At 39.7% G+C, this 72,089-nt stretch overlaps 1 protein-coding gene across 4 annotated transcripts; it reads left to right on the top strand.

Annotated features, from left to right (window-relative positions):
- Positions 1 to 28,773: 28,773 nt before the first annotated feature.
- Positions 28,774 to 59,057, top strand: AZIN1 (antizyme inhibitor 1). 4 transcript variants are annotated; one of them, XM_081265873.1, is made up of 13 exons: positions 28,777 to 30,121; positions 34,387 to 34,524; positions 42,808 to 42,953; positions 47,600 to 47,796; positions 49,707 to 49,880; positions 50,798 to 50,970; positions 52,211 to 52,345; positions 53,560 to 53,641; positions 54,021 to 54,095; positions 55,271 to 55,433; positions 57,383 to 57,498; positions 57,943 to 58,157; positions 58,369 to 59,057. In XM_081265873.1, the coding sequence occupies exons 4-13, from the start codon at positions 47,695 to 47,697 to the stop codon at positions 58,478 to 58,480; spliced, it is 1,347 nt and encodes a 448-aa protein (XP_081121999.1). In that variant the 5' UTR covers positions 28,777 to 30,121; positions 34,387 to 34,524; positions 42,808 to 42,953; positions 47,600 to 47,694; the 3' UTR covers positions 58,481 to 59,057. The 4 variants fall into 4 exon arrangements, with proteins under 4 accessions (XP_081122001.1, XP_081121999.1, XP_081122000.1 ...); XM_081265874.1 differs by having other exon boundaries at positions 42,808 to 42,965; XM_081265875.1 differs by lacking the exon at positions 42,808 to 42,953 and having other exon boundaries at positions 28,774 to 30,121; positions 57,386 to 57,498.
- Positions 59,058 to 72,089: the final 13,032 nt, after the last annotated feature.

The raw sequence follows: 72,089 nt of genomic DNA, 5'->3' as shown, positions 1-72,089 counted from the left end.
GAAATACTTAAGGTAGAGGCATTCATTCCACTTAAAGCATATTGGAAGAAGACCAATTGATATTTGCATATGACTTCAACATCATTTGCCCCTTTATTTTTTTTTTCCACCAGCTTTTAACTCAGAGATTACATTAAAATAAAATCTAAAAGCCTCTCCTGGCCCATCACACCTCTGCAGTTTCCTCCTGTCTCAGCTAGTGTCAAAAACAAATTTTCCCTGGTGCCATCCCATGCTAGTGTCATGCAGTGGTCAAGGGTACCACTCTCGAGTGCTTCGAAATAAGCATGCAGAGTCTGTGTCCCCTCTGTGTCCCACGGACACCGCCACCCAGCCTACGGCTTCATGGCAGTGAACTGTCGATGCTCAGGTTTCAAACTCCTTTCAGTTGGGCATTTTGGCAAAGGCTTCCTTCCTGTGTCATGGCATTTCCTGGCACACAGTCTTGTTAAATTCATTGGATTGAAGCAGCAGGACAGCATCATGATTCAAAGCTAAGGGCTTGAGAATGGGGCAAGAGTTCAAACCTGCTCTCATTACTTTCTGGCTATAGAGATAGAGTTTAGGCAAGTTCTCTGTCTCTAAAGCCTTACTTTCCTCCGCAAGCAGGAATCACCCAGTGCCAATGTGGGGATCGCAGGTGATAAAGGAAAAGTGCTTAGCGCATACCTGGCAGAGTACCTTGGGCTGATATGGAGCTATTCTTAGCAGGCAGAGGAGAGCAGGGCTGGGCCCTGCAGCTGCTCTTTCGAATTCCCTCCCTCCTCCCCCCTCTTCCCAGTCACCAGGTTTTAGAAGCAGGATAATTACTAATGTGTTGAAATCTGGGTGGGGCACAGGTATATTTAAAATTACAAACAGGCTGTGACAAACTATTTCATCTGTGCAGGTTATAAGGCACCAGGTACCAGAGGCGAATAATTATTCCCGTTTTGTGAAATAATTGGGGCTGGGGGGTGGGAGTGCATAGGATCCTGTGGGGTAGGAGTGCACAGGATCCTGTGGGGTAGGGACACACTATGACTGTTTCTGATCTAGCACACTGTGGAGGAGGAGGTCAATCCCTGGCTATTCTCTGTGCTCCAACTGGATTACTTGCAAGGGCTGGTGATGATGGGGCCAGAAACTGTGGGTACTAGGATTTGTTTTTGGCACCAGGGAAAACAGACTCTAAACTGATCATTATACCACTCTTGCAAAATTAAACAAAACAAAAAACAAACAGCAAACAAAAACCCCTGGCAGAGCCCCCGCACCTTCAATTGAGATCACAGAAACAGTTCCTACGTGACCTTTTCCAGGGTTGGACTGAGCTCTACTTGGATTCCAGGCAGAAACAAAACAGATCTTCAGGCCCTGTGGCTCAAAGGAAAAGCAGTCCTTATCTTTTAGAGGTCAGCCTCCTCCCTTCTTGTCTAGCTGTATTAATATCAAATGAAGGCCACAAAAGGGTCAGACAGGCCCATGCTTATCTTAGCCCAATGCAGACTTCCTTGGCTAAAAGTGAGGATGTAGCCAGGCCACACTCCACCAATTTCAGGTAAAGTAGATTTTTTTCCTCCCCTGGAGTTCCCTAGGGCAGCTGGCCAAGAACCCCTGAAAGTCCTTTCCCCTAGGAAGTGCCAAGTTTTGTCCACTTGGTTTCATAAAAGTTGGTGTAATGTGGCTGAAAGGCGCATCCTGCACCATTGACTTAAGGTAGACTAGGGCTCTCTGTTGAATGGGAGGGGGAAGAGCAAAAGGGAAATGGGAAGAGAGGAAAAAGCAAAATTCCCCATTGACATTTTTCTTTCTTTTTTTTTTTTTTTTCTTTTTTGGTGCAGGGTGTTAAACTCAGGCTCTCCCACCTGTTAAATACACACCCCACCACAAAATTACACCTTCAGTCCCTTTCTGTGGTGTTTTTCCCCTTCCACCCCCCACCCCAGCCCTTTTTTTAAGACAAAATCTCACTAAATTGCCCAGACTGACCTTGAATTTGTGATTTTCCAGCCTCAGAAGTAGCTGGGATTATTGGCATGTGCCCCACATCCAGCAATCTGTAGCCTGTGGCATTTCTAAATGGGGCTCATAATCATGCACACACACTCATTACCTGCTTTGAAAACATCATATATAAAATGTTATATATTATAGAAAACATATACAATATCATATTATATATACATACTATATATAATATATAAAATAAATAAATATATATATATATATATATATATATATATATATATTTTTTTTTTTTTTTTTTTTGTTACTGGGGATTGAACCCAGGGGTACTTTAGTACAGAGCTACATCCTACAGCATGGAGCATGGAGTTGGACAAAGATTTCTTTCTTTATCTCATGAATTTGAATAAAAGAATAAAATCTACAACACAAGGGTGAGAGCAAAGTAATAGGATTTGTTAGAGTAATAAAAAAAGCAGAACTCCCCCAAAAAGAAGAGTCCCAAGAGAGGGGGATACCCAAGAGTGGCTATTGTCTAGGGGTTTATATATATCTATAGGTTTAAGGAAGTTAGTCCCCTGCCCAATCCTGAGTAAGGCACTCAGTGTCCACAAGGTATTCATGCAGCCTTTAGTCCAATAAAAATATCAATCAGGCATTTTTCCTTCTTTGGAGAGGCATGGACTCCAGTCACACAGGTTGATTTTTGACAAAGCCTTTTTTTGTAAGTTTCTTAGCAAATATCTGCAGGTGCTGTTGGTGCTCTACTATCAGGGGCCCATCTCCCTGTCCTGCCAGCCTTATCTCTTGCTCTGATGTCAATCCCCAACTGCTTTTTAAATTTCCTTTAGAGATGTGGTCTTACTAAGTTGCCAAGGTGACCTTAAACTTGAGATCTTCCTGTCTCAGCCTCCTGAGTTGCTGGAATCACAGGCATGTGCCATGGCACCTGGCATAAAACTTGTGAATCTTTCTCATCCAGATTGGATGTCCCTGAAAAATCTTCAATTGTTTTTTTCAATATTGGTTTCCCCACTTTCTTTCTCTGTTTCCTCATCTTTCCTTGTTCCTTTGTTGCTTGCCTCCCATGAACATTTCTGAAGGAGAACAAATCAGCTCTCTCATTAATTGCAGAGCTCGAGCAAGTTCACATGCAAACTTGCCACAGCTTCAAATCTTGCAAAGTATTCTCACCAATAGTCAGTCACAAAGCTTTCTGGGAACATCAAGAGAAGTCTTAAGCCACTAGCTAGTGAATTATTTTCATGTCATTAATCCTTAAATTTACAGAGCCAGGACCCAGGGGAAGGAACAGGACCATGATTCAGAAGGGCTGCTGTCCTGTTGGCACACTCTCCACAGCTCTCTGGGTCATTCAGGGAAATATCCACCTGACTCAGCCCTCTCTACTACTGTCTCTCCCTCAGTGGTCCTGGAATACTGACATCAAGATTTTAACAGTTCATCAGGCTTGTAATCCCCGGACTCAAGAGGCTGAGGCAGAGAATTTCAGCCTCAGTAATTTGGGGAGACCCTCAGCAAGTTAGCCAGCCCCTGTCTCAAAATAAAATAAAAGACTGGGTATGCAGCTCAGTGGTAAAGCATGTCTGGGTTCAATCCCCAATACTAAAAATATAAGTAATTTTTAAAGAAAAAGACTGGGGCCAAGTGTGGTGGGACACAACTGGGGAGGCTGAGGCAGGGGAATGGCAAGTTTGAGGCCAGCCTGTGCAATAATTTAGCAAGACCCTCAGCAACTTTAGTGAGACTCTGTCTCAAAGTAAAAAGGACTGGGTAGGAGCCGGGCATGGTGGCACATCCCTGTAATCCCAGCGGCTGGGTAGACTGAAGCAGAAGGATTGTGAGTTCAAAGCCAGCCTCAGCAACTTAGTGAGGCCCTAAGCAACTTAGCGAAATCTGTCTCAAAATATTTAAAGGGCTGGGGACATGGCTTAGTGGTTAACCAATTCTGGGTTCAATCCCTGGTAACAATAACAACAAAAAAAGGATTGGGTATGCAGCTCAGTGATAAAGCACATCTGGGTTCAATTCCCATTACCAAAAAAATTAAAAATAAACCCCAAATAAAAAAGTGCTGGGGATATGGCTCACTGATAGAGCTCCCCTGGGTTTAATCCCTGTTGCAGCAGGGGGCTCAGGGAAGAGAACCAGTAGCCCCCCATCCACAAGCTCCAGGTTGGAAATCTGCCAGGCACCCTTCTTGTGAGTAGGAAATTTTCCTTAGGGAGGGGTTGGGCTACATCTGCAGGGTTCCTACTTTGAGGGGAGATTTGAGAATCCACTTGTTAGCAGAAGCAGCAGGAGCTGGGATTTCCCTGGGGTTTCTCTACTGGTCACTCCATCTCACTTAAGTTCTGGCTTTGGAGGGGAACTGGAGCTTTGGAAAAGAACAGTAGAAACTGGAACCCCCCACCCCCTCACACATCCAACTCTGCCCAGGAAAGAAAAATCCTTTCCTGTACATGGGTGTCTTGGACACAGAAATGATTTTAGTTCTTTTTTTTTTTTGGTTTTGTTTTTCTATGTATGCACAGAGCCACACACTCGCATAAAGGAACAAAATCAGAATGGTTCACTTTGTCATTGTTGCTACAGAGTTGTTTATTTTATAGTTAAACAAAGGCATAGAGGGACTTCTCCAAACTTTTTGCTCAGAAAACCAAACTTGAACTTTGGTCCTTAAAGGATTCCTGGAATACTGTTCTAGTGAGCAGAGAGCACCCACTCATAGCTTTCTCTCTCCCCTCAAGGGTCTTTGATCTTCACTGCCTGTTCTTCTACACACACACCAAATAGACACAGTGTCCTAACTCAAGAGGCCGAAAGTCTTCAGAAATTCAATCAGAAAATTGTCTGAAGGAGGATGAGAAGAAACAAAGAGTCGCAAGGTTGCAGAGAGGCTGTGACTAATCATACTAACAGTGGCTAACACTGTTCAGCAAGTGGAAGCCAGGCCCATGCCATAAACAGATAATCCCACTTGAATATCACAATGCCCTGGGGAGGAGGTGCTGCATGTATTCTCATTTTATAATCCATGGCACAGAATAACTGCCCAATGTCCATGTTTGAACCCTGGCCCCACCACTACCTTACTCTGGGCAAACTACTATCAGAGTCTCAGTTTCCTTCATTGTAAGCCAAACTGGATAAGAGTAATATCTAGAATTCCTGTGAAGAATAAATGAGATGAAAGACACAAAAGGTTTAGTAATTAATTCCAGGGGGTGCTGAAGCAGGAGAATTATGAGTTCAAAGCCAGCCTCAGCAATGGTGTGGTGCTAAACAACTTTGTGAGAACTTGTCTCTAAATAAAATACAAAATAGGGCTGGGGACATGGCTCAGTGATTGAGTGTCCCTGAGTTCAATCCCCAGTACCAAAAAAAAAAAAAAAAAAAAAAGGCTTGGGACACCGTAAATTTTGTTTTACCACTATGACCTCATTCACCCAGCTGGGAGGCTACTGAGCCCGGATTAGACCCAAGTCTGGCCATTAGGGTTCTGCTTGTGCAGGAAGCAAAGTTCTAGGAAGCAGGGAACCCCTAACAAGTCTGGTGGTGTGGCCTTTGCTCTCCTGCTTCAGGTGCCTCCTGCTCTGGGTTTTCCCCCTCACAGGAAGGATGGGTTGCAGCTCAGACATCCTCTGACACATCATCTACCATGAACCACAAACAGACAAAACCCATGAGTTCTCATCTGTCTCTATAGTGGCCAGTTTGTGACGCAAAACCCTGCTTGGAGAAGCAATTCTGGGAGGCTTTGCTGGATCTCTCAGCCCTGGTGTCCTGCCAAGCACTGAGCTCCAGGCAGCCTCTTCTCCAGCCTGGCCTTTCGAGCACCACTCTTTTCCTTGAACAAGTCAATGAGCTCTTTCTTCTGCCCAGCCATGTATCAACAAGGCACGACACGGGCTTGGCTCACTGTCTCCAATCAGTGGGATTGCTGGACTCCTGTCTCCCATGAGGGTGGCCCCCTTCCCACTGGGCTGCTTTTTCTTGGGTATTCCCCTGGTTGGTACCCTCACCCTGGTAACAATTTGCAAGGGACTTCTGGGATTGGTGCTAAGGCAACCCTCCCCCTAGCCCAACGGCTCCCGTCAGGCAGCACTTCCCTGAGCTTAGGGAAAGTAGGCTCAGAATTTAGGTCCATGTGGCTGCTTAGTGGAGGGGTTTGAGGAACACCAAGGAGCTACTGCCCCCAATGTTTTCCCCACTGGGCAGCATTCAGCATTCACCTAACAATCTCTCCATTACTAGCAGTCAAGTTGTTTAGTTTAAACCTGTGTTTCAGATTGTGAGGACACACTGATTTAGTTTCCATCTGTTATTCTGTGAACAGGGCCTATTTTGTCCGCTAAAGTGTCTTTCTTTGGGTGATAAACTATATGTCCTCCTAAGTGTGGTGCATTAGGTCTCTGGGAGACCTGGGTACTCTCATTTACTAGCTTAGTTAACTGAAGGCAAAAAAGTACTTACGAGGACTTGAGGGAATTGCTATTGGTTTGCTTATCCAGTGTGTATGTGTGGATGGTGGCGGTGAGGAGGGAGAGACCTCAGATCGACTGGCTTTAGGAAAAGAGTTGAGGCCCTGTTCTCACCACCCCAACCTTACCCCTGCATTCCAAGCCTGGCCTGGTCAGGGTTAGCCCATTTTCTTACCTTCCTGAGCCTTACTCCAGGATTGCAATTGTCTATGGACCTGCCAGATCCCCCAACCACACTATAAGTTTCCTAAGAGCAAGGACTAGATGTTATTCAGCTTTCTATGGCTGCAGAAAGAGGAGCTGGGGTGGGGGTGGGGGGCAGAGCAAATAGGAAAAATTGAAAGAAAGTTCCATGGGCCCCCTTATATGCTTTGCAGCACTCAGGGACACCGATGCTGGTTAATTCCCTATGTGATCCTTAGGAAGTCCTGTGAAGGGGGTGTTATTATCCCATTTTCATCTGAGAACACTTGAGCCTGGTGGTTAGATAATTGACAGCTGCTGAGCAGCAACTGCTGGAACTCATCCTAGGCCTGTCCAAACTGGAGTTCACCTACCTTCCCACAGTGCTGCCTTCCCCATGGTGGTCTTGGGAGCAGGATCACAAGGAAGATCTGCAGTGGGGTAGATTTATTTCCACTTCCTGACCCAACCTACAAGAAGTAGGACACCACTAGGATCACCTTCCAGCATAGGGCCTGGTCCACAGTAGGCTCTCAGCAAACCCTGAATGGGAACTGAGTTCAGGCACATGCTCAACAGTCCATGCCAGTAGGACAAATACCCAAACTGGAGGGATTATTTGTGTGACCTAGAAGTTCTTTATTTTATTTCTTCCACAACGACCTTGACTCATGAATCCACAAAAAAAATCTAATTCATATATTGTGCCCAACACCATTATTTTTTGTTCTATTTACTTTTTTTTTTTTAAAGAGAGAGTGAGAGAGGAGAGAGAGAGAATTTTCAATATTTATTTTTTAGTTCTCAGCGGACACAACATCTTTGTTGGTATGTGGTGCTGAGGATCGAACCCGGGTTGCACGCATACCAGGCGAGCGCGCTACCACTTGAGCCACATCCCCAGCCCCTGTTCTATTTACTTTCAATAGGAGAGATAGAATAGAATTAAATCCCTATAAAATAGATTTGGCTTAAATTATGTGTATATAATTTATAATTCATTATTAATGGCTTATCTTTCATTTGAAGACATTTTAAAATTACAAACTATACCAATAGGAACCGGGCATGGTGGCACACGTCTCTAATCCCAGCAGCTCGGGAGGCTGAAGCAGGAGGATCACGAGTTCAAAACTAGCCTCAATAAAAACGAGGCACTAAGCAACTCAGTGAGACCCTGTCTCTAAATAAAATACAAAATAGGGCTGGGGTGTGGCTCAGTGGCCAAGTGCTCCTGAGTTAATCCCTGGTACCAAAAAAAGAAAAAGAAATTATACCAATAGGTGTAATATTTTGGAGCTGGAGAGGATCTTAGTATTCATCTGATTAAATATCCCATTTTTTCAGAAAAGAAAGAGACACAACTTATATGGCTTATCTAAGGCCAGGCTCTAGGGCATGGCACAGCTGGAAACAAAGCCAGGGGACTCCTCTGGACCACAGGTTTTCAAATTTTGAAGAAAGAGCCATTGATGAGTGGAAAAATCAATTTTTGTGGTTTACAACCAACTTTTTTTTTTTTTTTAAATACTGGGGATTTGACCTAGGGGTGCTTTACCACTGAGCTACATCCCTAGCCCTTTTTGCTTTATATTTTGAGACAGGGTCTAAGTTGCTCAGGGCCTCAGTAAGTTGCTGAGGCTGGCCTTGGACTTCAATCCTCCTGCCTCAGCCTCCTGAGTTGATGGAAGTGGTGCCTGGATTTATTTATTTACTTACTTATTTTGGTTCCAGGGATTGAACCCAGAGGTACTTAAGCACTGAACCACATCCTCAGGCCTTTTTCTATTTTTTATTTTGGGACAGGGTCTTGCTAAGTTGCTTAGGGCCTCACTAAATTGCTGAGGCAGGCTTTGAACTTTCAATCCTCCTGCCTCCTGATCTGCTGGGATCATAGGTGTATGCCACTGCACCAGGCTTTTTTCTTTCTCTCTTTTTTTAACTTTTAAGAAATACATTTAAACAAAAATTTTTTTGTAGTTATGTATGGACAGAATGCCTTTATTTTATTTGTTTATTTTTATGTGATGCAAGAATCGAACACCAGTGCCTCACACATGCTAGGTAAGCACTCTGCCACTGAGCTACAGCCACCCCAGCTTTTAAGAAACATTTTTAACACACTTTATTTTTTAGAGCAATTTTAGGTTAACACAAAAACTGCACAGAAAGTACATTTGTTACAATTGATGAACCAATATTGATATAGTATTACTAAATAAGGACTAGAGAGTACATAAGGACCATTCTTTGGGCTGTGCAGCTATATGGGTTTTGACAAATGCCTGACGTCATGTATTCTTCATTACTACACCATGTAAGACAGTTTCATTGTTCTAAAAGTGCCCTGTGTTCCATCTATTCCTCCCTTCTTAGCTCTTCCTGAACTTACTTTCCAACTTTTTTTTTGAGGGGGGAGGGGTACTAGAGATTAAACACAGGGCCACTCTATCTATCACTGAGGTACATCCTTAGCCCTTTTTATTTTTCATTTTAAGACGGGGTCTCATTAATCTCACAAGCTGACCTTGAGCTTGCAAGTTCCCTGCCTCAGCCTCACCAAACTGGGCTCATGGGTGTGCACCACCAGGCCTGGCCCGACTCTTGTATATAAAGTACAAGAGAATTTTTAAAAATCATAATGCATAACTCCTAGCAAGAGTATTATTTCATAAAAATTTGGATGTTTTTGGAAATTTTCCTTTAAATACACATGTGAATATATGTATATTTAGGATAAAATGTGAAATTTTCTTACTATAGGTTGAAGTACAACAAAGTTTGAGAAGCACTTAAAATTCTAGGGAATAAATCCAGAAAATGAATACACAGATGGAACATTTCATTCATGAAACCAAAACAAGAAAAACATAAGCAAGAGACATTAAGAAAACAAACAAGTATACAAAAAATTTCTGAAGAGGAGTACAAAGAGGTCAGAAAGTTAATTGTTTTTCCCCAAATCAGCTTTGACTTCAGCTTCTTCTTTGAGATTGCAGATCAAATTGTTTGAAGATTTTAAAATTCTCAGAGTACAAGATATTTTTCCTGTACTGGGTTAGATGGAGGAGTGAGAGTTTCATCTTTACAAACTGATTCTGTTCAGCTTCCTAACATGTTATCTCTGGATGATAATCAACAGAGAAAAATTCCTTTTGATGAGATTTGGTTTTCTTCTCTCTCTCTCTCTCTCTCTCTCTCTCTCTCTCTCTCTCTCTCTCTCTTTCTCTCAGATTTGCTTGGCTCTATGGCTTCATATTTCCTACTTTTTCACCTGAAACATCATGGAACTAAGAATGCTATTGTATTTAACTTCGTATCATGCCAAGTGTCTGAAGACTCCAAAGGGATTTGCATTAAGTTATTTATTTATTTATTTATCCATTCATTTATTTGCAGTACTGGAGATTGAACCCAGGGTGCTTTACCACATCCCCAACCCATTCTTTTTGAGGTATAGGGGATTGAACCCAAGGCTTTATGCATGCTAGGAAAGCAGTCTACCACTGAGTCCTTATTTATTTATTTATTTTTATTTTTTGATATTGAGGATTGAACCTAGGGGTACTTGACCACTGAGCCACATCCCCAGACCTTTTTATATTTTATTTTGAGGCAGGGTCTCATTTAATTGCTTAGGGCCTTGCTAAATTGCTGAGGCTGACTTTGAACTTGGAGATCCTCCTGGCTCAGCCTCCCAAACTGCAGGGATTATAGGCACATGGCATCGTGCCCAGCTCCCTTATGTTTTTATTTTGAGACAGAATTTCACTAAGTATCCCAGGTAGGCCTGGAACTTGTGATCTTCCTACTTAAGCCTCTGGAGTATTTGGGATTATAGACATGTGCCACTGGACAGGGCTCAATTTATTCTTGTATTAGATTCCTCAAATTTTTAAAAATCTTCCTTTTGTGTACAGCAGTGCCTCATTTGTCCAAGAAAGGTGTAATATCTAGATATAGAAGTTACATAGAGAAATATACAAGGTATACAGAGAAATCCTGATTTCAAATTGAATCGAATTGGCCAATCACGTGGTGACCTCTGCTGTGATAATCTCTGCAGGTAAACCAGGGCTTGAATTCCAGGTTGTACAACTGATCACTGTGTGAACCCGGAAAGGGATTCTCTGTATTCTTTGTCAAGAATGGAATACAAAGTTCAAATTAAGTGATACTGAGTTTTTATTACCAATTCCTCCTTGTCTGAACAACGTGGGAACCCTGTGCATGTGTTTGTAACCTTATCAACAATCCCATGACACACAAAATATTGTACTCATTTAACAGTTGAATAAATTTGAGCTTGGAAAGCCTAAGAAACATGCCCAAGACAGTGGTTAACCAGGTTGGAATTCATATCTGATTTTTCCCCCCCGTACTGGGGATTGAACGGAGGGCCTCACACACACTGTATGAATGCCCTACTACTGGGCCTACATCTTCAACTTGGTACCCATATCTGAGAGAGCAGAGGTCTATTCTTTTACATGCCCTCAAGGACTAATGTAGTGCAGCACATAGTGCATGCTCAATGAATGTTTCCTGAAGGACTGAAGAGTAAAAGTTTAACCAAGACTGTGGTATGGTTGTAAGATAATACTAAAATAAGATACTATTACTAATATTGCCTGTAACATACTGAACACTTACTGTGTGCCAGATATTATGTTAAAGTCTTTAAATGTATTATATACACGATGTACATAAAGGATTTAACACAAGTTATGGCAATAGTAGATTTCAGTGTTACTAATACTACATACAACTGTAATGATAGCTATTATCATTATAGTAAAAGAGCTTAATGATATGGTCTCTTCTAACCCATGCTCTCTTAGTGCTTCTCTCTGAGTCTTGAACAGGTCAAACTGAGGGTGAATCCTTTCAGCAGCAAACCAGCTCCAAACCTGGTTTCTCCATCCATCTTCTTTTAACATAGGCACAATCATGACTTGCTGTGTTGGTTTCATCTCTAGATTACATAAGGAGCCCCCAGCGTGCTTGCTGTGGGAGGCAGGAGGAGGGTGGTGTTCTCTGCTTGTACTCAGTTTGCATAACATACTCTTTTGGGGTGAATTGAGAAAGAAGTCACATGGTCTGATGGCAGCAGCTGGAGGAAGGAGTGGTGACTCAGCAGGGCTCTGCAGGACAGTGCACCAAGCTCCCAGGAGCAGCAAACATTAGCACCCCCAGGCCACCAGGGAGCCCTGTAGTAGAAGGAAGGAAGGGAAGTAGCCATGGTGGGACCTGATGAGGCTGTGTGAGTGGCCTTGGGGACATGGGGAAGAATTCTGGGATCTGGACCATGTGGTTCTGTCCTAGCACTGAGCCAGCATACTTTAAAGTGGGGAAGTTCCAGGTGTTGCCCATGGTATACATAAAATAGCCCAGAGCCTGGAAATTAAATTTCCCAGATGGTAACTGGATTTTCACAAAGCCAATGCCACAGGCAGGAGGATTATGCACAATTTTAGAAACAGACCACATTATTACTGAGAAACTGATGTGACTCCATTTTTGAGAAACCAGCTTCTACCTCAAGGCTTGTCCTAAGGAAGGGGGCATGACCCTTGTCCTGGAAAAAACCCACAGAGCCTTTCTAGGCACTTACCCACCCTGCTGAGTTGTTTGTCTGCAAATAACAGCAGAGATCTGCCACACCAGGTGTCCCTGACTCAGTTAGGCTAGGTGAAGATCCATAGCAACCCCCTAGCATCCACCAATCAGTATGAGACAGGGAAAATACCTGGGATGCCAGATGACTCCCAGTAGTTTATGGTGGTTGATAATATGTTGGGAAACCATGTAGTTTAGCACGTACACCCCTTGTGGCTTAAACCAATCAGTTGAAAGGAATCCCCCTCTTATACTAACCAATCACCCCCACTTGTTCCCACCAGTGAATGTGCTAATCAGTGTTAAGAGTTGTTGTGTGATTTTCCCGTGGTATGGAATGATTTGCTGTGTGATGTCGTGACGCATAGAATATCCCCCCAAAACCTATAAAATCTCATTGAACAAAGGACTGGGACTCACTCCCTGGGACCGCTGCGTTAGGAATGGTTGTGAGTCCAGGCTCGAGCTTGCAATAAAGACTCTTGTGTGATTGCGTCGGATTAGGCTCCTGGAAGTCTATTGGGGTCCCATGAATCTGGCATTACAATTACAACTCCAGATCTTCCATCTAGTAATCCTACTGTTAAATACAATATCAATATATTTTGAAATAAAACTCATAAAAAATATAATATGAAGTCACTCTTACCTCTGATAACTGGAAAGTCTTTCACTAAAAATTCTCAAGAAAGGGGCTGGAGTTGTGGCTCAGTGGTAGAGCACTTGCCTTGCATGTGTGAGGCACTGGGTTCAATCCTCAGCATGACATAAAAATATATAAAAAAGTATTGTGTTCATCTGCATTTTAAAAAAATAAAAATAAATTCTCAAGAAAGGGTTCTTAAAGTTTATTCATTTTTCTGTTTATCCATACCTTCAATCAATCTACAAATATCTATTATTATTATTGAAAGGGTAAAGTTTCTAAGCTGCAAAGCCTGAATTAAAATATAAAAGACCCGGCATTGTAAAGTTTCTAAACTGCAAAGCCTGAATTAAAAAGTGAAGGACCAGGTATTGTTAAATTCCTCCGCTACACCCAGAACCTGAAATTCCTGAGGCAGTTAAGACAACGCCCTACTGGCCATTTAGCCTAGGGCCCTATGCAGCTTGTCAAGTAGGCATACAGGGCCCGAACCAATCAGTTTGAATGTGTACCCGCTTAGGAGTGACCAATCACCCCCGCCCGACCTGTTCCTGCCAATGAATGTGCTAATCATGTATGAGAGTTGTTGTTCAATTTTCCCCGTGCCTCATGCTGATTTGTTCTGATGTATACAAAGCCCCCGCCCTCCCCAAAAAGTGTACTTAAGCACTGCTTAGCCTCTGCTCTGGGCTCTGGGCTGCTCTCGCTTCTTGAGTGAGCCTAGAGCCTCAGCGCGCTGAATTGGATCCTCAATAAATCCCCTTCTGCAATTGCATGAGTCAGTCTCTTGGTGGTCTCTTCCTCTGACTTTTCGCCGGACCCTTACATTATTACTATTATCACTCTCCAAGGTAAAGCTAATGAACATTTTAGTAGTAGAAGTCAGAAGCGGTATTTGAGTTCCATGTTTACTAGTACTTAACTGTGAAATTTAGGAAATTTCCTTTGTAAAATGTGGAGGAAAATTCTTAGCTTGTATCCCAAGAACTTTACAAATATTATGAGATAATGTATGGAAAGTGATAAAGCATCTTATGGAAAAGTGGTAAAAATTGCACTGAGTAGCTTAGCAAGTCCTGAGTAGCTTAGCAAGTCCTTATCTCAAAAGAAAAAAAACGAAAAGGGCTGAGATGTAGCTTGTGATAGAGCACCTATTCAATCCCCAGTAAAGAAGAAAAAAAATGAATTTTTACCTCATAAAGAAACTGAGACATGAAATGAATAAAGATTTGCTCAAAGTCATAATTAGCTAGTAAAGGAATTCAAAGGCTGGATATAAATTCAGGTAATTGGACATAGTATAGGTGGAATAAATTCAGCTGAACAGTTGCTTTTGCTGGGCACAGTGGTGCATGCCTGCAATCCCAGCAGCTCTGGAGGCTGAGGCAGGAGGATCACAAGTTCAAAGCCAGTCTCAGAAATGGAGAGGCACTAAGCAAATCTGTGAGACCCTGTCTCTAAATAAAATACAAAATAGGACTGGGGATGTGGCTCAGTAGTTGAGTGCCCCTGAGTTCAATCCCTGGTAACAAACAAATAAACAAAAACCAGTTGATTTCTTTGTTCTTTTTTTTTTTTTTTTCAATACATGGGATTGAAATCAAGGGTGCTTCTTTGAAGTATATCTATAGCCCTTGGTGAAGCTGTCCTTGAATTTGTGATCCTTCTGCTCGACTGAAGTAGCCAATGTAACTCCAAGTGTGCACCACTGTGTTGGCAAGGAGAGGTTTTTTTTTTTTTTTTTTTTTTTTTTCTTAGCTCACAGTTCTGGAGGACAAGAGCAGGGCACTGGCTTCTGCATGGCTCCTCCCAGGTCAGGCACGTGTGCATGGCTGGTTTCATCAGCTATTCCCTCCCTCCACTATCACTACTTCCCAGGCCTTCTAGTCACATGAGCTCACACTATCACTATTTTTGGTGGCAAGTGTGCTAAACTGCCAAGGGGTGTTATCACATAAAGTGAGGAACTATTTATAGAGAGGGTGCACTTTGAATGATTGTATTATGGATTTTGTTTATGAGATTAAAGACCCCAAATTTCCTAGTCAAAAAACCAGTTCAGGGCTATGGTTGTAGCTCAGTGGCAGAACACTTGCCTAGCATGTGGGAGGCCCTAAATTCAGTCCCCAGTACCGCCCAATCCCCCCCAAATCAATCAATTTCATAAATATTGCGTAGGGCTCTGAAGATAGACACATATGTCCAGAAGATATGCCAAGAAATAATTGTATTATAAGGCCATCTATGAACATTTCTTAGAGACTGTCATAAAATTACATGGAAAAATAAAAATGGATTGAGTATCCTAAAGGAACCAGAAAGTTTTCATTGAGCAAATGCAGTTTGAGATATGGCTTGAAATATTTATTTGATTTTCTTTTTGGTACTGGGAATTCAACCCAGAGGCACTCGACCACTGAGCCACATCCCCAGCCCTATTTTGTATTTAATTTAGAGACAGGGTCTCACTGAGTTGCTTAGCACCTGGCTTTTGCTGAGGCTTCCCTAGCCCTTTTTTACACTTATTTCACAGGGATGTTCAAGACTGCAGTTCATGAAGAATACACACCAAACTGTGAATTGTGGTCACTACAGGAGTGGTAGGTGATACATAGGATTATAGAGTCCTTTCATGCAGTCCAATTTGATTGCATCTGTTGTCTATAATAAACCAAGGCACAAAAAGGCTGAAAGCATTCCCTCCATTGTGCCGTGATAGGGAAGAAGAGAGCTACAGAGAGCAGATGGAGGGAAGGCCTACCTGCTCTCTGATGGTATGGGAGGTCATATATGAATATATATATATGAATATAGTGGGTAAAGAATGTCATGCATGCTGGACATGGCCCTTAATCTCATGAAGATTATAATACATATAAAACATATATGTCTTTTCAACACATGCATTTTTAATATATACACACAAACATGCATACACTACATATACAGAATATACCTCTAAATTAATTACATTTTAATTATCTTTTAGCTCACAAAAATAGCATTTTTGTTGTAAAATATAATTAATATATTCTGGATATCTTATCAGATATATGGTTTGCATTTGTTTTCTTCCAATCTGTGGGTTGCCCTTTTGCTCAATTGATAGTTTTGTCATTGTTTTGTTTGTTTATTGGTGGTACTAAGGACTGAATCCAAGACTGGCCCATGTTTGGCAAGCATTCTGCTGAGCTACACCCCAAGTCCTCTTTATTTTTAAGATTATTATTATTATTGGTACTGGGGATTGAACACAGAAATGCTTTACCAATGGGCTACATCCCAGTCCATTTTATTTTTTGAGTCAGGGTCTCACTTAAGTTGCTTAGGGCCTTGCTAAGTTGTCAAGGCTGGTCTCGAACTTGCAATCCTCCTGCCTCAGTCTCCCAAATTGATGGAATTACAGGCATACACCACCATACCTGGCTCAAGCCCTTTTTATTTTATTTTGAAACAGGGTCTCACTAAATTTCCTAGGCTGGCCTCAAACTTGCAATCCTCCTGCCTTAGCTCCCTGAATAGCTGGGATTATAGGCATGCACCACCATGCCTGGTCTGATAGTGTCAAAAAGTTTTTAAGTTTTTATTAAGGCAAATTTGTATATTTTTTCTTTTGCTGCCTGTACTTTTGCTGTCATATCCAAGAAATTGTTGCCACTATCATAAAGGTTTTCTTGTGTTTCTTTTTCCTAAAGGTTTTATAGCTTCAGGTCTATATTTAAGTTTTTGATCCATTTGGAGTTTATTTTTGTATATATTAAAAGATAAAGATCCATTTTTTTGTTTTGCATGTGAATATCCCTTTTCCCAGTATTCTTTGTGAAAAAGACTGTCCTTTCCCCACCGAATGGTCTTGACACCCTTCTCGAAAAATCAATTGACCATACATATGAGGGCTTATTTCTGGACTCTCTATTCTTTTTTTTTTTTTTTTTAAGAGAGAATGTGAGAGGAGAGAGAGAATTTTTTTTAATATTTATTTTTTAGTTTTCGGCGGACACAACATCTTTTTTGTATGTGGTGCTGAGGCTCGAACCTGGGCTGCACGCATGCCAGGCGAGCGCACTACCGCTTGAGCCACATCCCCAGCCCTGGACTCTCTATTCTGATCTATTGGTCTGCTATAGATTTGTGTTTTAAAATCAGGTAGTGTAAGTTCTCCAACTTTGTACTTATTCAAGGTTGCTTTGGCTATTTGGAGTTTCTTGAGATTTCCTATGAATTCTGGGATATTTATCTATTTCTGCAAAGCAGCACCACTGGGATTTTGATAGGGTTTACTGTAGCAAGGCTGCAGTCAGAGGGAGGAATGTTGGTGTTTAGACCTCTAGGAAGGTAAGGTGCTCCAAAGGTAACTCACAAAGACACTGACTTCAGAGGGAGATTCAAGACTGCAGTTTAGGAAAAATATATACCAAACTCTGAATGGAGGTTATCACTGGAAATGGGGTAGGGATATGGATAGGATTATACAAGGATTTTATTATAGCACCCTTGTTTTTAATACTGGGGATTTAACCCAGGGAAATTTACCACTGAGCCACATCCCCAGGACTTTTTATTTTGAGATGGAGTCTTGCTAAATTGCACAGTTTCTGAAGCTGGCCTTGAAATTGCAATCCTTCTGCCTCAACCTCCTGAGTCACTGGGATTACTTGGGCGTGCTACCACGTGGGCATTATAGTACCTTTTTAAGAAGAAAGGATAATAAGAGTTATTGATTTAAGGTTATAATTTAGGAACTTTAATTTGGGAGAGGAAGATTATGAATCAGGTCCCTTTTTGTGGACTAACCCTCACAGAGTGACCAGAAGGTGTCAGATGATACAGGCACAGATGCATGGAGGGTGTAGGATACCTACCAGCTGGCCTTATCTCTTATTTTTTTTCAGAGCAATGGTCTGGCAGTAGCACTGTGCAGCTGAGACAAGGCCAACCCTGCAAATAGAAGTGATAAAGAAAACACCCTTGACTCAAGGTGGCGGCAGGGTAAGCTATATTCTTGTAAGACAGCCAAGTTTCAGTTATGGTAAGGAATGGGAGGTGGGCTGGAAATGTTGGATGAAGGTTCTCTCACCATGAAATGGGAGTTCCAGAGGGCATGGCAGAAGGTGTAAGAAGGAAGGGAATAGTGGAGAATGAGTGTGAGCAGGCACAGAGAGGTCTTGGACCAGTGTGCAGGACAAGCTGGAAGAATGAAGGCGCTGATATAGACTGAGAATGGAGGAGTTTTATAAGGAACAGTGGCCCTTATGGTCCCACAATGACCTGTGATGTTCAGTTGAGCAACAGACAAGCAGGCCTCCTGGGATTTGAACAAGATATTGAATTTGAGTTGGGATAATATAGATGATAGAATTTAAGTAGAAAATAAAACAATACAGAGTCCCAGAGGTAGACATTAGCATGAATAACTCAAAGGCCCATGAGCAAACCAGACAGGCAGAAGGTTTGCCTTAGGGATTAGAATACTGGCTCCCAAGGGTGGGGCTGGGTTTTGGAGAGCCTTCTAAGCCAGCAGACATGATTTGTAAGAAACAAGGGATCATTATGGTTTCTTACCAGTGGAGGGACAGATGAGAATAGCATTTAAAGAAGATTAGTGTGAGAATATCTATGCAAAATGGATTGGGGCAGGAAAAATTGGACTCTCCTCACATTTACAACTATCCAGACATGACAGGGTACAGGCTCTGACAAGGGAGAAGAAAAAAGATAATTTCAAAATAAAAACAAACAGAACTTTATTTTATACAGGGAAGGTAAGAAGAAAAAAGCCAGCAAAATTTTTTTCAAAATGGTGGTCCTGACTGATTAGAGAGTTAGATCAAGAATATGGGCAGAAATGCTGAAAGAAGAGAATTCATTTAGCTGGAAAGAGTGGACAGTGATAAGTATAGTATGGGAACCAGATTCACTAAACTCTTATTCACTAAACTCTTAGGGCTAACAAGACTTTGTGTCTGGCCCTGTGGAATAACAATCATGTTTTAGGGAAGCCTGTGAATGAACTTTGACGCAGATCCTCTTTGTTGGCTGCTGGCTGGAGACACCAGTTCCTTGCCATGTAGGCTACTCCACAGAGCTCACCACATGGTAGCTTACTTTCCTTAAAGAGAGAGAAAGGGAGAAAAAGAAGGAACTCATAACAAAGCTGTAGCCTTTTCATAACTTAACCTCAGAAAGTGACATCCTATCACTTTATCTAAATTGTTACTCATTAGAAACCAGTTAATAATAAGTCCAGCCTGCATTTAAGGAGAAGGGATTACACAAGGGTGTGACTATCAAAAGACAGGATCATGGGGGGGGGGGGGGCATTTAAAAAGCTGCTGCTAACAGATTCTTAGTTACCCAGTTCCTTTTTTTTTTTTTTTTTAATGTAGGGGATTGAGCCCAGGGGGGTTCTACCACTGAGCTACATCCCCAGCCCTTTTCACTTTTTCTTTTGAGACAGGATCTCAATAAATTACCCAGGCTGGCTCTGAACTTGCAATTCAGCCTGAGCCTCCTGAGTAGCTGGGATTATAGGCTGGTACCACCATGCCTGGACTGTTTATTTTTGTAACTAGTTCACCTAGTTTCATATTTATTTGTTAAATCAATAAATATTGATTCCAAGATGGGCATGGTGGCATATGCCTGTAATCCTAGCAACTCAGAAGGCTGAGGTAGGAGAATCCCAAGTTCAAGGTCAGCCTGACAGCTGGGGATGCAGCACAGTGATAAGGAACTCCTGATTTCAAACCCCAGTACCAAACTTTTAAACTTTTTTTTTTATTAGCTACACATGACATTACAATGATCTTGGCAATTCATACATTTGAATCAAATGGGGTATAATTTCTCATTTTTCTGATTGTACAGATTGCAGAATCACACTGGTCATAGACTCACCTATATCATATAGCAATCATAATGTCTATTCTATTCTGCTGCCCTTCCTATCCCCCCTACTCCTCCCCTCCCCTCCCATCACTTCTCTCTATCCAATCTAATGTGACACACTTTTCTTTTTTCATCACAACATCATACATGTATTCTGTATAACGATGAGGGTCTCCTTCCATCTTCCATGCAACTCCCCTTCTCCCTCCTTTTCCCTCCCACCTCTCTTCCCTATTAGTGGTAATCTTCTTCTCATGCTCTTCCTCCCTATCCCATTTTGAGATACCCCCTTATATCAGAGAAGGCATTCTCATTTGTTTTATAGGGATTGGCTAACTTCACTTAGCATAATCTGCTCTAATGCCATCCATTTCCCTGCAAATGCCATGATCTTGTTATTTTTTAGTGCTGAGTAATATTCCATTGTGTATAAATGCCACATTATTTTAATCTATTCATCTATTGAAGGGCATCTGGGTTGGTTCCACAGTCTAGCTATTGTGAACTGTGCTGCTTGCTACAAACATTGATGTGGCTGTGTCCCTGAAGTATGCCCTTTTTAGGTCTTTCCCAGTATCAAACTTTTTAAAGAAATATTGAATCCATTCAACTAGACACAGATGTGGTTGAGGCACAGTGAGGGCAAAAAAAAATTTTACCTAGAAGAAAATTCATGAAATTTCCAGGAAAAATTATGTTTGCATCACTTTTTTTTTTAATGGACTGGGGACTTAACTGAGGGGGCACTTTACCACTGAGCTATAAACCAGTCCTCTTTAACTTTTATTTTGAGACAGGGTCGCATTAAGTCATTTAGGGCCTCCCTAAATTGCTGAGGCTGGCCTCAAACTTTCAATTCTCCTGCCACTGCCTCCTGAGCCACTGGGATTTTAGACTGATGTTAAGGCTAGTGGAAGTATAGCAATAGGCAAAAGAAATTCAGAATTTGAAGAAATCTCCAATTAAAATGTGAAAATTTGAGCAAATCTCATAGGGTTTCATCATCTGATTTCAAGTCTATCTTTAGAAATCCTAGTAGTTTAAACTCAGTATACCAGATCCTGATAGCCATTTTGCTAAATAAGCATTCCTAAATTTCATGTTTTCTAAAAAATATTTTTGAGCACATCGATCAACTAAAAACTCATATGAAATAGAAAATTCTTTAAGGGTGTAATTTGAATACACTTAGGAAAAACTAACATTCTCCATTTTTAGGGCTACTATGACAAAGCTGAAATTCTAGTTTTCTGTTTAATTGATTTTATTAATTCTGTGAGCTTGGCCCCTTATTTCTAGTACCTTCCTGCTTTCTTATCTATACATTTGCTATTCTGGAAGTTTAGGGTTAAGACTATGGTTGAACTTCAAATAAAAGGCCTGGCAGTTTCCCAAAGTAACAACAGTGTCAGAACACTATGGAGGTTTCCCAAGGGCTTCTCTCCCCTTGAAAAGACCATCTCTGTAGAATACATTGTATTTCAATCTCCCCTGTACATCTGGTTTGCTCTCTGAGGCTTTCTGATCACTGACACTTTGGCCCAACATAACCAGCTTCCCCAGGATCTTAACCACCAGAGCGGAGGACCAAGTAACAAGGGAGAGGCCCCTAAGTAAGGCCTGCTCATAGTATCTGGAAAAATATTGATGTTATTCTTCTGACTATTGCTCTTTAAACAATTAAAATATTTAGCTCATTATTTTACTGTGTTGTTAGCAACCAGATTTGAGGCCTTAGTGCTCAATAGTCCTGTAACCTGCCACCCGTGGGTTGTGGAGCCCAGGGGGGGTAGGAGGCATGCTGCCACACAGACCCTCCTGCGTTAAGTCATCTCCCACTCAAGGGCGGCTGCTGGCAGCTGGAAATTGGATTTAGGAACCAATATACTGTTAAGCCCCATTGTTTTTACATACAAAGAACAATGACTGAGACTGTTGCTTTTTCTCTTAAGCATTCTTGATGTTATACTATTACAGTGTCCTTCATTTTCTATTCATTCACTTTCTTGAATAGCAAAGAAAATTCTTAGTAATTCGGAACAAAAATAAACATGAAATACCTGAGTTTCTTTGGAGGTGAGGTGCTGGGAGTGGAACTCAGGGCTGTGCGCGCGCTGAGCAAGAGCTCTACCACGGAGCAAGAGCTCTACCATGGAGCAACACCTCAAGCCGTGATACACCCCAGTTTTTGCTTGACGGTTCATTCCCATTGTCATGACAAAAGCTTAAAATGTATACATATATATATGATTCATCCCTCTCAAATAGAACCAGGGATTTTTTTTTTTTTTTTTTTTACTATAGTAACCTATTGATTTCCCTGGGGAGGAAGATGAATCAATAAAAATGGCCAATCACAGGTTAAAAGCATCCTAATTTTATGTATGGATAAGCAAAGAATTACAAAGTCACACAACTTCTTTATATGTTGATATGCAATCATCATAAAGTTAAAATAATGCTAAATTCTTTTTTAAGAATATATAAAGAATAGCGATGAGTATGTTTTGCCTCTATATCATGGTTAAGGAAGGAAATTATCTAAGAGGTCCCTTTGATCCAACATGCTCCCAATGCAAACTTTCCCTCTTTATCCCTGAACAGATCCAGTGACAAGATAGCTTTTTGCGCATGAGATGTGCCACGGCATTGCCAGTCACGCCTCTGCTAGAAGTCATCAGAGGGTTGGGTGCAAGGCACTGTATTGAGTAAGTATTCCATAAGATTAAAAACCCCACAAAATAGTCTTTGCCTTAAAAAGCTTAGTGTCCCGTTCACAAAGTTTAGACAATAATGATTACGTCAGACAAGACATTGGAAAGGCCATCGAAAGACAAAAACCAAGCCTGGTGGAAACTCAGAGGGAGAGACAGATCTTCTGTCTGGACAAGGAAACCCACTTATCTTACTTATGTCTGGCTGATCCTGTAATTTCTCAAATTTACCTGCCAGAGCTTGACATATTCTGCAGACAAAAGCTATCCAAAGAGGTAGTAAAGTGGAGGGTCTTAGAGGTTGGCCTTGCACATGAGACAACTTTGGCTATGAATCTAGATGCTCTCAGTTTAACCAAGTGATCAAGTACTGGGGATTGAACTCAGGGGTGCTCAACTACCAAGCCACATCCCCAGACCTTTTTTATATTTTATTTAGAGATAGGGTTTTGCTGAGTTTTTTAGGGCCTCGCTGGTGAGGCTGGCTTTAAACTAGCCATCCTCCTGCTTCAGCCTCCTGAGATGCTGGGATTACAAGCATGTACCACTGCACCCAGCTATTTTTTATCATTCTTAATAATACATTATTTTCTAGATCCCCTCATCTTTTTTTAAAAACATTTTTTAGTTATAAATGGACACAATACCTTTATTTTACTTATTTATTTTTATGTGGTGCTGAGGATTGAACCCAGTGCCTCATACATGTGAGGCAAGCGCTCTGCCACTGAGCCACAATCCCAGCCCCCTCATCCCCTCATCATAAGACTATCTTCCAAACTATATAGTTTTCATTCTCTTGTACCATTCACTATTTAGAACTTTACAACAAAACTTTTCCCCCAAAACAGAAAAGCTACAATTGGAGTCAGATTCAACTGCAAACCAAATTGCTATCTCCCTTCCAATCTATACTTTTACTGCAATCAAAATTGCATTCAAGTTTTCTCTCTCTCTCATTCCCTCCCTCTCAGCCTTGCCTTTGTTAGTTCATGGCAAGCTTGTGGTCAACATCTGTAGGCACTATTTAAATAGTAAACAATTGGGCCTCTCTTGTACTTGTGCAACTGATTTTCTGAGCCTAAATGAAGATCTTTTTGTTTCTCTTTGCATAGGGCTGAACTCTTGGTTGCAAGTGACAGAAAGCTAGCTGAAACTACCTTTGATCAGAAGAAGGAATTTCTTTGTTGGTATACCTGAAGGAGGAGAAGAATGGTTTAATTAGAATCATCATAAACATTAGCTTTATTGTCTCACATAGATTTCTTCTAGGATCCTAGTTACTGGCAGATCTGGCTCCTAAGTGTCACAGAAAAAATGATTCCCTCTCTAAGACTTCTTTCCTGTACCTTTTTAAATTTTTTTGGTGGTTCTAGGGAAAGAATCTCAAAGTCTCACATATGTGAGGCAAGCACTCTATCACTGAGCTACAAGCCCAGTCCTTTTTGAGTCAGGGTCTCACTAAATTGTCTAGGTTGGCCTCAAACTTGCAATCCTCCTGCCTCAGCCTCCCAAATAAATTAGGATTACAGGTATGTGCCACTATGCCCCACTCCTGCAACCATTTTGTTAGTGAAAAATCCCAAGGAAAGAATGGTCTGAATCAGACACGTGCCAATCATTGTTGCGCTATCTTAGCCCCTAAGGCTGGATGAAAAGTTGTCAACCCTTATACCAATTCCTGTGATTGATGAAGCTGGGATTAGGAAGATGGTAGCTGTCAACAGAACTCAGGGTATGGCTGGGGAAAAATCTCTCCAAAGAAAAGGGAATATATTTTTGCAGGGGAAAAGTACATAAATAAAAGGAAGCAAGTCATTTAGATAAGTAGAGCTAAGAATTATTTTCTTTTACTGGGGATTGAACTCAGGGTTTGTATATATAAGGCTAAAGCTTAACCAATGAGCTACATCCCTAGCCCTGACTAAATATCTTTCAATTGCTATTATATTGTAGGTGGCTAAATGACCTTTTTAATTCAGGCACAAAAAGATTATCCTTATAAAAACAAGTAATTTATGTTTCATCTCCCTATTTTGATAAAAGAACTAACATTTTATAGTCTTTATAACATAAGCTTTTCTTTTCAGTTACAATAACATAAAGCAAATTTAGATTGATAGAAATGTTTACATAAGTGCTGTCAAACTTCAAATTAAATGTCATTTTAAAAGTCTCATTAAATAAAATATAGTTTACAGTTATCATTAATAACTATTTAAGAAGTAAAAATAGCTCATGTGACAGTATTCAAGCAAGGTTATTTATTAAAGAATACAGAACAAACCACACTACAAACTAGACAAGATTAGATTTCATAGCTCCTATTTTCTAAGGTTTAACCCCCAAATTTGTTATCTGACAGGATGCTGTTTCAGATAGAGAGAAACAAACTCATCATGCTATGTTTTTCTCAACAAACTATATACTTGTCTGGCAGCACAGTACAAATAAAATTAATTTCCCAAGGATTTTCCAAACTTCCAAGGAATATAGAAAGACAAGAAAGAAAAAAACTATGGGTCATTCACTGATTCTAGTCATGTGAATTACATTTAATTTGCAAAACTGGATTATTGCTTTGGCCTCTTACGTAGGTTTCTAAATCAGTCTTCTTACATTAACAATGAGTAATTTGTTGTTTCTCAAAGTAATGAAAGACGTCAGTGTATTGCTTATAATTTGCTTATCAAGAAATTGTCCAAGTCACTCAGAAAAGTTAAAAAGTTGACCAACAGTTCATGACATACATAGCCACTGAAATGAAAATAGGACAATTTTTCCCTTTTATACTTGGATTTGTATCTGGTCTCTATCTCCCTATGCTTGCCATGCATACAACTCTATAGATTAAATTATTCTGTGAACAAAAATATGGGTAAGGATATAGGCCAGTGTTAGGATGAAGAGCACTTCTAAACTGTAATGCCATATAACCCTATTGAACTGGCCCTACATTTTGTGAAAAAAAAAATTACACATGACAATAAAATTAGATGATTTCTTATTTGAAGTGAAAATCAACCCAGATAAATTATGACTGTAAAGGCTTTTTTTTTAAAAAACAGGTACTCAGCAATTAATGGAGTTATAGTTATTGCAGAGAGAATAGTACATAATCTGAACTTTGCATATGGCAAAATAATTTGGAAATATTTTACCCACTTTTACTAGGCCATAAGTACCATAGCATCTGATTTTTATAAGTGAGCCAGCTTTTTAGAAAGGTTATCAGTGCACAAAAAGATGTGGTAGAGATTTGAACTACTGTAATTTGTTTATCAGTGCTGGGATCAAATGCAGCACCTTCCATAGGTAAGTGCTCTACCATGGGCTACAGTCCCAGCCCTCATAATGTTTTAAATGTGAATGCTTTGAATATTGTGAACCTATATATTTTGGATTTCTACATAATAAGAAATACTCTAGGAACTTACCTGACCAAAAATATTCTTTTTGAATTGAGCTTTCTTTAAAGATTTCCATTGTCTGAGTCCATTTGGTGTTTTATGACACAATGCCACAAACTGGAAAATGTATAACAGGAATTTATTGGCTGTTCTGGAGACTGGAAAATCCAAGATTGGTGAGGACATTCTTGCTGTGCTATCCCATGGTGGAAGGGCAAAGAGCAGGTGAGAAAGAAAGGCAGAAGGGAAAGAGAGACAGTGGGGGACTAAACTCTGTCCTTTTATATGGACTACCTCGGGTCATGGCATCGATCCCTTTACTCCCCTCTGGGACCTAATTACCTCTCAGTGGGGCCCCTCCTCCTAACATGCTTGCATTGGGAATTAAGTTTCTAACACATGCTTTTCAGATAACATATTTCAAAACCTCAGCATTCATTTGAACTGAGATTTCATTACTCTGCATTTGTCACATTCACATATGTGACTACATGAGATTTCTTTCATAAGCTGGTGATATTATTTTCAGTGACTTGCCTCTATCAATAATTTAATTAGTTAAGCAAACAGGTTTGAGTCAGTGGACCAGGGTGATCCAAGTGTGAATGTTATTCTATCATTTTATCTTAGGGTTCTCTATTTAATAATAATATTTTTGCTGGTACTACCTGTATATTTGTGTATGAGAAAGCTGACTTGACAAAATAACCCAAACCCCAAACCCCAAACATAATTAAATATGCTGTTCTCATTAGGAAGCTATCATTCTGTCTACTCAGATGTAGCACAGCTTTCAAGGTTCTATGGTATTCATTAAAAGCAAGTATCATCCTTTAAATTTGAATTTATCATTACCAGAGCACACAGTTGTAACAATAATTGAGGAATTGGTTCATGGTGTAAACAATGTTGGGTTAGGCCTTAGTTCAGTACCCTTCACTTGAAGAGAGGTCATTATTCATGACTTAACTTCAAACACTCCTCCCTTGAACCTCTACAACCTTCTGTTCCTCCCACTCCTCTGAAATTGTTCAGTTAAAGGTCACAAATAATTTCTTCTCAGAATGATAACTTCTTATCATTCTTCATGAATGACTACAATTGCTTCTCAAATGTTTTCCCTGCTGACACTTAGTCCTTTCTCTTCCCACCTCCATATTCTCCTTTTCTAAAATGCAAATCACTAGAATGATTGCAACCTTTCCCAATGCCTGTGAGATAAAAATCCAAATTTCTTAACATGAGATTAGGGTTCACTAATGATTTGCCATTTGCAAAAATCAGAACCCACTTTTGTCTTGAGAAAGATGACAATCCTGAACACACATTCCATCCTCAAACACCCGCTCCCTGAATGGCTTGACATTGCACTATTATAATTCTCTTTCTACTTTCGGTCATTGCTCTTGGTCTTATCTGCCAGTGTCTCTTCTCTCTGGCATTTCTTTAGGGCCTGTGCTTTTATTCCTTCTCCTATTCACTTCAACAATTCCTTAATTCCCAAACTCAACCCAGAGAGCTCCACATCTCCCCATTTCCAGGGGACCTTACCTGGATTTTGTCAACAGCTCAAACTCCTTAAGCTCCAAGCAGTCTCGTTTAATTCCCACTGCTTGCCTTTTCCATTCTGAATCCCTTAGTACTTTTAAAAAAACTACTGAGTCTGCCTCACTGTTACTGCCAAATCACCTACTTCTTTTCAATCCCATCGGCCAATGCCAGAGTAATCTCTTAAAAACATATCTTTGAGGATATCATATCCCTGTTTAAATGGTTTCAGAATAAAGTCCCAATTCCTTCTTGATCTAACCCTAACCTACCTTTTCAATCTCTTTTGTAACCATGCTCTTAAGATGGAGGTGGAAAGCCCACTCAGTTCTGTAAACCTGTCGTTTTTTGTGGCGTTGCTCATGTTTCCCTTGCTGGAACATCAGCTTTCAAAATCACCTGTTTCCCTTCCCTGGAGTGTAGGTGCACAAAATGACTCTGTACCTTTTCCTGGCAGGTTTTCTCTTACCCGCAATTATTTCCTCCTTTTACTAGGTTCCTTGTAGCATTTTAAAAATCTGTTTATCTGTCAGCAGTAGTTGTGTAGTTGTTTTATTTCTCCTGATAGACTGTAAGATGTCAAGTGGTGTATTCAATTTTAGCTTTCCTTCCTTCATGGATTGGGGTGGGGATAGGGGTGTCTAGTAAAGTTGCTGTGTTCTGAATTGCACAGAACTTTCAATAAGTATTATAGAAAGCCAAGATACATCAGAGTAAAATACAGAAAAACAAAATCAGTTAGAGTTCACAACTCTTAATTTCTACCTAATGTTTCTATTCCAGAGACTACATTTCATCATCACAAGATATCTTGCCTTCTTCTCTTCCTTTCTCCTTTGACGATTTCTTATTAACTGTGCTGGTCACAATGTAAAAAGAATGTGGGGCAGAATGAAAGGTGAAAAAGTGAAGGTTTTCATCTCAAAGGTCCTAACTTTGCATTACTGGGGACTGAACACAGGGGCTACATCTCAAACCTTTTTATTTTGAGACAGGATCTCGCTAAATTGTTAGGGTTGGGTTCAAACTTGTGATCCTCCCTGTCCTAAGTAGCGGGATTACAGGTCTATGCCACTGCAACCAGCTCAAAGATTCAAAAGACTTTAACTTTGGAGGCTATTAATCCTATTTGCTTTGCGCTGTTAAGTCTAAGTTGCACAACATTATCACTAAGATACCTTAAGGGGGGGGGGGCGCACAAATTGAAAGCTATGTAAGTCATCCTGGACCCGATAGTATAAACTTTGTTAAGGAGTAGGAAAATCAAAATGCTCATAAAATGTGGGGGATTAGTTGTGTGCGTGTAACAACAGTACACTTCAACACTGCTTTTGCATTAAGGCTCGGTCTGACAGCACCAGCCCACTTTATTTTTATTTTTTAGTACAGGGATGAAACTAGGGGCACTTAGCCACTGAGCCACATCCCTCGCCCTCTTTTGTATTTTATTAGAGACAGACTATCGTTGAGTTGTTTAGGCTGGCTTTGAACTCGCGATTCTCCAGCCTCAGCCTCTGGAGCCGCTGAGATTACAAGGGGGCACCTCTGCGCCCGGCTGCACCAACCCACTTTAAAATATAGATTTCAAAATCACACTCCTTAAAGAAAAAAAAAAATTTTTTTTTCTTCTGCACCATATTGCAACGCGGGAGTACTGAGGACATTCTCCTGGGGTCACAAGCCGAACACTAGACCGACCCTTCCTAGCCATGAGGAAATCACTTCCATAAAGGAATTGCTGCATCCCGAGAGGGCTTGACCTGTCCTTGGAAGGGCGGTCGCCAGGTGTAGACCACAGTCCCCACAAAATAGAGCGAGCTCCATCGCCAAAGACCCTGCGATGGTACCCACAGCCTCCCGTGCAAAGCAGGGGTCGCGCTGACCCGAGCCCAAGACAGTACTCAGGACTGCCGCTAGTGTGCAGACCTGCTCAGCTCACAAAGCACTGGAGCCTGCCGCGAGCATGAGCGCAGGCGCTGCGGGGCGGAGGCAGAGGGGACACGCCGCTATCAGGCCCAGACGCCAGGCCACTCTCAGGCCCACGTTACTGTGGTGGGCCTTCCGCAGGCCTAAAGCTACGAGCAGCTGGAGGGCGGGAAGCGACCCGCGGATTTGCACCTGCACTGCCGGGTCGCCCCTCCCCTCTCACCACAGCCCAGCGCTGGCCTCCTTCCTCTTCCGCCCCTCGAGTTTCCCCAGTCTACTGCCGTGCCCCGCCCCGCTCGCGCGGCTGCCTGGCCGGCTGTGACGTCACCAGACCCCGCCCACTGGCTATAAATACTGGCGTCTCCGGCACCGCCTTCCCACACTCTTTGGCTCTCGTCGCGGCTGAAGCGTTTCCTTTTTTTCACCCTGTTGTCGCCTTCTCTGCCTCTTCTTTTCCTTTCTCGTTCTGCTGCTCTGCGGTGTGACGAGGCCAAATCCTCTCCCCACCCAGCCCGCGACTTTCTCCTTTTACCCACGCTGCTCCATTTCTCTCTGGCCGCCGCTGCCACTGCTGCTCAGCTGGTGTCGGTGCCGCGCTTTTCTCCCCACGTCGTCCCCGCAGCCTATGGCCCAGGCCGCCTTGGGTATTTCTGCTCAAGGTAACCACATCCCTCTTTAAAAATTCCGCCGAAAAAGAGAAGACGCTTTACCCGACTCTTTGGGCCGTTATCTCACGTGAGTACTGGGACGAGGAGAGCGGGAGGAGCTGGCGCGGGCCGGCCTCGGGGGCGGTGGGTGCCTCCGCTGGGCCGCGTAGCCCTGGAGTCCCCGCAGCGCCCCGCGGCCAGCCGCTTCGAACATGGCGGACAGCGGCGTGTGTGGCGGCTGTCGGTGCCTCGGGTGGCGGGGCTGGCGCGGCGGGTCGCGCTTCAGGGCCTTAGAGGCGGCCCGCCCGGCGCTCGGCAGAACCCGAGCCACAGCGGTTGGGGCGAGGGGGCGTGTGCGTGCGGGGGCGCGCGCGGTGGTCTGGCCGCCGGGGGTCGTGGTCCACTCCCGGCAGCGTGCGGCCCCCACCCCTCTCCCGTGGTGCATTGCTGTTTCCGGGGAGGGGGCCCAGCTACGGCCCCTCGGGCCGTGGTCCCTATCTGCGGCTGGCTCTGCTCGGCCGCCTTTGGTTCCGGAGCCGGGTGGGCGGCGCGATGGGCTGCAGCGGCTCGGGCGCTGGGTTATGAATGGAGCCGGTCGGGCCCAGAGCCGGCCTCTTGTGACAGCTGCGGAGGAAGCCGGTCTGGGGGGTGAGGGGAGCGCGGTCCCCCTCTGGTGGAGGAAAGTTGACCCCACTCGGGGCCCGGCGGCGGGGAAGCCCCGGTGTCAAGTAGCGAGCGGGAGGCCTTTGGCCCCTTCTGGAAGCCTCGGGGCTGCCGCTCCGCCTCTGCGGCGTTCCTGATTGGGCCAAGTCGCTTTCACTCACCCCAGTCACCTCCCGAGTCTGAGGATTAGTCACCATGGCTTCACTTTCCAGTTCGCGCCGCGATTTCTGGGCAGAAAGAGGGAAAAGGGTAGGCTGGGTGGCTTATCAGGTATTATCTTGACTGCCAGCAGTTAATGGTGATGACGTGTTTCAAATCTTAGAGAATATATGCCCTGAACTTGTATTCCTTAGACTACTGGCTAGGAAACCAGAAATGGTCGGGGATACAATTTACAGTCCAGTCATGTTTCAACAGATTTTACTGGATTTTGTGGTGGCATCTTGGTTGAATATGTTAAGTTTTTCTGTGTCCAGCTTGGGTTGAGAATGACCCTTAAGGAATCTCTCTCCCTTATTGTGCGCTCAGGAAAGCCTGATAGCAGTGTGGCTAATGGTTGTTTGGCGAGGCCCTAATGATCCTTACACATAAGATACCATGCAAATACTGATCCTGAGGACAAATAAGCTCCGAGGAGTTTTACATTAAGTAGGAAAGATGACTATAGGAATAAAAATGAAATCAAATAATAATTTGAAATGAAATCAAATTATAGTTTTTGTCCCCCAACGTATTATTTATATAGGATCCCAAACAGGTTAAAGAGTGGTACCTCCACTTTGATTCTATAATTATCATTAACATTTTCTTTTATTTGCCTTATCTAATTGTTGCGTGAATTTCACAGTTATGTCAGAGACACCAAAACACTTCCCTTCCAACTTTAGATAGGAACCTCATCGTTAGATAGGGTTCCATGCTGTTAGCAATTTAAAAAATTTGGGGGGAGTAAAATTGACGGTAAAATCCACAAAAGTGTACCATTTGAGCCTTACAAAAAATACTGCTATGTAATAACTCAAGCCTCAATGTGCAGAACAGTGCTATTGGCCCAGATAGATAGTTCCCTTTTGTCTAGTCAAACTGTCTACAAGTTCCCACAGACTCAACCATGATTCTGATTTTTTAGAATCAATCTGTATGCATTCTTTTGTGTAAAAGGCTTTAATTTGGCATGTTTTTGATGTTCACATTGCATTTTTCAGAAGGTTTTTTATTGCATAGTAGTACATTGTTATAAATACCTTGCCTGATTTTTTAAAAAAAATATAATTTTATTTTAGAAATTTCAGTCTTAGGCACATAAAAGAAGTCTCAAAGACGGTAACAGTTCCTGTATACTTAACCAGTTGACCATCTTATAGTATTGTGATACAATTAATCTAAAGTAAACTGAATTTGTTAAGTATTATTACTTAAACTCTTGAGTTTCTTCAAATTTCACCAGGCTTTTGGTTTTTGGAGAACTAGGGATTGAACCTGGAACTTTACTAGTATTCGGCAAATGCTTTACCTCTGAGCTACACCCCAGCCAACAGTTGCTTTTTGTTCTTTACTTTTTCCAGAATTCAGTCCTAACTCTACCACATTGTATTTAGTTGTCATATCTCCCCAGTCTTATCTGATCTGTGACAATTTACATTTTCTGTTGCTTTTCATGATTTTCAGTGCAGAGAAGTATTGGTTAGATACCTGATAGACTACCCTCCAATTTGGATTTGTCTTGATATTTTTCTTATTACTTGAAAGAATACTACAAAACAACCTTAGAAATAATTGGTAAAAACAATGTGTCGAAAAAAATCATGATCTTGAGATACTAAGTTTTGAGATATTAAATGTCAAAAGTGATAGGTTTTTTGTGTCTTGGTCTGCTGGCTGATTCAGTCAAGTCTGGTATGCTGTGCTCTTCAAATGATTGTTGAGGAACTTGGTTGCAGAGTTGTGTCATCTAGCTAATTTATGCAAACCATTCTAACTGAAAAATTTTTCATAATTCCTTTATCTTTTTCATTTAATCATTCATACTTTTGAAAATGTGCTTTTCAAAGTTTGGCACCTTCTTTCCCTGATAGTATATTTTTGTTAAATTTAGTGTCTTTGGGGGTGGGGTGGGTAACCTGGAATTGAACCCAGAGTGCTCAACCATTGACCCACATCCCCAACCACTTTTTTTTTTTTTTTTTATTTTGAGATAGACTCTCCCTAAGTTGCTTTAGGCCTCAGCCTCCTAAGTCACTGGGATTATAGGCATGCTCTACAATGCCCAGCTTCAAGTTTTATTAAAGATCTTACTGAAGAACATTCTTGCATTTATATTTCAAATCACTTAAGCAGCAAAATAGCTGTGGGTAATATAGCAGGGAAATGATGAATAATGTCTCACCAAGGATAATTATCCTGTTCCCTAGGATAATTGAGAGTGAACTGTCCCTGGCATGAGTAGTATTTTTGTTTATTTTTAAAAATTATCTAGGTGTGGGAAGAGTTGGATTGTTTACGGAGTAGCACATTATTTGGAATTTTATGTAAGTTTATAATCATTGTTGCAAGTTAATATGCATTCTTTGGTCATCAACTGTGAGTGTCTTTAACCAGTTTCCCCTGCTTGGTAGAACATATTACTTCCTTCAAGGAATCCTTGAATCCTGGTGGAGGGGAAAGGGAGGCTTTAGGCATGCTTAAGAGTGCTTCTGAAATTTTTCAAACTCTTGACCTTAAATTTCTAGTTTTATTATTTCTGGTTTCCTTATTACCAACCTTTTCTAGCACATACTGTCAGGTTCTATTACTTTAAAACAGTAAGTATTGAATTACAAATAGAAATGTAGGTATAGCATTTTATCTTGGGAACCAGTCAAACTGTAATAGGTGATGACCATTTATAAAACAGCATTTAGTGTGGCAAACACTTTGACAATTCATTTGCTTCTAGTGGTAATAGAATGAAGTGTAGATCTAGATAAGTTGGGTATGAGAAAATAAAGCTTAAGAGATTACTTGCCTAACATTATAAGGACTTCTCAATAATTCAGATACATAAGGTATTAGGATGTACAACTTTTTTTAAGTAATAAGAATTTGCATTTTAAGCAAAGAAAAATTTGGACTTGAATTTGAAGGGTGTTCTGGGTAGTTCCAGACTTTAAGATCAAGTTAGAACGTTATGTATTTAAAATCTTGCATATATGCTGGATTGTTGAGGGTACTTGGACAAATGAAAGCAAAATTTATAGCAGGCACTGTGGTGCATGCCTGTAGTCCCACTTACCTAGGAGACTGAGGTGGGAGGATCACAAGTTTGAGTTCCTATCTCCCTCAAGATAAAATAAAAAGGAATGGATGTGTAACTCAGAAGTAGAGTCTGGCATGTGCAAGACTCTGGATGCAATCTCCAATACCACCAAAAGGGTGGGGGGAGGCAAAATTAGACTGGAAATTCATGAGTAGGTAGATAAAGCACCTTGATAAGGTGACTGGTGCCAGGTTCTGTGAACTTCTGTAGTAGAGCAGTTTGGAAATTAATAAAAATTAATAAAAAGTGCTTGGTTCTGTGGTAAACACTTTGAAACATTTTGGGTAATGTGACTTTAACAAAACGTATTCTGTAGTTTAAGTGAACCTGCTATGGGAGCACAGCTGAATTTTATTTTTTAACATAGAATTATCTGCTACTTTTATTTTCTTTAGGGCGAACTTTCTGACCAAGTATACAACTACCCAGAAGGCCTAGGAGAAGTGCTGTATAGAGAGCAGTTCGACTTTAACGCCGAGCCACCTTGGGAACCTAGCTGATGATAGGGGGGTTCCATCTCCTAACTTGTCCATGTAAGTACCTAGGGGATCCCAGTAAAATGAAGGCAAGTGAGAGTGCTGTGTTTTTTAAAACTTGAAGTTGTATTTCTTTAAGAGCAGTGATCTTTAAAAACTCTTGACAGTTATAGATTAGACTTAACTATTCAGTTTAATTTATGCATTGTTCACCACTTAACTGGGTAATTTATAATTTACTTTCTCTTGAATGCATATAATATATTTTACATGAATAAATTGTGGAGTGTTTTTGTTTGTTTCTTTGTTTGTTTGTTTGGAACCAGGGGTTGAACTCAGGGGCATTCAACCATAGAGCCACATCCCCAGCCCTATTTTGTATTGACAGAGTCTCATTGAGTTGCTTAGTGCCTTTTTGCTGAGGCTGGCTTTGAACTTGTGATCCTCCTGTCTCATCCTCCTAAGCTCTTGGGATTACAGGCGTGTGCCACCATCCCTGGCTGTACAGTGGTTTTTGGATTTAAGATGTAGTTTGCCACATCATTTAACTTTGGTCCAAGTACTAGTCTTGATCAGAAAAAAAGTCAAAAACCATTTTTATTTTTTTGGTACTAGAGATTGAACCTCAGGCTTCATGCATGCTTAACATTCTATCACAGAGCTACATCACCAGCCCCAAAGACATTTTTAAATAAAGGAAAGGATTCTGCTGCCATTTCACTCAGTAAATGTATACCTCAGAGCATGGGATTTGAAACATGAATCTTAGTTTTTGTTTTCTTAGTCATGAACATCATGCTAGACTAAATATGATTTTTCTAGTTTACATTCCTTTTCATAAAATGACTTTTTATATAATATTCAGCTGTTGGGAACAACTGGTTGTTTTTAGAGGACTTTCTGAAAGATGTCTATGTCTCCCCCATCCTGCTACCTTTCTAACAGATTTTCAAGGATAGTTTTTGACTAGATTTTCTGTATGGATTGACTTTTTAGAATTGATTCCCCATGCAAAATATCATTCCTCAGTAAAATATTTGAGCTGCTAGATTTGTGTGGTTGGTTCATTTAAAAACTTAATTGTATATAGATTTCTTGCTATTGATTTGGGGTATTGAAATTAGGATATTTCTCTTGGCCAGAAACTTGGAAGGAATAGTATTAGAAATTTTCACAAAACCAAAAGATAACAGTTTGGTGAATTTTGTATTTCTTTAGACTGCACCACCACCACCACCATGGTTTGAACCCAGGGGCGCTTAAGGCTAAAGAGACAGAACAGTTTTAAGTACTAGGATTTTACAAGTTACAAGTTCTAATGCTTATAACCCTGATTGGAGGTTTTCCTATTTGGGCTTTTTTCCAACCTGTATAAATTTAAGCAAATTGCTTAGTTTTTGAAACATAGCCATATAATAAAGTTGGACTAGAATAATTCTTAATCCTAAACAGAACAAAAAAAAATTTGTAATGCTGTGTGGTTATGCATTGTGTTTCTTGGATGAGTAGTATTAGCATCATTTAGAACAGAAATATAGAATCCTACCCAACTTGAGTCAGAATCTTTTGAGACAGGGTCTTGCTAATTGCTGAGGCTGACCTTGTACTTGGTGATCCTCCTGTTTCAGCCTCGGAAGTTGCTGGGGTTACAGGCATGTATACCATATTGCCCCACTCAGAATGTGCATTTTAAACAGATTGCTTGTATGCATATTAAAAGAGAAGCATGGTGCCAACATCTTAGTACCAAGTCCATTACCTAATATTGTTAGTCTGTCTTTTCTAGAATATCTGATATTTTCCCTGAAGTTAACTGGGAGGATCTGATTGGCAAAGATACAAATAAATTCTAAGGTGAAAATTAATTTTTCTTTTAAGGAAGGCTATAATGAAGGATGTTTTTAGTTAAGTTTTTTGCTAAATTGGAAATTAAATCTTTATTTTCTTTAACATTTGTAATGTTTCCTCTTACACATTTGACACTGATAACAATAAGCTGAAATATATGAGAATAATTTTTGCCAAACAAGAAAAAGTAGTTTTAGAATAATAAGTAATATCAAAAATTCAGAAAGTCCTTACTCTTTTGAATGAGGAAAGTGGGAACAGACAGACTATGCTAAAGATGTTTATTATTTATTCTGTAAGTTCTGGCATCCCAAATTACTGATTTTTAGATTTATTATGCCAAGGGACAAGGTATTAACATATACTCTTGTACTAGATACTTTGCTATAAAGCTATAAGTCCACAATCCCTTATTCATATAATTTTGAAACCCAGAAAACTTTTTAAAAGAGTTTTTCTTCAGCTTCCTTGGTGTGACCCAAACTAATTTGGGAGAAAAACGTGACCTGAATCTGTGCTGAGGTGAGGCTATTTTTATCCTATCCCATTTAATGTTAATATTCCAGAGTTTAGATGTAGATATATTGTGATTACAGGATGCTGACTCATTCTCTTGGAGAGAGTTACGTTATATATTATAGATACCACATTATTGCTCTAAACCTTGACTAATTGTGAACTCAGAAAATACTTTGTTCTATTGTTTCACTAGAATTAGTAAAAATGGTAAGAGAATCATACCTCCCAGAAATGTAATATTCTTATGTATAATAGTGTGTTCTAGAAACTGAAACCCTGAGATTAATTTTATGTTGAGCAACAGTACTATTTGGAACCAATAAGAGAACTTTGCATAAAACATTGCAAAGCATGTTAACTGTTGAATATTAGTAGAATTCCTGTGCAGGAGATCTGAGCTCCAGGATTTGCTTCAGGGTAAGGTTTTTAAATCAAATAAACATCTGAATTTAGAGGTAGTTCATTAAGGATCTGGAAGCTATGGAAGTTGCTTACATAGTACAACCTCTCCCCACTCCCTCAATACTGGCTATTGAAACCAGGGATACTACCACTGAGCTACATCATAGCCCTTTTCATTTTATTTGAGACAGAATCTCACTAAAATTGCCAAAGACTGGAATTGAATTTATGATCCTTCTACCTCAGCCTCCCAAATTACTGGGATTACAGGTGTGTCCAACACTAGCTATAAATTATTTTCTTTTGAAATATGTTTTTAGAATCTCACTAAATTGCCAAAGACTGGAATTTATAATCCTACCTCAGCCTCCCAAATTGCTGGGATTACAGGTGTGCCCATCACTAGCTGTAAATCATTTTCTTTTGAAATTTGTTTTTAGAATATGATGCATTATGTGAGCATTGTGAAAATATCTTTGGTGCTGGGGATAGATCTCAGGGCCTCTGCATGCAGTCTCTGAGCCACAACTCCAGCACTTGAGAATACCTTGACAAATATTTTTAATATTAGTATCTCATGTTAAATTCCTTATGTTTGGCTGGCATGGTGGTACACACAGCTACTCAGGAGGCTGAAGAAGAAGGATTGCAAGTTTGAGGCCAGCTTCAGCAATTTAGCAGGACCCTGTCTCAAAATAAAATATAAAGGACTGGCCATATACCTGAATGGTAAAGTGATTCTGTGTTCAGTCCTGGGGTGGAGGTGGCAATAGTGGAATTTCCTAGGGCTTTATGGAAACCCCAGTAAGGGGTTTCTAGTGTGTTTGTTTTGTTTTGAGTTCACTTTAGCTGTAGCTCCAGTATAATTAATAAATTAGCCTAATGGAAAATATTTAAAATTATCTAGTCCAGAAAACTAAACTCCCTTTAACTAGTGGATTTGGTAATAGCTTTTACCAATGGATCCAATAATGAAGTCAGGTTGAATTAACCATTGTATACCCCCTGCCTTTTTGTTGTTGTTGTTGTTGCTGCTGGGGATTGAGCCTGGCAGCACTCTGCCACTGAATTACATCCCCAGCCCTTTTTATTTTGAGACAGTGTCTTTACTAAATTGACAAGGCCGGCCTTGAACTTCTGAGTCTTCTACCTCAGCCTTCCAAGTAATTGGGTTTACATCTGTGCCACCAAACCCAGCTATCATATATATGTCTTTCAGTGTCATATTGTATCTAAGTGTAGAAAGAGATTTAATTAATTAAGTATACTTTTTAAGTTTGCTATAAAAATTACCTGATTGTTATTAGTTGACTGTATGTTCTTACAGAAACATCAAAAGGACATCAGCATTCAGGTTCTGACTTTCAATTGTTAGTATTTGTACAGCCTTAGTAGGACCCCACCTTAAGATTATTTTAACGTTTTTTATGAATTTGCTAGTGCTGCTGCTGCTGCTTCTTTTTTTTTTTTTTTAAAGAAGAAGGTGAGATCTTTTTATTTCATTTTTTTTTTTAAGAGAGAGAGAGTGAGAGAGAGAGAATTTTTAATATTTATTTTTTAGTTCTCGGCGGACACAACATCTTTGTTGGTATGTGGTGCTGAGGATCGAACCCGGGCCGCACGCATGCCAGGCGAGTGCGCTACCGCTTGAGCCACATCCCCAGCCAGCTGCTGCTTCTTGTATCATAAATTGTTAATAGAAAAGAGAGGTTGGGGCTGGGGTTATTGCTCAGTGCTAGAGCACTTGCCTAGCATGTGTGATCCCCAGCCCTGGGTTTGATCTCCAGCACCACATAAAACTAAATAAACAAAATAAAGGTATTGTGTTCATCTACAACTGAAAAAAAAAACAACAGTTGATTCTACTTGTGGTAAAAAGGAGAAATTTGATTATGCAAGCAAATTCAACAGAACATTCATTAATGGTTGATAGTCTTGGAGAAAGAAGAGTAAAATTATCATTGTAATATATAGTTTTAAGGTGTGTGTGTGTGTGTGTGTTTATTAAACAACCCTTGCCCCCCATACTGGGGAATGAACCCAGGGCCTCTTACCATTGAGCTATATAATGAGCCTTTTTTATTTTGTTTTGTTATTATTTTACTTTTGAGGGAATTCTCTGTTGCCCAGGCTGGCCTTGAATTTGTGATCCTCTGCCTCAACCTCCCAGGTAGCTGGTATTATAGGCATGTGCTACCTTTCCAAGTCTTAAAATATATTTTTAAAGTATGTTTATTTCTTTGACATGCATAAAATACTTAAGGGTGCATTTCTGCTGGTATAAAGTAGCAGAAAAATATTCTGTATAAGCATAGTATGAATTAATAGCATGTTAATAGATTAGTAAGTTTGGGCGGGGGATATGGTATTGTTGTTTGGGGCAGATTTGTCTTTTCTAGGAGGGCCAACAAGATTGGAAAATGGTGTAGACCAGTTTTTAAAGATGTTGAACTGTTTCTTGCATTTGCTACACTGCATAGTTTAGAATTAATAAATAAATTAATTAATAAAGTGACTATTAGTCTGTTTCACACTGTCTTCACTGAACACATTCTTTTTTCAATTTAGGGTTTCCCCTACTCCTCTCCTTCACACCTCTCAAAACCATTTTGGAACACAGACGAATTAATTATGAGAAAGGTTTTGTAAACACTAGGTAAATTTGGTAGTTTGCTGTTCTAGGTTGGTCATTGTTTAGATAAGCCTGAGGACACTCTTCCAGTGAAAGTACTTATTACATAATGGAAGGCCCAGGAAACAGATGTTTTGTTCTTAACCTCCATTCATTCATAGGTTATTTGTGCCTATTTAAGTAGTTTGTTGCATGCTAATTGAAGCAGAGATTTAGCCATCCTTTTCCCTAATCTGGTGTTTTTCACTTGATATGGTCCAAGTAGAAAGTATTTGGATAACATACTGAATTAAAAGGATTAGCCTGGTCAGATTCCGTTTGCCCAGAAATGTATGCAGCCACTCTTGAGGTTTGAAATGTCTGTAATGGATTGACTTGCAGCAGGAGTCAAAATAGCAAACTCTTTCGAAATATTCTTCATAAATTTTTTGCCTCATTTTATGTAAGCACATATTTCAAGTATCTCTTCAGGATTTATTTACTATGGGATTTTATTTTGTTCATTTTATCTAGCTTAATCAGTTTGTGAACTGATCTTTGATACCTCAAACACAGTTGTTTTGGGGGACAATGGTGAGGGGTTTTTGTTTTTTTTCTTGTGATGTATATGGTCTTGATCTCTAGAGGTTTGAAAATAGTATCTTCTAGAACTGCTTTGTTTGAAACAATAGTCATATACAGGTACCTTAGCAACTGGGAACACAGCTCATTGATAGAGCACTTGTCTAGCATGTGTGAGGCCCTGGGTTTGATTCCCAATACTCTGGGGGAGGAGAGCTTTGTTTTTAAAAAATTTAGTTCCTCAGATGCATGAGGCTTATTTCAAATGCTTGAACTACCAGTAAAGAATAATTCATTCATCATAGAACATTGGGCAGCACTACTCTAGGATAATTATTGTAAGTGAAATATGAATCACATTCTAAGGTTTATCTAATAAAAAGTTGTTGCTGAATTTGTAAGGGTTTCTTATTTGTATATTACTGAATTCTTTAGTTGTCTAACATATCCTTAGGATATTACTCCTTATAGTGATTGAACCTCATGTAAATTGAAATTAATATTAGCTTTATGTTGACTTTTTTTTTTTTTTTGGTACCAAGTATTGAACCCAGGGATGTGCTTAACTAACACTGTGCCACATCCCCAGCCTTTTAATTTTGAGACGAGACAAGGGCTTGCTAAATGGCTGAGCCTGGCTTTGAACTTGTGATCTTCTTGCCTTATCCTTCTGAGTCACTGAAATCATAGGTGTGCGCCACTGTGCCTGGCGACTTCAGGTTATTTTTATGTATTCCTTGCTCTTTACTGAAAGTATTGCAAAGAGCTGTTAAAGGAAGTATTCTCTCTTAGTTCATCACCTAGGTTTAGTGTAATCAACAAGAGTTATATTTGGTGTGATCACAAATAGGATGGTGTATTCTAGTACATTCATCTTGGAAACTGTAACAATAACCAAGTATTATTCCAAAGGAGATATTTGCTCTCCTGAATTCACGAAGAGCTCCTACAGGTTATAAGAAAAAGGGAAAGCACAATTTATAAAAAAAATTAATAGACTCAAATTCATTTGTCACTTCCAACCTAGCATTTCTATCCTTGAGCATGTGTCCTAGACTGTAGCACCTATGTCTATTTAGACTTGCAGCCAGTACAGGACAGGGTATCCTGTAAAATAGCATACTGCAAAGTATTGCTTAGGATTCCATGAAAGAAAACTATTAAATAAGGGAATGGTGCTTAGCAAAAGTCTAAACATCTGTAGGGGAGACACACACACACACTGCCACCTGTGAGAAGGTCCTTTGAGATATGAATCTTGTTTCTTAATTGCTTGCTTAACCTGGTCTTTGTTGCAGTAATTGTATTTCACATATGTTTTATATACAACAATAAAAAGTATTCCATTGTAGTTAGGGCTTCCAGTTAGTGAGATCTGCCTAAAGTATGAATATATCAAATCTCATTTACATTAAATAAGATGAGATTTCAGTATTTTTCTTGCGCAGGCACACTTTTTCTAGGGAAAAAAAAATCGAGTCTTTAAATTGTCAAGGGAGTTTAATAGTGTTAATTCCACGTGTAAAATAACATTGCTGTGAAAATTCTGTATTTTATTTTTCTTATTAAGATACATTTTAATATTTATTTTTAGGTGTTTTGAACCTAATTTGAAATAAGTTGGGACTATTTCCTTAACCCTCCCTCTCATCTCTTGTTCATTCTTGTTCTTTTAAGGGGGAAAAAAATCTTCAGCATCTTTTAGTATTCTTTCTTTAGGCTTACTCAGTTTTTTTCCCTCCCCTCCCAAACTCATCTCCTGAAAAATAATAATGAGTATTTATTGTGATCACTAGCTTTCCAGTTATCGTCAGTTGAAGCAGGCCCTGTCCTGGTTATCCTGAGTGTCCATCACTTGTTTTTAATCCACTATGGCAAAAATGGATTATGTGATCTTATGGCCATCACCCAATTTATTAGAACTTCCTATCATTTTTAGTATGTAGCTTCCTGGAATTTTTTTTTGTTTTCCTGGTTCAGACCTGCTTGAGGCCTTATTACATCTATAGTGCCTAAGTCATTTTTTAGAAGCCTCTTTTAATGCCATTCTGATCGATCACTTCTAAAGGTATTCTGTGTGGTAAGTAACTTTTTTTCCTGTTTTAGGTAGAATGCAGAGGAGGGGGCTTTTGACATCTGTTTTTAAAGCTGAGTGCTGAGTCATCAAATGCTTATGTAAAAATAAAGAACTTCCTATCATTGTCTTAGGCATCTTCAGAGTAACTGTAGTAGTGTAAATTTCAAAATAGCAGTTTTTCATTTTTAAATGAGTAAAAGTCCTGTTAGAAAAGTGGTTGATGTGTTAAGGTTGGGTTTCCTGCTTAGGTGTCTCTGAAACAGTACTCTCAACCTTTCAGCTCTCCCTGTTCTACTTCCAGGGAGGTCTTCACTTCAGAAATCCAAGACTCATATTCATCCAGCTTGGTGTCAAGTGGGCTGTTGCTGCCAGAATTATCTTGTGATTATTTGAGAGATGTATCAGTTTCTTCTGAAGTACAATCAACTGTAGAAGCCTTTGTAGCAGGTGTGTAACAAGGCAAGTGCCCAGCTGCTGCAACCACTACTCTTGGAGATACCCTCCCTGTGAATATGAGGACTCAAGGCCTCATGGAAGGCTCCAGGGAGCAGTGTGTGGTTCTTTGGAGCCTTTGTTTCTTTTGGCAGCTCTTCATGGAAAATGTATTATGAAAACACCAATATAAAGGTGTAAATGAGGGATGTTATACATTTTTTTCCCCAGCTGAGTCCAGGAGGAAATTTCCTATTAACAAATTACTTTTGTGATTATAGCAACTTTAGTATTGTGAAGTAACCTGAGCTTTCTCTCAACCATGTATTAATAGTGTTTGTGAAAATAGCTTTGAAAGTGCTTATATGTAGAGAACACCTTTTCATAATTGTGGATACCAGTAAGCATCAGAGCTTTTATAAAATTTGCTACTAAGATCAAGTTCTAAAGCATTCTGGTGAAGAGAATCTAAGATCTACATAGAATAGATTTTCTAAAGTTTAACAAATAATTTAAGGTCCAATAGCACCAAACTGATAAATAGTGGTGCATGATGTGTTAGAACCAGGAAATTAATCTTGTTTCTGATTTATAACCAGAACCACTAGAACATTTCATCTAACATCGTGGTTTGATTCTGTATTTTCAGTTGAGAGGATGGAAAAGTCCTGGGAATAATCCCTGTGGTGTTAAAAATCAAGGTGAATTAACTTGCTGAATCTGGCATACAGTATAAACTCTGCTCACCTCAACATATGCACACTTAATTTTTTGCTTGCTAGAACATGCTGCATCTCAGAATATTTATTTATTTAATAATATTGGCAGCAACTAACTTTAAATATTCTAGCAGAAATGTTTCTTAGGTTTTTTTTTTTTTTTTTTTTTTTGATGTTAACACAAACCTTGCTTTTTGTGACAGTGTAGCTATACAGTGTTTTTGCTAACATAACATTAAGAAAATTACAGGGAAGATCTCCTGGAGTCTTTAAACTTATTTTTAAAAATTCCTTCAGTGAGATGGTGGTATAATATTGAAGGTAGAAAGACTCATGATCAGGCTACTTTGACCCTGATTGGCCCTTTTTGATGGAAATACTGGATCTCCAATAACAGACATTTCATTTGAATTCATTGGCTCAAAGTGTCTTAGAAAGCCTGTTTTCTGAAGATACATGTGTTTTACAAGTTGCAGAATTTGTTTTTTCTGGGACTAGCTTTTAGCTTTTAACAGTAACTGATAGCTAAGCTTAACATTTACATGCACATCACTTTGCATATCACAGTTAAAGACTTCTTTTTAAGAATGTCAAAAACAACTGGTTGTGGTCATGTACACCCAGGAAATGACAAGTTCAACATCAGCCCCTGCAACACAGAGATATGGCCTAAGCAATTGAGCCGAGATCCTGTCTCAAAATAAAAAGGACTGGGGATGTAGCTCAGTGTTAAAATGTCCCTGGGTTCTGTCCTTAATTCCAGCAACAACAAAAAGAATGTCAAAGACAGGTTTTTCAATGCATAGGGGATACATTATCACCACCTCTTAAGAACTCCCTAATTTAGCTGGGAATATAGCTCAGTGGTAGAGATCACAAGTACCTACAAGGCCCTGGGTTTGATCCTCAGCAGCAAAAACTAAAACAAATAGAACTTTCCAATATTAGAGTTGTGAAGTCCTTTTTCTTTAGTTCCCAAGACCTACTCTGGCTAATAAGTTGGCTTTAATCAACTATTTATTGTAATTTTCAGTATAATTAAGAAAATCAAGTAGCATTACACCTACTACATCTGTTTTAGTGGTTTCAGGTGTGCTTTAATCCTTTTGTCAAGTACTACCGATATAAAAAGTGAATTTTATTTTTTCTAACAATCCTTTTTTTTGTTTGGTTAATAATTCTGCAGTTACTTCTGAAGTGACAGTTACATTTCAAAGATGTGTAGCTACTCCACTAACATTTTCTTTTTTGTTTTGTAGCCAGCATATGCTTTCCGAAATTCTTTTTATTGTTGGTATATTTTTATTCATATTATTAATAACATTCGTCAGATGTTTGGGTTTGGCCTTTAATTTTTAAAATCATTTTACTTCTAAAGAAGTCTTACCGTGGCAGGTTTCTGGGTTTGGGAATTTATTGGAAACGGGACATGAGAGTACTTTGTGGTAGTAGGTGATTATAATTACATGCCAAAACGAGTACACATTAGTACATGTAAACTGTTAATATGGATACAAAAATGGAAAGAAAAACTTCAAATTTGGGGTCTACATATCTGAAAACTAGACAAAAGATTCAGAAATCAGATTTAAAATTGAGAAGATAGTCATGGGGTTTGGGTTTTGTAGTCCAGTGCTTAGCCTCTGTGAAGCTCTGGGTTGAGTCCCTAGCACCAAAGGAAAGAAAATAGTCATAAAGATAAGTAAAAGCTGAGTAGGCACAATAGGATTTTTTTTTTTTTTAATGCCAGTGGGAATACAATGAAGAAATTAACTATGAGAAATGGTTAGTTGATTATGGGGATGTGATAAAGTTGTATTAAAGAGACTGAATTGTGTTATTTCCAACAAAAGGGATCCTATGATTTACAGGGATGTTTCGGGAAGGCAGGCGCTGCATATATATTTTGTTTATAACACAATTTTCCAGCTTTATATAACAGCATGCCATACTGCTATAATAACATGAACATGTTTGCTTTGAGATTGAAGCTAGTTTTAATAGGCAGTGATAATTAAACCCTCTAGATTCTGTAGTTGGAAAAATATTTTTACAGTTATCAGCATACCACTATAGAAATATTGAAGAATGGGCATTATGCAGGTAAGATGGGATCCAGTGGGCCTCATATTTTTGTAAATACTGAATGTTAAAGCAGAGTTACCGTAAGCTACAAAAATTATCTTGTCCTGACTTTAAAAGCTAGATTTTTGATAATGTAGCTTATTGGTAGAGTGCTTGTCTAGGATGCATGAGGTGCTGGGTTCAATCCCCAATTCAAACTATAAACTTTTTGATTTTGGACTCAGTTGCCTTTGGTGGACTATCCATAACCTAAGATTTCTCAAATAAATGCTACATGTATTGCATTTAAAGAGACTAGTGAACTGAGATTTTATTTAGGCTAAAGATCTTGATAATTTTTTTAAAAATGTAGTTCTCAGAATAAACAAAAGCTTATTTTGTTTATTTTGGCTGGTAAAACGGTGGTGCCAACCATGGTGCATGGATCTTTTTGAATTAGTGTTCTTTTTCTGTCAACCTACTACTAAGTATCCACACTTAGTTGGCCTTATTGCTTAAGATAAATATGCATTCTTAGCCTAAAATGTCTACTTGCTGGGCACAACATCCTTTAGATAATGTCTAGACTATGATTTGACTTCACTGCATAAGTAGTAATTGTCATGCAAATATGCCTAAATTAACTTCTTTGGAGTGATAAAAATAACATTAACTTTAGTCTCCCCCTATCATGAAAGAGGTTTGATGAACTGAATCTAGTTGGCTTCTTGGAATTAAAGTGCTGTTTTAAGTTAAAACTAAGTATTGTTTATATTTCATGAAATTTGACTAATGTTATAGCTTACTGAGCAGTTTTCTTCTGATATAACCAAAAAGCTGATACTACTATGTGTGGGAACCCTTGAAAATGGAGTGCGTTTTCAGGATGAGGACCATCACCCAACATGAACTCCTACACAGGATATAGGGAGGTGGTAAATGATGGGGGTGGCAGGAGGAGTGAAGGACTCCGGAATAACTATAAGGTTTATCAAGATAGAATTAGTCACACAAAGTGAGTGGTAGTCTGTCTATCCGAAGGACTTGTTTTATCATGTCTATGTTAGAAGGAATCATTTCCTAAAATCACCTAAGGACCAGTGAAATTCAGCAGAGAAGATGAGCCTTGTATGGCAGCAAGTGTTGCCCCAGAAAATGAGAACCAAGTAAAGTGGGACGGTTTGATTGGGAAAGTTGGGTTTAGCCCAAGGACTTAAAAAAAAAAAATCAGTTGGCAACTCAGTTTTTAACTCTTTGAGCTAGCACTTGAACAGGTGTTTTTGTTTCATAAGCTTTTTTGGAGGGCAGGGTTTACAACAGCCTTTTGAGAAAGTAACTTAAGATGGTTAAGGGAGATTTTGAGAAATTGAGGTAAGATTTGTATAGTACTAAAAAAAACAGCCCAGACCAGGTGTTCTAATTCCTGTTCCAGTCATTTTGCCAAGTCAGATAACCTCTTGGGATTGCTATCTTGATATAGCTAGTATCATTTACATTGAGTATAAAACCTGAACAGTCTATATTCAAAGAAGTCACGGTTTGTCCCCTGAAGCTATCCTCCACCCAGCTAGTTCTATTATTTTTATCTACTCTAGAATATTGTAAGACATGTCTGAAGTTACCTGGTCCTACTATTTGTTATTGGGTACCTGGGTGGGTTACCGTCTCAATAAATTATATTGAGCTTATTTCTTAAATGTATAAAATATACATTCACTAACTTTTTAGAGTGGGCATGAAAGTAATTCAGTGTTTCTGAATGCTAAGTGATCACAAATTCTTGACTAAATTAAGCACTTGGTACACTTTCACTAATAATTCATGTAATGTTTAACTACTGAAATAATGCAGACTTTGATATGACTTTTATTTTGACAGTTTGTTGCATATTCTAAGGACCCAGACATAGGCTTGGTGGCCCGTCTCTTGTTTTTCCTGGTTTATGACTTTCGGCTTTGTGGAATACGGCTGAGATGAAAGGATTTATTGACGATGCAAACTACTCTGTTGGCCTGTTGGATGAAGGAACAAACCTTGGAAATGTTATTGATAACTATGTTTATGAACATACTCTTGTAAGTGCACCATTTCATAATTTCAAAATAATTTTCCTAATTTGAAAACATCAGTGCTTTGTTAATTTCTAAGAAGTTAATCTGATAAAAAGTGTTTGATTTCGGTTAACTTTTCCAGGTTTTAAATTAACACTGACACCCCTACCTTGAACAGTGTATCTCTTTTTAGTCTACATTATTTAAAAATGTTTCATAATTGCCACTTCTCTATTTTTTAGCACCTAACTCTTATGTTCTGTTTATTTTCTTAAAACATTGCTGGAAAACCTAATTAGCACATGGCTTCTTATTAATTTTTCTCAACCTCATTATTTAATTTTCTTTACATATGTTGATTATGAATTTGATAATTTATACTGAATGTTTACTTCCCAGGAGAGTCAACCTGTACAAAGTCATACATTCCAGAATTATATTCAACTCTAATTTAGATCATTTGTTTTTATTTTAGACTAGTAGAATTATTTTCATTTATTAACTTACTAATGGATTCCCATCCCTACCCCAGTACTAGGGATTGAAGCCAGTGCCTTGGGTATGCTAGACAAATGTTCTACCACTGAGCCTCATCACTCTATCCCTTCTATTTTTTTGAGACAGGACCTTGCTAAATTGCCCAGGCTGGTCTCAACTTGGAATCCTCCTGTCTTAGTTTCCTGGTTAGTTGGGATTATAGGCATCTGCCACGATGCCTGGCTAGGATTTGCTCATTTTGGGGGGAACTAGTTTCCTATATTCTTCAAATTTGTTGGATTATCATGTTATTTTAGTGTTCTGTAATAGGATACCCAAAAGACTTTTATCCTTCTTTTGACTTGGATTCTACAGAAATGCTAGAGCAGTCTTCCCTTACCCTAGCAAAATCTCTTACTTTCTCATCCTTCATTATCAAACTTTGAACTTATACTGTTCAACCAGCTCCTAAGAAGCTTGTAGTCAGATTTTAGTGCCTTTTCTCTTTATCATTCTCTTCTAACTGTAACATTTTTTTTCCCCCTGGGTCAGGTATAATCTTAGAAATACCTTAATATTCTTTGTATTATCTCCCATTATCCCTGGTTTGCCTGGCACATGTTATTTAGAATAGTGATCTCCTAACCGCACATTTTCTGCTTAATTTCATTGAATATTCATTAAGTACAGTTTCCCCATTCCCACAAGTTCATTAGTTTTCCATTGCCTACTCTCATTCTTCCAGTTTCACGTTTTGTCTAAGATAATAAATAAAACTGAATACCTGGTGTTTTATCCCAGCTCTCTTTGCAGTTAGCCCATTAAATACTGGCAGTTGAACCCAGGGGTGCTTTCCACTGAGCTGTACCTTCAGTCCTTTTTATTTTTTGAAGGGTCTCACTAATTTTCTGAGGCTGGCTTTGAACTTCCCATCTTCCTGTCTTAGCCTCTGGGCTCACTGAGATTATAGGCATGTGTCATTGCGCCTAGCTTAATGTGCAGTTTTAATGGAGGTATATCCTTTGTTGAACATTCCAAATTCTCCTCTCTGTAGTCAAAAAATTATATCCTGAACTGCCAAAGTAACAGTAGCATGGAAGGAAATAGGTCTCCTTCACTCAACTACTAAAAAGTAAAATTGGGAAATTGATTCTTATGAGAGCCCCAAAAGAGTGTATTGTATATGCCAGTATAGCACATACAGCAAAATGTCAAATTTTAAAAGATCAACACTAGGGCTAGAGCTCAATGGTAGATGCCTCACATGGATGAGGTACTATAAACAGAATGAAGATAAATGTGTTTTAAGTTTTCTTTTAATGTTTACTAGGACTAATTTAATTGTTAATAAAAAAAAGTTGAATATGCTAGTGAATATAAGGAAAAGTGAGGATTATTTTTCTACTTATGATAGTCTGTTTTCAGTGGTTCTTTGTTCTTTGTTTTAACCATAATAGACAGGGAAAAATGCATTTTTCGTGGGGGATCTTGGAAAGATTGTGAAGAAACACAGTCAATGGCAGAATGTAGTGGCTCAGATAAAGCCATTTTACACAGTGAAGTGCAACTCTACTCCAGCTGTACTTGAGATTTTGGCAGCTCTTGGAATTGGATTTGCTTGTTCCAGTAAAGTAAGTATTTTGGATTATTTTTTCACTAATCACAACATTTAGAATTCACTTTAACTTCTAGCTACCCACAGCAATAGCAGAACAAATATTAAAAAATTTTGACTTCTGGATGGATTTTAAGTAATTTTATTCAAACACAGTCCCTATTAACTCTTCAGTTTTACCAATAGAAAAGTTTCAATGTGATGATCTTTTGAAAAACTTTCTCTGTTAATCATGAACTTTATTATTCATTCTTAGGCCTAGAGCTAGCTCTCTAGATCAAACTACTACTGACTAGCAAATACTTCTAAACTGAGGGGTTTTTTTTTCTTTTTAAATGGTTTATTTTTACTTTTTTAAAACAAGTATAGGGAAGCATTAAATATAATTTTAGTCTAATCAAAGATAGCCTATGGGGGCTGGGGATGTGGCTCAAGTGGTAGCACGCTCACCTGGCATGCGCGTGTCGCTGGGTTTGATCCTCAGTACCACATACAAATAAAGATGTTGTGTCCACCAAAAACTAAAATAAATAAATAAATAAATATATATATATATATATATATATGTATATATGTGTATATATATATATATATAATTTTTTTTTAAGAGAGAGAGAAAATTTTTTAATGTTTATTTTTTAGTTTTTGTCGGACACAACATCTTTGTTTGTATGTGGTGCTGAGGATTGAACCCGGGCCGCATGCACACCAGGTGAGTGCACTACCGCTTGAGCCACATCCCCAGCTCTAAAAAATAAATATTTAAAAAAAAAAATTCTCTCTTTCTTAAAAAAAAAAAAATAACCTATGAATTTTATGGACAAGGCCTTAGATTATCTTATAACCCATCACTGCAAAAAAGTATGAGAGTAATTGAATGAAAGCAATCAAAGTTTTTCCTTTTAGATGAGTGTTCAAAATGTCTTTTCACAGAATGAAATGGCTTTACTGCAGGAATTGGGTGTATCTCCAGAAAATATCATTTACATAAGTCCTTGCAAGCAAGTTTCTCAGATAAAGTATGCAGCAAAAATTGGAGTAAATATCATGACATGTGACAGTGAGATTGAATTGAAGAAAATCGCACGAAATCATCCAAATGCCAAGTAAGTCCAAAAAAAAATAAGTACTTGAATATTATCAGATTACTTAGGGCATGAGTTTGTGTTTTGCGGGGAAGGAGGGAAATTTTTGGTAGAGCAGTGGTATGTAGGTAATTACAATTTATCTAGAGTTCCTATATGAAAAATGCTAATAGCATTTTTATTGATTGTCTCCTTTGGTCCTCTTGATGAAGAATTGGGATAAAGTAACTTGCACTTTGGGATATAATCTTAATTTTAAATTCAAGGGAAAAAATAGTGTGAAAATCAAATTAGAGACCATAGCTATATTAAGAGTAATATTTTCCTGAAAAAGATGTATCGTATCTGTATTTTTTTTTTTATTGAGCTATATAAGTTTTGTAAGGTATCCTGGCAGCATTTATTGCTCTGAAAACCTTGGGATAAAGTCCTTTTGGAAGAAAAATTATAGGGAATCACTTTTCTTTAAAAAAAAAAAAACCTAACTGCTTTGTGGTCTTAAGACAAACTTTGACGTGGTTATTTACTGTGTTAAATTGTAAACCAAATGGTACCTTCTTCATAGAGCTGATTCTCCTCTTGGAATGATTTTGCTTTCATCAGTCTTGCCTTCTGATCATTTGTCATTCACTAGGAGTTCCATGGGTAAATGGTTTTACAAACAGCATTTATGTATTCGTAGCTTTTGGTAGCTTATCAATTACTTAATTCCTGATAATAGAGACATTTAATCAGTTTGTCTTGGTTTTCCTGGTTTTAAAGGAAATATATTTGAGTCAAGCATAGTAAATGCTGCCATTTAGACACTTGTAGTAACTAAAATATTTAGTGTGTATAATGAAGGGTTACCTAGCTAAAAAAAATCTAGGAACTTTGACACTAAAAGTCCCAGTGTTTTTATTGAAAGACATTGATGGCATTGCTATTCAATTTAGTCTTTCTAGGTGGATTTATGGACTGATGGACTTCATTTGAAAGTAATGTTTCTCATTACAGAGCCCAAATGACTCTTGCTGCTACAAGAGTCATAAACTTGCTGCATTTTCCAAAATCCCATCCTTGTAAGCTTCATGCCTTAGGCCCTAATTGCTAGTTTTTTCTCTATACAGGATTGTTTTTCATTAGGTTCACTTGATTCATCCATCGCTGGATTTGGGAGCACTGACAACATAATCAACACACTTCCTACAATCTTCAGGCTTCAAATGTGCTGATGATGATGTAAACCAACTCTGCCCCAATCATCTTCCTCTTCTCTTAGGGTCTTACTACATATTGCAACAGAAGATGCTATTGGAGGTGAAGAGGGTAGCATGAAGTTTGGCACTACACTGAAGAACTGTAGGCATCTCTTGGAATGTGCTAAGGAACTTGATGTCCAAATAATTGGGGTCAAGTGAGTATTTGTTTTAAACTTCATTTTATGGTGATAATCTTTCTCTCTAGAACGTCATCTCTAGCCCCTATATCAATCACATCATTTTAGGTTGGATGGGTGGGATTTACTAGAATTTAATGAATATTAAAATGGCATTCAATTGCTAAGTCGTCGTAGGTTTTGTTTCTCATCTGATTTTTTTTCCTCCTTTTAATCCTTCAGGGCCATTCCAATAAATCAGACTTTGTTTTATCCTTTAAATTTTTTAAATGCAAGGAAACCTATATTCAGAAGTGTAATGATTTGGTCAAAATCTCAGAACAAATTAAGGATACAATAATACTAAGCCCCAGGTTTTCTGGGTTTCCAGTCCATTGCTAGTCTCAATTACAGTGAAAGATCTTGCTTTTTAAAATGTTCACAAAGATGTATAGTTCATTGTATATCTTTCCATATATTTTGTACACACACAAAAAATTGGTAACCTTTTAAATGAAATTGAAGATTGGGCTGGGGGATGTAGCTCAAGCTGTAGCACGCTCGCCTGGCATGCGCGGGGCGCTGGGTTTGATCCTCAGCACCACTACATTAAAAAAAAATAATAATAAAGATGTGTGGGTCTACCGAAAACTAAAAAATAAATATTAAAAAAATTCTCTCTCAAAAAAAAAAAAGAAAAAAAAATTGAAGATTGCTGTATTCTGCACAGTAGATAACATTTTTGGGGTGTTTACATTTCTGTGGATTTTGACGTTTGTATAACAACTGCCACAATCAGGATACAGTAGAACAGTATTTGAGTTAAATTTAAGAATTCTAATTTGAAGTATGTAATATCACTAAGAAGTAATACTAATAAGTATGACTCAGCCAATTGAATTGATGTTTGTGTTTATTTCACAAGTGACATAGTTTTATATTTGGTCAGATACATTTGTCAAAATTTGAGATCCCATTTGTATAAAAGCATGTCCTCTTTTATTACAATGAAGTGTGACTATCTGACTCATTAAAAAAAAATTTGTCATAGCATTACAATATCATTCAAACATCACCATTTCTTAAAAGCCTAGTATCTTTGACTTGGATAATTAGAGGCTACTGTTCTATTAGATATTTGATGAAGTTAATGTATGACTAATGGTATCAATATGGTGAATGATAATTGAAAGGAATTAAAGTGCTTTGAAAACTTAGTACTGCTTTAAATTTATTACTCTTATTTCTTTTAGATTTCATGTTTCAAGTGCTTGCAAAGAATCTCAAGTATACGTACATGCTCTATCTGATGCTCGATGTGTATTTGACATGGCTGTAAGTTTGTTCTTCAAATTATTTTGTATTTTAAGCCAGGATATTATTTAAGACTAAGACTCAGTATTGTTTTTTGTCTGTGTGAATTACTCAGTTTTACATATGTTTAATAGTACAAGGATTCAGGGTTCAATGTAGTCATACTCCTTAAGTGGGTAAAGGAATGAAATAGTATTTTACATGTCTAAAAGAGTGCAGGTAACATCAGGGAAATGGTAATATACTTAACATCAAGTTAATCTGTTGCTTGTTAATAAAAACCAAGAATTTGATTACTGAAGATCAGAAAACAGATCAGAAAACCTTCAGGGGAGGGTTTGAAATGTTCTCATATCCAAAAGCATTTAAAAGTTTTGTTTTGTTTGTTTTTCATCTCTAGGGAGAATTTGGTTTTACAATGAACATGTTAGACATTGGTGGAGGCTTTACAGGAACTGAATTTCAATTGGAAGAGGTAAACATTTTTCAGTTGATGGATATATTGGAATAATTTACCTTCTTTGCTTCTTATTGAGCCAATAAGAAGTTTATGGCAGAACATTCATAAAGAAAATCAACAGGCAATGAGAAATCCTAGTCAATTTTGAAGTTTAAAATTCTTGAAATTTTTTGAATTCTTTGGCTAGAGATTTGGCTCAGTGGTAGAGTATTTGCCTAGTATACATGAGGCCCTGAGTTCAATCCCCAGCAATGGGGAAGGGGGAAAAAAAATCTTTGAACCGGGTTCACAAAATATCCCCTCACCTAGTAGTCCTGGTCAGGTCAGCCCAGGGCTTGGTGAATACTAGGCAAGCCATACTGTCAGTATCACACAGATTTCCTATTTTAGTTTCTATTCTTTTTTTTTTTTTTGGTACCAGGGATTGAACCCATGGGCGCTTAACTGCTGAACCACATCTCCAGTCCTTTTTAATTTTCACTTAGAGACAGGGTCCTGCTAAATTGCTTAGAGTCTTTCCAAGTTGCCAAATCTGGCTTTGAACTGTGATCTTCCTGCCTCAGCCTCCCAAGCTGCTGGGATTACAGGTGTGTGCTACTATACCAGGCCCTTCAGTTTATATTCTCCAAATCCAGATTAACTTAATTTCAATAACTGATGTCTTTCACCTTCTTGTTCAGCCCTCTTTCCCTCATTTTATAATATTTAGAAATTTGTTTGAAATGAAATAAGGCTTTTAAAAATTAATGCCATTCTGGTTGTTAGAAAATTTTAACTTGAAAAGCTGAGTGGTAGCATACATGTGTAATCCCTGCCCCTCGGGAGGCTGAGACAGGAGGATTATGAGTTCAAAGCTAGCCTCAGCAATGGTGAGGTGCTAAGCAACTCAGTGAGACCCTGTCTCTAAATAAAATACAAAATAGGGCTGGGGCTATAGCTCAGTAGTTGAGTGCTCTTGATTGAGTTCAATCCCTGGTACTTCCCCCACCAACATTTTTATTTTTATTTTTTACTTGAAAGCAAACTTGTGCATTTTTGGAGAGGTACCTAACTAAATAGCTAAGCTTTGTGGTCTGTAATTAGAGCTTTTTAATTTTCCTAGGAAAATTTAGTAATAGATGCGAAGCTCTTAATATTGAGAATTCTGTAATCGAGCATTGATACCATAATCTGGAATTTAAAATCCATAGGTTAATCATGTTATCAGCCCTCTGTTGGATATCTACTTTCCTGAAGGCTCTGGCATTAAGATAATTTCAGAACCTGGAAGCTACTATGTGTCTTCTGCATTTACACTTGCAGTTAATATCATTGCAAAGAAAGTTGTCGAAAATGATAAATTTTCCTCTGGAGGTAAGTTATTAAAGTTCATAGTTTTATTTTTGTTAGTAGATAATTCCAGATAGTTTGGGGGTGAATAAATGCTCAAAATTATCGGTAGTTTTCAGCCAGCTGGGGAATTTTTCAAAAGGTAGTTTCATAAGACTTTAAACGCAGCTCTCTTGGTATTGATGTTTTATATATATGTGTATATATATATGTGTGTGTGTGTGTGTGTGTGTATATATATATATATATATATATATATACACACACACACACACACACACACACACATGCTTGAGATGAACTTCCAGATGATTGGTTCTCATCCCTTATCAAAAGCCAGTTTCATGTGATCTCTGTTAACATTCCTCTTGGCCTCAAATGGATTAGAGGGAGAATCTAACCTATATTTTTCTTACACAACAGAGAATCTTTATATCCATTCTTCAAGTCAAATCAGTAAAAATGCATTATTAGATAGTATCAGTTAGTATCACTATAGGAAAGTAAGGCTTTAAATTAATGTGAGTTAATTGCTTTTGGTATGGATTAGTCCATAGGAATATGAACAATTTACCCAATACTGTCCTTTACAGTAAACGTTTCCTCTCTTCCATAATTAAAATGCAATCCAGGATCACATATTGCATTTATTTCCCTTTTTTCATCATACTTTTACCCCGTTGGTTTTAGCATTTATTAAATCATTCTAAGTTTATTACTGTGGTTGCCCTTTAAAGGATAGTTTTTGCTTCCCCCACACATTGATACATATTTATTGAGAATTGTACTCAATAGGTTATATAATCTATTACTTTCATTATTGTACAGTCAGATTTGAGTTCTTTGACATGCCCCATTATTCACTGAAGACTTTTGTAGTTTCTGGTACATGAAGATGTTCTAGGATCCCCAGGCACAAGAGGCGTATGCCCATAATATCCCAGCTTCTTGGAAAGCTGAGGCAGAATGATATCACAAGTTTGAGACCAGCCTCAGCAACTTAATGAGAACCTGTCTCAAAGTAAAAAATAAAAAGGGCTATATGCTCCCTGGTAGAACACCTAATTTAGCTTCTTTGGTATGATAAAAGTAACATCACATTTTAGTCTCCATAGCATGAAAGAGATTTTTTTTTTTAAAGAGAGAGAAATTTTAATATTTATTTTTTAGTTTTCAGCGGACACAACATCTTTGTATGTGGTGCTGAGGATCGAACCTGGGCTGCACGCATGCCAGGCGAGCACGCTACCGCTTGAGCCACATCCCCAGCCCATGAAAGAGATTTGATGAACTGAATCAAGTTGGCTTTTTGGAAATGAAGCCATTAGTATTTTTAAAGTTAAAACTAAATGTTGTTTGTATTTCATGAAATTTGACTGATGCTACAGCTTAATGAACCCTGGGTTCAATTTTAAAAAAAAAAAGAAAGAAACAGTGTTCCAGGCTCATTTTATTCTTTCCCTGCCTCAGTCCTGTCATCAGTCTCCAGGAGCCCTGGTTCACATTTGTGAAGGGTAATATTTAAAAATCCAAGAAATGAATATTAGTTTTGCTAAGTAGAATTGTTGGTCAGAGAATGGGTGTTTTCAGAGGTTCAATGTTGTTTTACCTTTTCATCCTGCTACTGTCAGTGTATATTACATGAGTCTGGTTGCTCCCCATCTTTACTGATGTTTTGGTATTGCCAGTCTTTGAGTTGATCCAGAAAGTAGGTTTGTGGAGGTGATGGTAGCTCATGATGTAGAACTTTTTTCATGTGCTCATTGGTCATCTTTGGTGAAGTGTATGTTCAGTCTTTCAGGCTAAATTTTAAGGTATTTCATTGAATAAGTTTTTTTCTCTTTTTTAAAGTTACTATATTGAGAAATGTGAAAATTATACTGGTCTTATAGATAATTAAACTCAGTTTATTTTATAATACATTCTAAACCACTATATTAGACATATTATTATGAATGTATCTTTTTTCTTAGTAGGAAAAACCGGGAGTGATGAACCAGCTTTTATGTATTATATGAATGATGGTGTTTATGGTTCTTTTGCAAGTAAACTATCTGAGGACTTAAATACCATTCCAGAGGTTCACAAGGTAAGTTCTATTACAAATAATACCAAAATTTATTTGGTAGTTTAAAAACCTAGTTGTAGGGGGTGGGTGTTGCTCAGTGTCAGAGCCATTGCTTAGCATGTCATGTCAGCAACCCTCCCTCCCCCAAAAAGGAAAAGAAAACCACAACTAGGTTTTATTTTTAATATGTGCCCCAATTTTTTTGAGAAAATACTTTAGAGTGGGGAGATGTCCCTGTTTAGAGAGTTCCCCCCCGCCTTTTTTTTTCCACTGAGCCCTTTAGTCTGCTGTGTTTGTGTTTAATGGTATCATTCTTTGTGCCTGGCCCTAGGTCTTCCTTCCATGGACAGTTGAGGTTGAGATCCAAGCTAGTGAAAAATGCTTATTATCACCCTAGAACATCAGTACCTACATGAGTTTGAGTAAAAACCTTATTTAAAAAAAAAGTCTTTTCCTTTCCTACAGAAATACAAGGAAGATGAGCCTCTCTTTACAAGCAGCCTTTGGGGTCCATCCTGTGATGAGCTTGATCAGATTGTGGAAAACTGTCTGCTTCCTGAGCTGAATGTGGGTGATTGGCTTATCTTTGATAACATGGGAGCAGATTCTTTCCATGAACCATCTGCTTTTAATGATTTTCAGAGGCCAGCTATTTATTACATGATGTCATTCAGTGATTGGTAAGCTGATTTTTTTTTTCAAGTAGGTATAGGATATTTGGAGGTGACATTTTAGATTGGCTAATATGTTCTTAAGTGGATAATTTAATTGAAAAATGATAATCTTAAGGATTACTGGAAGGCTAGTTATGGCTCTATTATTCATTTGTTAAGTGATTCTTCTTTGCAAAGATAATTTGCAATCTTTTGCTTACTTCTTTTTTATATATAGGTATGAGATGCAAGATGCTGGAATTACTTCAGACACAATGATGAAGAACTTCTTCTTTGTGCCTTCTTGCATTCAGCTGAGCCAAGAAGACAGCTTTTCCACTGAAGCTTAAACAGGCATTCACGCTTCTTTAGATCTGAAGTTAGCAGGTTAAGCTTGTCTGGTCTACATTCCGGTGAAAAAAAATTAAACAATCTTATTCTGTTAATTCTCTTGGAAACAAAAATTAATAGTAATAGCTATTTGGGACCAGACGAAATCAGCTTTCATTTATAATTCATTTCGGGGGTAATGGGAGATTTAGATAATGTATCCAGATTTAAACTTACCAGTTTGAACAGCCCCTTAAGTGTTTAAAATAAAATATGCAACAAAATGGATGACTTAGTGGAGATGGAAGCCCACTAATTGGGTTCCCCATTAAACCGTTTACATACAAGTACACAGTTTTTATACTAAGGATTCGTGTTTAAAAGTCTTGTAAAGTTAATGTCTTTCACCCAGATATATCAGATGTCAGTGGAAGGCAAACGTGACTTCATTAGATACGTTTAGTGTATTTAGAATGTGTAAATTTGTGCTTTGAACTGTAGTTTAATAAATGTAAAATTGCATCATAGTATTTGTTGTATTTGACCTAATGTAACCCTTGTATGATTGCAATAAAATTTTGTGTAGATTTTACTGTTTTTTCAGGCTAAAACTTTGGGAAAGGGGCTAGATAGGAAAGGTAGTTTTGAAATAGATGTGTATATGGTCTGTTTTGAGGGTTATTTTTCTTTATAGCCCATTTAAGTTTAGTTTGGCTTAGTCCATTTTTTTTTCCAGTTATTTAATTAGTAATTTAAAGTGTGGTAAATCATTGTGAAGTTCAGATTCATTAATGGAGAGTTGATGTGCTTAATTAAGCATGATGTTTAACCATTTTAACACCAAAAACTGTTAATCCTACATAAACCAATTGTAACAATTAGTAGGTGTTTCTGTATAGGTAGAATGCATAGAGTACCTTAGTAAATCTTTGAATCACAAATCTTTCGGCTGACATGGAAGATTCTATTAAATACTTTGAATAAACTTGGTTGGGGGGAGGGAGATAAAATTGCAGAAAACTGCAGAGCACTAAAACTTAAAGAAGGGCTACATCTATAACCAGAAATCTGATGCTCTTTTGCACAGAATATTTAAATTCAGAATGGGGAGGGGGTATGGGGTGAAGCACACTTAATTTTTTCTTTTTTCTTCAATTTTTTAATTGCAGTGATTTCAAATTTTAGGATTCTCTTTTTGTTATTGGTTTGAACTATTCCCTTAGTTTCTTGTTTGTTTTTCTATTTGTTCAGCTTAGCAATTCCTTTAAAATCTTTCATACTAAAATTTTATGGTGGTTGGGGAAGGGACTTAGCAGCACTAACCTGACAGTTGTCAGGAATTTGCTTTGTTCACTGCTAGTGTATTAGTAATCCTAGATCTCAGAATCACAATAGTAATAAAGTAAACAACAGGGGTCATTTTTTCCTAACTTACTCTATGTTCAGATGTGGAATTTCTGTCCCCCAAGAGGAAATGTGACTTCACTTTGGTGCCAATGGACAGAAAATTCTACCTGTGCTACATAGGAGAAGTTTGGAATGCACTTAATAGCTGGTTTTTACACCTTGATTTCAAGGTGGAAAGAAATCGATCATGAATCTCTAATTTCAATCTCAAACCAGTAGGTGCTTAATATTTTTGATTTAATTAATGCCCATTTTTGAATTTCATGGGTTCTACTAAAAAATTTAGGACCCCAATCCATTGTCCTCTAATTGCCCTTGGACTTTACCAAGGTATAATGATGGGGTTTTATGCAAAATTCCAATTACCATGCAATCTTTTTTTTTTTTTTTTTATTAAATGAGAAGAATTAACACTCTACCTTCTTCATATATTGTTGGTTATTGTGGTCCAGAAATGCCAAATCCTTTAAAAGATGGTACAAGTTTTGAGTCATTTGGCTTAACATTTACAGGCTTGAGCTTCATGGCATGTCAATTTTGCCATCCCATAGGAGAGCAACAGTTCAGAGTTGCAGGTATCACATGTGAATGATATATGTGAATGAAACTTTTAAGAAATGTCTGTATTGTATTTGAAGACTGTTTACCATAAATCTGAAGTTTGAACCTATGTATTTCAATTTGGTATGCTAACAACTGAATTAATGTAAAATCTTTTTATATACTATTGTAATCTCAGTTCAAAATTTAACTGAAAATATAAAACCCAAATGATTTCTATATAGTAAATTGAACTGTAAAGGTAACTTGTGTGTGGTTCTGAATACACAGATAAAATGTTTTTATTCCTCCTCATGTTTTACTTTGATGGCTTCTGTCACAAATAGAGGTGAGATTTTACATTTCAGCTTTGTGTATATTGCAACTATTTTTTTCAGAGTCTTCATTATAAACAACTTAGTAAGATGATGCTGGGTGTTAACATACATGACAGTGAAGGTTTTGATGAATCTCAGTATAGGAGCGAGCAAGGATGTTTTAGGGGCCATCTTTTCTACACACTTTATTTCACCAGCATTTTGTTTTAGACTTGGATTATAAAATAGTTTTGTATAAATTTAGATATTCCATGTAATGTGGGTACTGATATTCAGTACACAATTGGGTTAAAAAAAAAAAAAAGACTTATTTGCCAACTGTTGGCTTCAAGAAATCCTCTGAACTGTGCTGAATTGAATATCAGCATCTCTTTGTTCTTGGAACACTTTTGTTGATTGGGCAACTTTATAACGAAACTCTGTTTTTCCAGAAGGTACATTAGGTTTAAAGACTTCTTATTTAGGCATTCCAGTATATAGATTGGCAGTTAAAAGTGAAAAATTGACTCCAGTCAGGTTCTATTTCTGCTTGCCACTCCCTGTACATGGTGGTAATAAAGGTACTAGCTTTCTAAAGTTAAAGGGACATAACACTTCTAAGGTGCCCTGAGTCTTGGTTTCCTTGCATATAGGATGGAGACAACAACCTAACCTTATTAGATCACTGGGGATTAAGAGAAAACTCTTAAAAGGGCCTAGCTGCATTGCCTGACAAGTGCCATCTCGCTGATGGCTTAGTCTCAGGGTAACTAGTCTCTGGCATTCTGCTTTGTCCTTGTACCTTAGAGTAGGGAATGTCATGCACTGCTGTTATTTTTACCAGTTGGTCTGATTTTAATATTACCCTCCGGTGTTAACTAAAAATGTAGTAATTTACACAAATTGCCTGGCATGAATCAAAATTCAAGTTGAGGAAAGCCTACAAATTCCATTTTGAAGGCAAAAATATTGAATAAATTTGTTCAGATATCTGTTGGCTCTCAATATGGGAGGGATAAACCTGACCTAGGCATAAGAAACAGTTTTTGGTCTTGACTGGCATTTGCTGGAAGCTGAAATGTGGAATGAGCTAATTAGCTTTTAAGTATGGCTGGATTCCCACTTTTCAAATAAGCTATTTTGTTTCCCTTGGAAAAAACCACTGGTGGAAGGGCGGGGGGAGCATTGTGTTGGATAACAAAATCAGCCCCTTAGAAGTTAGTAATAACTAAGGTATGAAGTGATGTGAATATAATTTGATAACTGAAAGGAAATATTAGATGCTGCATATGGATAATGTCCCTTCTGCAGTGCACTTTAGGGGAGGGGGAGGCAAGAATTTTAATTATCTTGATATCATTGACTTCCTTTATTTTCTGCTTATCAAATTGCTCCACTTTGGGATGTTTTCTCAGCTTTATATTCTAAGACATTTTTTCTCCCTCCAGTTTTACATTTGCAAAGTAAGGTTGCATCACTGTCTCTCATCTCTGAGAATGTTAGTGTTTTGGAATGCCTTCCAGTTGTGAATAGTCTAATTTACCTTAAATTGTCTTTTTAAAAAATTTTCTTTCATGATTAAAGGCATTCCTCAAATGTCTGGTAACACTAGTATCTAAGTGGGGAACTAAAGTGTATTAGCTGCAGTGAGTAGGTGCTCCTCATCTTCCTGAAGGTGGTGGGCCATCTGTCCAGCAGGGCTTCTGCTTTCAGCATTAGTAGGGCACTCCTGCCATCCCAGAGAATGTGTGTCCCTTTCCACTCATTCATTGACCCTGGGAATCTGGAGTCTTAAAGGTGGAGAGAAGGCAATTGCCCAGCTGTGTAGCACAGCAAAAGGGATCTTCACATACTTCACATCACCAGTCCTTATTTTACACCCGTCCTTGGAAGAGGATAAGGGGGTACTGCCAATTCCTATAGTTTCTCAATTTGAGTCACTGGTTTCACCATTGCTCGTCTTGGAATTTCATTTCCTGATACTACTAAATTAGGTCCTTTCTAACCCCCCTCCCCTTTTCCATCTTTTGATCTCCCCATCCCCAACCTTGTGCATTTTGCCCTTTTAATTTAGTAACAAGAATAGGTGTTTCCAATCCATCAATGATAATGTGACCTTCATTATATATCATATGTACAAGTGTCAAATTATTAAGGGACCTTAAAGATTTGGGAACAAAACCTCTTGGAGCCGAATTTGAGAAGAATTTTAAAGATACTCTGGTATTCAAAATACAAAAAGAGATGCACAAGGTTCAGGAATATTGTTTTCAGGGATAGTACATCTAACCAACGATTGTTTGCCATAGTGATATACAGAAATAGAATCTTTATATCTGCGTGTATCCAAAATTGCTTTAAAACAATGAAATAGGATGTATTCAAGTTGTATCCTTACATAAGTCTGAAACATTCATTCTGTTTTTTTATGTTGCTACAAACTAATTGTGTGGTACTGGGGATTGAACTTGGCCTTGCACATGCTATGCAATCATGGAGCTACACCTGCCCTTTTTTTAAAAAAATTTTTTTTTTGAGATGGTCTCATTAAGTTAATACTTGCCTCTAATTTGTGATCCAAATAAGTACTGAATGTATGTCAGTTGGGCTGATGGGAAGGATGTGAAAAGGGCAGAGTGCAGAGCTGAGTTGCTGAGTTCATGCAGAGCAGGAAACACTCCTTTCCTTCTCAAATGGCTGGATCCACTTCCTTCCACCCCTGCCCTTGTACTGCTGGGAGTTTTCCTAGCAGTTTTCCTAAAGTTGTGCAAAATTTTACCAATAGAAGGTGGGGTTCAAGGGTACATTAAAATTTTGTCAGTAAAACATGACAAATCAGATGAAAGCAAATTTTAAAACACCAGTGCAATTTAACACGTTAAATACCTTGAAAAAGGAAGTGGAAGGGATGCAGCTTGTGAACCCCTGTCTGAAATGGAAAGTTGTTACACCAGGTGTGGATGAATGTAGCTCATGACACATGAAGTGAGGTACAGGTGGATGCTTGAAGTGTTTTTTGAATTATCTTTTAAAAAAAAAAAGTGAGAAAGGGAGAGAATTTTATTTTTTTAAAGAGAGAGGAGAGAGAGAATTTTTAATATTTATTTTTTAGTTCTTGGCGGACACAACATCTTTGTTGGTATGTGGTGCTGAGGATTGAACCCGGGCCGCACGCATACCAGGCGAGCGCGCTACCACTTGAGCCACATCCCCAGCCCTGAATTATCTTTCATATGAGATAAAAACTAGATAAGGAATGACTTGGTGGGGGGGGGGGGGCTAGGTTAAAAAAATGGGTAAGATTAATACAGAGATTATTCTAAGGTTCTGTTAAAGATGACCCCATTTTTGACTCTCATGTTCCTGGGGGCCAAAGTTAAAGGAACACATTTAAAAAAAAAAAAATTCAGAGACCATAGATTTGTGTGAGACTATTATTTTTAATTTTGAGACAGGGAGGGTCTTTTTAAGTTCCTTAGGGCCTTCATACTTTGCTGAGGCTGGCTGGCTTTGAACTTATGATTTTCAAACTCCAGAGTTGCTAGAATTACAGGTGTGCACCAGCGGGCATGTCATGCAAAACACTTCTCCAGGACAATTTAGTTCTAACTGCTGTTTCTGACAGATGCCACCCGCCAGCCTCCTTGGTGCACAGAGCCACACCATTCTCATGCTACAAGCTGGAGGTGGTGGGGGCTGGGGAGCTCGGAATCTGGCTCAATGGTGCTAGAGTGCTTGCCTAACATGCAGACACTCTGGATTATCATCCCCAGAACCAAAAATGGAAAGAAGAAGAAGAAAAAAATCAGTGGTTTGGGCAGCAGTGTAGAACATCCCACTAGGTGGCGCTCATGGATCATCTTGAGGTGCAGCAATTCTCTACACAACTGCACTAACAGTTCCTAACACATTTCTGATCAGCACAGTCACAAGTGCCAGACCTCCCTGTCCTTTGTATTGCTGCAGTGTGTTTTGAGGTGGGGCGGAGCCAGGAGAAGGGATTCCTGCCTCACTTTCTCTCCCCTTCCCAAACACCCCAATAGCAACTGCCTTTGCCACTGGAAGTCCCCTCAGAAACTATAGGTTTCCAGTTACCAAGACAATTTCAGGGGCTCTGAGCTCAATGTGAACTGTCAGGGATTTGGGAAGGTGTTCCTGTGTGTGAAACAATGTACCCAAAAGTTGGAAGGGCAAACCTCGGGGCAATGTGTTTATTTAATATTCAGTTCAAATCCTGGCTTTTCTAGGTGGACGTGAACTTCAACTCCTTCAAGCTCCTCAAGGACATGCCCGCAGCTACATAAAGCCAGGTTTACTTAGCTCAGTGTAGAACTTAGCTTAGCTCAGTGCCTCAAAGGATCCCACAGTGACTTTGGAGTCACTCAATGAGAGGGTTGGGAAAGACTTTCTGGGGTCTGGTGGTTGAGTTGGGACTTGTAAAGCAGGTAATGATTGGGATTCTTCCGTAGGAAGAAAAGGGATTTTGGCTGATTATTTTTTTTTAATTTTTTAAAAAATATTTATTTATTTATTTTTAGTTATATGTGGACACAATATCTTTATTTTATTTTTATGTGGTGCTGAGGATTGAACCCAGGACCTCATGCATGGCAGGCAAGTGATCTACCTCTGAGCCACAACCCCAGCCCTTGGCTGATTATTCAGGCACAAAGCAGGCATGATTTTATCTGGGAAATGATTCTCTGTGGCTTTGCTAAGACTGTGGGTCTTTGTGGTTGAGAATTTAAGATCTTGAAGGTAGCCAGTTCCCATAATATATTCAGCAGAGTGTTTATGCAGGTCTTGGATCCCCCCACCCCTTGCAGCTTTCTGATTTATACCTAAGATGATGATTCACCAACGTGAGAGATTGTTTCTCTGTCCTGTACCTGGCCAAGATGCCTTGCTCTTTTCTGGCAATCCATATTCTCAGGTGAATTTTCCCATTAGCATCACCTCATGGCCTAGTTCTCCATTTTTGTTGCTGCTGCTGGTTTTTTTTTTTTTTTTTTTTTTAAGCCAGTGTGTGTCTGTGTTGCCCAGGCTGGTCTCAAACTTCTGGGCTCTAGTGATCCTCTTCCCTTAGCTTTCTGGAGAGCTGGGACTGTAGGTATATACCATCTGCCACTTTGTGCATATCCCTCGGCTCCCATGCACCCCTTGCTTGAGATGGTGCCAGGGCCAGTCTGAGCATGCCACCTGCTCCCTGTATAGTCTCTGACTGGTAGATTCTTCTATTCTGCTATATTGCAGTAACCGTTGAGGACACTGGCTGCATCTTGTTCATATCACCAGAGCCTAGCATAGGGCCCTGCACACATAACAGATTTTTTTGTTTGTTGAGTGGATAAACTCACAAACACACTTGTTTCTATGATTCTACTTCTGGGCTTATCCTGAGATGAGGTGACCAGAATTCCATGTTGCTGCAGGGACAAGATAGAATCATCATTATTCTTTCATTCACACATTTAAGTAACACCTATTTATGGAGAACCTATTTCATGTCTGTTGGTAGGAACACCATGGAGGGCAAACAGAACATGGCATTTTCCTAAGGGACACAGGTACAAATTGAATCAACACATATATGTTAAGATTACAAAAGAATCATCTTTGAGAGTGCAACACATGGTCCTAAAGAGCATATGATGGGGGGATTTGGCCTGGTCGGGGAGATTTCCTGGGGAAATGCTAGTTGTGCTGAGAGATGAATGAAGAAAAGTTGGAGGGAGATTGCTCTGTGCAAGGGGTTGGAGCATGTGGAAATTCAAGAGCCCAAGAAAGATGGTACCTTTGGAGCCTAGAGACTACCAAAGGCATGGTGCAGGAGAGGGCCAGACCAGGCAGGATTCTGCAGGCCTTTTTATGGATTTCCATTTTTATCCTAAGAAAAATGGGAGCAGCATTGTTTTATTTTTAGCTCTGGGGGTATTTCAAATTTGCCAAATGATTCTGCAGGCCATTAGCCTGGACAGCTGCTCATGGTGACCCTGAAGGATATGGGGGTGACATAAATGAGTGTGTTTCAAAAGAATGCATCCAGCTTCATTGTGCAGGAAGGATGGAGTAGTGTTAAAGTTGACAGTAGGAGGCCTGATTAAATTCTTGCATGAGGACAAGATGGGGGTGGTGAAAGAAGGGAGAAGGGAGGAATTGGAAAGCCACAATGTCTGTAATTCCAGCCATTGGGAGGCTGAGACACAAGTTCAAGGCCAGACTCAATAATTTAGTGAAACTGTCTTAAAAAAAAAGACTGGGGGGACTGGGTGAGGACTCAATGGTAAAGTGCTCGCAGGTTCAGTCCCCAGTACCAAAAAAAGTAAACACTAAGGATGGAGAGGATTTAAAAGATGGCTAAATTTTTAGCTTGTGTGTGTGTGTGTGTGTGTGTGTGTGTGTGTGTGTGTGTGTGTTGCCCAGGCTGGTCTCAAACGTCTGGGCTGGATGGATGATGGGCTCCATCACTGACATAGGTCACAGTGAAAGAAATGAAGGGGAAATAGGTATACAGGGGATGTTTGTGGTCTTGAATATGCTGCCTTTGCGGTGTTGCTGGAGTGAGAGTCCAGTGGAAAGGTCAGTAGGAGATGGCTGTTTAGCCTTGAAATGGGAGAGGCCCAGTACAGAGGCTGCCTGTAGGAACAGCACCAGTTGTAACTTAGTTGTCTGAATGGCTTGGTTCCCATGCCCTCCTTGAGAAGTTAATGTCCTTTTGGAGAAGAAAATGCCTGGGTTGGGGTGCTTTGGGAGAGACATGCTGCTCTCCTTCAAAATCTGTAGGTGGGAAGCAAATCCAGGATGAAGAAGTGTGTAACCACACAGTGTTAAAGTCCATTGCTTACAAGGTGGTGGGCTAGGAGAGAAGGCAGGATAACCACATCCAAAAGTCTAACTAAATCCTGCCCCTTCAATCACATCCAATCAGATGGCAGCGCTGAGTATATGAGAAAGACAAGTTTGAAAGAGGGGGCTCAGGCTGGTAGCAGAGGTTCACCCATATCTTCTCCTCAGATACACGTAGTGCAGGGCCATCATCCCTTTGAATTAAAAAAAAAATCATCTGGAAGTCAGACATGATGACATGTGCCTGTAATTCCAGCCATTTGGGAGGCTGAGGCGAGAGGATCACAAGTTCTAGGCCAGCATGGGCAAATTAGCCAGCATGGGCTGAGGCTGTAGCTCAGTGGTAAATCAGCTCTGGGTTCAATCCCTACTTTAAAAAAAAAAATTTGGCCTTAAAACCCAACTGAACTGACATGAAGCTGCTTAAAACATTTATTTATCCTACTTACTTCGAATAGTCATACATTTTGCTGCGGGAATGTGGTATGTTTGATTACAGGGTGTTGTCCCAGACCCTACTGGGGGAGGGATCATCTTAAGTGTCATTGTGAATAGTTCTCAGTTCCAAACTCATCTGGCCTCCAGATTCTAGTTAAAGGGGTTAATGGGCCATTTTACTATTAATGTCCAGGGGGTCAGGGAATCAAACAAGGACATTTAAGTATGCTGAAAGTGATAGACCTAACTTTGTACCCATTTTCCCCCTACGCATGCCTCATCCCATAGGAGGGATTGAACCTGGGGGTACTCTAACACTCAGCCCCAGCCCCAGCCCTTTTTATTTTGAGAAAGGATCTTCTAATTTGGAAATGCTGCAAATTTAAATCTTTCTGCCTCAACCTCCCAAGTAACTGTGTGTAAACCCATTTTGGTAGAAACAACGAATGATTTTTGAGTAGACAGATCCCTGCAGATAGAGTAGTGAACAAATAAGGTCTCTGCATTCACAGAACTGGCACAATTGTATTTTTTTAATTCCATAAAGAACATGCATGTATGCATTTGCAGTGGGTTTTTTAAATAAAAGCATTAAACGTGATTCTTTTTCTTCTCCACATTTCAAACTGTCCTACAATACACATGGTCTACTTTAAAAGAAAAAATTAAGATGGTGATCTTTAGCCAGTCACTTATGACCGAAATCAGAGAACTCTGTCTGGCCTTCCCCAGTGGTTCGTGCTTAGGTCGGGGTGGGGTCTCCATGCACCTCCAAGGCCTCCCCAGCAGAGGGCGTTGCGGCTGCAGGGCTCGGGGCGGAGCCGTCGCGCGCTTTTCTCCCCAGCAACACCCGCCTGCGCGGCGCTCGGGGGCGCGGCCTTGCGGCTTCCCCGGCCTGGCTTCCACCCGCCTCGCCCGCCCGCCGAGCGCCAGGCCGGGGCGGTGGCTGCAGCGCGGCGGCCTCGCCCCGCGCCTCGCCCGGGTCGACCTAGGCCGGCCGCCTCCCCTCCCCCTCCCCGCCCCCGGCGCCGCCCTCCCCGCCCCGCCTTTCCGCGGGCTGCCGGGGCCTCGGCTGGCTTGCACTTTGGAGCCGGATGGGGAGACGTGACCGCCGAGACTCCGGCTGCGCCGGGAACAGGCGCGGGGGCGAGCGGGGGGAGGCTGGGCTTCGGGGCACCTGGCGGCCTGGGCGGATGTGGGGGGCAGCCGGGAGGAGGGGAAATAGGGGCGCCTCCCGGGCCCTCTAAGCCCTAGCCCTGGCCCTCGGCGAGTGTGCACGAAGGCCGCTCCTGCTCCCGCCTGGCCGCAGGGAGAAACTGGTCAGCACCGCCCTGTCGGCACTCAGCTTTTTCCCAGGACAGGGAGAGAAATTTAGATTGGAACAGATCCACCCACAAGTCAGTCCTGGTAGAGCCTCTATCCAGCCTCAGTTTCCTAGTCTGTAACATGGGAAAACGAACCTTCCAGGAGGCCTCCAGGCCCTAAGACCGGGAAGCTTGAGACCCTAGAAGGAAAAGCGTTGGGGACTATCCCAAAAGCGAGATTACCAGAAATGTGTGTGTTCCGCCAGTGCCCAGGGGAGAGCCATTTAGTGATGCCTCTTCCACATTTCCCAAGACCTTCACAATCCTATGTTGTTTTGGCCGTGGGCCTCACACACGCTGGACAAGCCTCTACTCCCAAGCTACATACAAGCCCTTGCCCCCCCCCTTTTTTTTTTTTGCCAGAAAGGACCCCCTCCCACCCCACACACACCAAATCCTGATTGGCCTTCATAGATACAGGTTTTTGTTCATGAGGAACTGATGGTCAGTATTAAACAAGAAAACAAAATTCCAGGATTTTAGAGCCAAAGTTCAGGGAGGGTTTGCCCCACTGGTATTTGTTCTTGTTTTTCTTTTTGAACCCAGGAATGCTTTACCACTGAGCTGAATGCATCCCCCAGCCCAACCCTTTTTATTTTTTGAGACAGGGTCTCACTAAGTTGCCCATGCCTGGAAATGGTGATCCTCCTGCCTCAGCCTCCCCAAGTCCTGGTATTATGGGCATTTGCCACTGACCCTGCTGCACCGTTTTTGACTGTGTCTTTCAGCTCCCAGTCCCACCTCTGCAGCTAGTTGGTTGTTGCTGCTTCGTTCAGGGTACAACCATCTCACAGCTTCAGTTTTCTTAACTGTCAAATGAGAACACTGCTTGGTTGGTGACAAGGTCTGATGCTCAGGAGTCTCATGAATCCTTTAGGCAAAATTGTCAGATGTCAGGAAATTCTTCCTATAGTTTTCTATATCCTCCCTAGGCTCAATGCCAAATTTCTGCTTTTTGGTCCTAGAAGACAGCTGGTCACCCACTTGGTAACCAATGTCATTTTCCTTGCGGCAGGGAGGCCACTGCTGAGTTCCTCAGCCTGACTTTCCTTTTGCACAGAACCTCAGATGTGGCTTCAGGGTCCTCAGACTCTGTCACTTGAAGAGTGGGGGTAGACAAATGCTGAAGGAGTCCTCAGGCCCTAGACTGGGAGACTCTCTCTAGATTTGTGAAAAGAGTTACTAGCAAAACATGATCCAAGAAACCATTACTGAAAATTGTCCCTGTGTTCAATCACTTGAACGCTGTGCCAAGTGACTTATTGCCAAGACCCCCAATAAGAAACTTTGGGATAGGAATCATCACCTCCATTTTTCTGGTAAGCAGAAGACCTGTTCTTCAGGCCTCTGCTCTGTCCTTAGCTGGGCCCTCTTCAACCTCTGAGGGCTGGTCATGCAGGAGATAGTGAGCCTCCACCTTGGCTCCCTGCCTGCTGTGCAGTTGGTGGGAAATGACTGCAGAACCTCCTGCAGCTTAGCCTCTGCCTCCCACCCCACCCCCACTCCTGAGGCTCTGGTGGTTATCACTAGCTTGAAAGGTCAGTTGGCTCTTGGGAACAAACAGAAGCCTCACCCTCCCTTCCTGTTGGAACCTTTGGCCTCAGCTTCAGAGTGGATGCCTGGGAAAGACTTCGCAACTCCCAGCCTCAGGGAGGCCAACTGCTCTGGAGGCCTGCCAAGGCCGTTCGCAGGGTTTGTGGAGTTAAGGAATCTGAAGGCCAAGAGGCTCCACTCTGACTGTAGGTCTGATCCTGATGGTATTGAGGATGACCTCCTCCATCAGTGCCTCCCCTCTGGTTATTAAGACTGCTGCCGCCTAGGCCCTACCCCAGACCTGTGAAATCAAATTTCTGGGAGGGGGGTTGTAAATCAACGTGTTTTGTTTTCTAAAGCCCCTCTAAGTAATTCCAGCATGCTATCAGAGTTGAGAAACACTGAAGCAGACCAATACAAATCGACAGTAATCAAAGGATAGAATAGCAAAAGTATTTGAGATTTGGATGAGAAGGGATCTGCATTAGACACCGAGAAATAAAAGCCATCCACAACTCCTGCAGCTGTGACTGAGCAGGACTATGGAATTCTTGGAAGGAATCCATCTGTCTGGGAACTGGCATGACTCTGTGCCTGGGGCAGTGGGCGGAACCCGTGACTACAGGTCCTTCTAGGCCACTGTGCCTGCTTCTGAGAGGCACATCTGTGCTGCTGGAATAGGCAGCTAATGCTTCAGTTCTTCCGGTTAAACCGGACTGCTGGCCATTCCCAGAACTCACCCTGCTTTTCCCACTGCCTCTAGGTTCTGGATCCAGGCATTTGTTTCTGTCTGGAATGTCCTTTCCCCATCTGTTCAAATCCTTTCTCAAGGTTCCTGCTCTAATGCCAGCTCTACCAGGGCTTCTGTGGAGGTGACGATTCCCACCCCAAAGCTTCTTATTAGGGGGTCTTGACAATAAGTCACTTGGCACAGTGTTCAAGTGATTGAACACAGGCATAATTTTCAGTAATCATTCTCTGGATCCTGTTTTGCTAGTAACTCTTTTCTTCTACCCCTTGCCCTTAATTCTCCAGATGTTGTCAGGTTGGCCAGACCATAAGTGCAGACCAGTCAGACCCTCACAGACCCCTTTGTGCCTCCACTTCCCCCACCTGTCCCTAAGGATAGGGTGGGGACGCCTTGCACAGAGGAGTCTCACACATCGAATGCTATGGAATTTGTC

This window comes from Spermophilus citellus (assembly GCF_964194105.1).
Source record: "Spermophilus citellus genome assembly, chromosome: 14".
Lineage (NCBI taxonomy): Eukaryota > Metazoa > Chordata > Mammalia > Rodentia > Sciuridae > Spermophilus > Spermophilus citellus.
The sequence above is the reverse complement of the archived record's forward strand: the minus strand, read 5'-3'. Positions and strand labels throughout refer to the sequence as shown.

Bases quoted from the DNA above. Each gene is read 5' to 3' on its own strand.
- AZIN1 (XM_081265872.1), top strand. From the start codon at position 47,695: ATGAAAGGATTTATTGACGATGCAAACTACTCTGTTGGCCTGTTGGAT. The intron at 54,096-55,270 runs GTAAACATTTTT...TAAAATCCATAG, and splicing joins CTGAATTTCAATTGGAAGAG to GTTAATCATGTTATCAGCCC. The intron at 57,499-57,942 runs GTAAGTTCTATT...CCTTTCCTACAG, and splicing joins CCATTCCAGAGGTTCACAAG to AAATACAAGGAAGATGAGCC.